The following is a 70,722-nucleotide window of genomic DNA, read 5'->3' as shown; positions in this document are numbered from 1 at the left end:
CAGAGCAGACAGACTTTTTACTCCATTTCTTGTTGTTTTTGAATTCTGAACCATGTGAATGTATTCTTGATCCAAAATAAATAAAAATAAAATGTGATGAGTTTTCACAAGTGGGACGTAGAGTGTGCTTATGGGAACATCAGCAGGGAGAAGGGATACTTAACTGGCCTAGGGGATGTCAGAGAAAGCTTCCCAGAGAAGTGAGAGCCCAGCTACAGCCTGCATCTTAGGGAGGTGTGGGTCAGGTGGGGAGTTGGAGGGAGAGGGATGCAGGTGTCAGTGGGAGTTTATGGTGCTGGGTGACAAACGCTAACCTTGCAGGTCACTGGGAGGATTAAAGGTGTCCCCAGAAAGTGCCTGGCACACAGGATGTGCTTACTGTATGGTAGCTATTATTATTCCTCAATTATGGTTGCTGTCATTGACAGAGGCTAGGGAGAGGGGACCCTAAGGCTGCCACTCACTCTACTGATATATTCCTGGGCCTCTGAAAGGCCCTTGGTGACAGGAACTCCTAACACTGCTGCTGCATTTTACAGTTTACACTAATCCAATCCTGGGTACAGGAGGGCAGAGAGAAGTTTGAAGCTCAGGGTGGTCCAGTGAGGGGGGTTCTTGGCTCTTCTAGAATCAGCTCCCTGTCAAGCACAGGACCAAAACAACCCACACTGTCTGGTTTCTCATCTTATGTCACAGACCAAGAAATTTCCCCATTTCTAGGAAGACCAAGAAATTTCCCCATGCCAGACCCAAGGCAGCAGCATACTGTTCATAGCAATGAAAACCAGTGTTTCCAAGCACCACCGATGCACCTGGTGCTGTGCAAAATGCTTTACTTGGATTTGATTAAATCCTTGACCTCACAACCACCCTACCAGGAGCAAGCTACTGTAATCACTACCCCCATTTTACCGATGAAGAAACTGAGGCATGTAAAGGTTAAGTAACCTGCATGAGGTCGCATTGTCAAGCTTTGACTCCAGGTGCCTCTTAGCCCCTTCCTGACCCTACAGCAGAGCTCTCATATCTAAAATTTCCTCTGCTTGCCTGCTCAGCTCTTCCTTGCAGCAGGAAGAGAACCATTTCTCCTGATTCTGCCCAGCCTACTAAATACAACTCAATCTTTATTCGTGTCCTAGACTTAGAACCCGTGGTGGCATCAATATGATTTTGAAAATCTGATTTCCAGTGGGGGCAGATGGTCAGGAGTTGACTATGTCTAGATGCAGGATGGGGAGGGAATGAACCACTCACTCAGAGATGTCCCCTTCAGAATCAGGACCTCTGGGTGTGACTGCCTTAGCCAGGCAGGAAGTGCCTCCCTGGGCGTGGCAGGGGTGGCTCAGCACGTCTGACCCTCGGAGAGCTGTGGGGCCAGCTAACCACAGGCAAGCTGAGCTGGAGACCAAGTCCCCTCTGTCCTTTCTTGGAAGAACATGGAAGTCATGTATTAACCCATAGCTTCATCATGGCCTTAGTGGAGACCAGCCAGCTGTCAGGGGTCGTGGCCATCAGCCCCCGCTGGGATAAATGGACCTCTGAGTCCTAAAAGGCTAATTAAGACCTCTGACTTTTGTGTCCTTGGTCCCCCGTCACCCATACCTGTGCTGTGATTATTAGAGTATGCCTTTTCTTCCCTCCAAACCCTGGATGGAGGGGTCCACACAGCCCTCCCTCACCCTCCTCGCCACAGACCCCAAGCACTTGTTCATTCTGAAAGTGTCAGTTGCATTTCACGGACTCCTAAGTGGGACCTTTGACTTTTGACCTCTAGAGGACAGAAGGCAGCTTCTGCTAGCAACCAGACCCCAGCCTTGCGCGCAGGACTGACGTTCTTTATCGATGGACCTCTCCATGCCTTTATTTCTATATCATCTGTAAAATGAGGATCGAGATACTAACACCTACATTGCAAGGATCACATTTGTTAATACAAGTGCTTAGAACAGTGCCTGGCACATGGTCAGCTCTAAATAAGCATTCTCTGCAATTACTACCATCACCGTAAATATTATCCTAAGTAGCCCCTCCCATGTCACCATTTCAGCCCGGCCTGCATCTCCACCCCTGAGGCTCTGCCTCATTCTTGGGTCTGCTCTATGTCTTTTTGTCCCTCGTCCCTCCTCCTCCTTGCTCCTCTTCCCTCCCTGCCAGTGCCCCACTGCTCCTGCAGTCTTGTGCCGACTAATCATGCTGCTGTCAGTTCAGATTAGAGTCCATTACGTTCCTTCATCTCAGCTTAAAATTTTTGTGGTTTCCCAACTCTGCCTAAAGTGCTCCATGAGGGACAAGGGCTGCCCAGCTGGAGGGTGCTTTAGGAGGAAGAATCCGGGTCTGTGAGTCCCCTGGTGGGTTTTCCTCCTTCCTGCCAATTCGAGAAGAGGCTGGATGGTGGGGAGTGGGCAAAGGGGAGCAGTCCCTCCTGGACTTCCATTAGGAGCTCAGGCCCCGAGACCAGGGAGTGGGAGGTCTTGGCATCCCAGCATCACTGCCTCCGGGCAGACTCATACTGGTGTCGTGTGACAGCACTGCTCTGGGACCACGTTTTGGTCACTCCATTTGAAAGTTCCCAGGGCTGTGAAATTTTGCAACTGAGAGACTCCTGGCAAAACCACTGTGCTCAGCCCTTGCCCTGGGGTCTATCTCCTTCAGCCACAGGCATGGCCTCTCTTTGGGATGGCATTGTCCATAGTAACCCTTGGACCTTGTCACAAGCTTCCTTCCAAAGGCCCAAGCTCCAAGGATCTCACTGACCAGAGGGTCCCTCAGGAACCCTGGGCAAGGCTCTCAGGAAGAGACAAAAGCAGGAGCAAGAGGCACGGGCGGGGGTTGGATGCCAGGAAGGAAGGAAGCCAAGAACCACCCGTTTTAATGCTCATGTTCAGTGGGCCTGGCATTGAGCCAGGACTTTGCCCGCCTCATCCTGTTTCATTTCCATGACAGCCCCCGAGGTAGGTGCACCTATCACCCCTTGACAGTTGAGGAAACTGAGGCACAGAGAAATGAAGGGCCCTTGCCTGAGGGCCTTGCCCAAGGCTGGAAAGGGGAAGAGTAGGATTTTGAATTCAGGTTGCAAAGCACCTGATGGGGAGAGACAGGAGGGGGACCCCTGGCAGCCTCAGGGCTCTCTGGCTAGTCCCAGCCTCTAGAAAATTTGGTCCGGACCCTGAAATTCTGTGTCTGGGTCTTCCCTGTCCTGTGACTTGGGTATTACGTGTTGATAATCCTATTTAACCTTTGTGTAGCGCATTCCTGTTTACAAAGTGTCTTCTGTGGCCGTTCGTTTTGAGCCTCACCATAGCCCACAGGGCAGGCAGGTGTGCCTTATCGTCCCCTTTTGCAGATGAGCAAACTGAGGCTCAGAGAGACGAAGCCTCTTGCCAAGGTCACAGATGGAAGATGCCTCAGCCAGAACCCAAAGCAAGGTCACCAGGGCCCAGCTGTGCAGTGAGGACACCGCACTCTGACCTCTGTGATGGATGGTAGGCGTTCCCCACACCATCTGCAGCGTCCTCAGTTGGGCCAAGAGCTGAGAGGCTTCCAGGGGGTACCCAGCCAGGGGCTCTCATGTGGGCCCCTCAAACCTTCCCCCTTCCAAGGCTATCACTTCAGCTGGGAGGATGTCAGTTTGTCTGTACAGAACACCAGGGAGAAAATGATCACCGCCATGAAATGCCTCCCGTTCCACCCGACCTGACAGCCTTCCAGCCGGAAACATCCCTGCATGTGGCCCAGTCTCATCCTCCCACTAGGTCTGGTCCTTCTTTATCCTCTGACCAGAGGACTTCCCTCTGCAGGGGCTTCATGAACCCTGGAACTTTCTTGGCTCCAGACTAAACAGTCCGTGTTTCTAGTGAATGTTAATGGCAGTCCTTAGAGTTTCCAAGTTCCTCCCTTTACTCTTCTTTTCTTTTCTTTCTTTTCTTTCTTTTTTTTTTTAAATGGAGTCTTGCTCTGTCACCCAGCCTGGAGTGCAGTGGTGCGATCTCGGCTCAGTGCAACCTCCATCTCCTGGGTTCATGTGATTCTCCTGCCTCAGCTCTGGAGTAGCTGGGATTACAGGCGCATGCCACCACGTCCAGCTAATTTTTGTATTTTTAGTAGAGAGGGGGTTTCACCATGTTGGCCAGACTGGTCTCGAACTCCTGACCTCAAGTGATCCCCTGCCTCAGCCTCCCCAAGTGCTGAGATTACAGGCGTGAACCACTGTGCCAGCCTCCTCCCTTTACCCTTGGTGGCTGGAAATGTCACACCCCTGCCTAAAAACCCCAGGTAAGTCCCTCAGCTCTTCCCCACCATCCGCCCACCTTCCCAGACCCACACCTCCAATGCCCCTCAAGGTACACCATAGCCCCATCCCCTGAGCCGAATCATCTGTCTCTGAATGCCGACTACATGTTCCCTGCTCTGTGCCTTTGTATGTGCCAGTCCTACTGACAATGACTTTCCTGCCTTTGTCCATCCAACTCACTCCTGCTCAGCCTTGAAGACTCAAGCCGTAGAAAATGTCCAAACTCTCCCCTGAATCACTTCCTCTTCTGAGCTTCCACCATCAGACTGTTTTTCCCTTTATGCCTGCACTAGCATTGTAGGTGTCTGTCCATCTGTCCATCTCTTTCTCTCCCCGCACTGGACTGTGAGCTTTCTATGAGCAAGAAGTGGCTCTCAGTCACCTCGATTCCTGAAAAAATTCTTGCCCTTCTTTCTTTCCTTCCTCCTCTCCTCTCTCCTTCAATAAATATTTAGACAGTCCTGCAAAGTGCCAGGCCAGGTACTGGGGGCTCAGGGATGGACAAAAAAAGACATGGTCCTAGTTTTCACGGATGTTCAATCTAGTGGCTGATGTACATCATCAAATATACATACAATTGATCAGAAGATTCATCACCACTGTGTGTGAGTGTCTGTTGAAGAACTGTAGAGTGCTGGCTTATGCAGCCCAGAACTACCTGACCTTTCTCTTTCTTTCTTTCCTTTTTTTTTTTTTTTTTTTTTTTTTTTGTTGAGGTGGAGTCTCACTCTGTTGCCCAGGCTGAAGTGCAGTGGCGTGATCTTGGCTCAATGCAACCTCTGCTCCCAGGTTCAAGAATTCTTGTGGCTCAGCCTCCCGAGTAGCTGGGATTACAGGAGCGCACCACCATGCCTGGCTAATTTTTGTATTGTTGGTAGAGTTGGCTTTTCACCATGTTGGCCGGAATGTTCTCAAACTTCTGACATCAAGTGATCTACCTGCCTCGGCCTCCAAAAGTGCTAGGATTAGAGACATGAGCCCCCTTGCTTGGCTACCTGAACTTTCTTAAGAAATACCTGGTTCTGAGGAGTAGGTTCCTGTATTTAAATCTTTCACAGCAATCCAGCATCATGTTGGCTGGCCTCTTAGACACTGGCCACTGTAGTTTCAGCTTGAGGTCCTTTATGGACTTCTGATCCTTTTTATCTATCTTTGCTCAAACTCATTTATTCTCATGTGGCCAGTGTAGCTACAGCTTGGGGTCCTTTATGGACCTCAGACCCTTTTTATCTGTTTTTGTCCAGACTCTTTCATTCTCCCAGCCAGGCATTTATGGGGCTCTCCTAGAGCAGTCTAGCCCAGAGCATTTTGGGTGGAGGGTGTCTGCCTATGGGACAGTGTATATGAGCAGAGTAGGGGAGGCCAGGACCCCCTTGACTTGAGTATCTACATGTCACCTGTGGAATCTCCTCACCATGGGGAGATGTAAGAACAGCCATGGAGTTCCAAGCTGAGGTTGGAATCCTGAAAACAACAAACTGGAAGGCCCTGGCTTCTAGAGGCATCTAGAAAGATTGCAAGTGTCGGCAAGAGAAAGAAGCAAAGAGCCCAATTAATTCTCCTGAGCTAGGGCAGAGCCCGGGAAGAGCCAAGGTAGCCAGGGGCTGAGGGTCCCTGGTGGGGCCAGAGAGTGGATGCCATGCTTCAAGTGGGCGTGGTGGTGTCTTGGTGGACATCTTCATCAGGACACAAACAATGATGCTGGGCATGATGGGGTTAGCACAGCTGGCTCACCCATGGCTTGGTTTGTAACTCCAGACCAGGACACTCATCCTCTATTTGCAGCCAGTGAATTCGCCCCACGATTTGGAGAATGCCTACTGTGACCACTTAGGTGCCACCCTGATCACAGCCAACAAACACCCATGAAACACCTCGGACACCCAAAACCCTGTTGGGTTGCGACGGTATAACAAAGTCATCCTGGCCTGGTTCTGAGCTAGTTGCCCTGTTCTTTAATCTCAATACCTTAGGTATAAAGGCCAGTGCTGAAGATGCCGCCGAGTCCTCGATGGACTTGCAGCTTCACGGGACTAACTTCACAGCGGGCAATGTGATTGACTGAGTCCCCTTCCTTCTCTGGGCCTTGGGTTCTTGCTCTGTAATAACAAGGGGGATCAGCCTACCCAACCTTGAGGTTTGCCAGGCCTCATAAGATTCCAATGTAGGTTTACACAGAAGGTCACTGCGTGATGTGCAGGGGTCATTAAGTCCCCCAAGACAGGTGCCAGGAAACCTACCAATTGGATAATTAGGCTTGCCCCGACCCTTCAGCCCTTGAGGGAGCAAAGGTGGACTCCAGCTGCCCTCCCCATGGGGCGGAAGTGCCGGCACTGCGGGGGTCCCCTGGTGGAATGTGGCTGTGGTGGGTGCTGGGACAGAGGGCTTGGCTGACAGATCTAAGGCTGCCGCCTGCCACCAGGTCTCCGTGGGGCCGCCTGCCGGCCCCCCTCCTGTGGAATGACGAGCTCACTCCCCCCACCTGGCGTTTAATCTTTAATGCAGTCCCAGCTGCCCTCGGGCAGGACCCATCAACCCACCCGCTCTGATAAAAGCGATAATTAGCTCTTTTTCAACTTTTCACTTCTCCCCCCTCTACTCTGATGTGTGAGCATTGGGAGGATTCCAGCTAATGGGCCTGCCCACAGCCAATTCCCGGGCCGGGGCCGTGCAGGCCGGAATGCACGGGGTCATTAGCGGGGCCTCCCGGGCAGGGGCCTGTGCTCGAGACGTGCTTGCCTGCCCGCTCTGGGGCATCCCAGCCACTGGAGAGCCAGCCGGGTCTCGGCAGAGCAGACCTGCCCAGACAGGTCGGATCCCACCTTCCTTGGTAGTGGCCTCTGCCCGCACCGCAGCAGAGACCACAGGAAGGTGGCCTTAGGCCCTTGCAGCGCCCAGCTGAGAGGACACAGGGCCATCCGTCCCCAGGCATCGCCCTGCTCCCAGGGCAGACAGCCCAGCCTGGGTTCAGCCACCGGTCAGTGCGGAGGCTGCTGGCTGGGATCCCCCACCCCGGCCCCACAAGTGACTTATAATAACTAACTTGTACACGGAACCTTACGAAGTGCTTCCAGTTCTGATATAGCTGCAGCCCAAGGCTTAACCAGGCAGGCTCAGGAGCTGGGTTGTAGGAGTCAAATCCTAACTTCCCCATTTGTGTTACGAGGATGGAACCTCCCTGTGCCACAGCTCTCTTACCTGTGAGGTGGGGACAGTGGCCGTGGTGCCTACCATGGAGGCTGAAGATTGAGATGATGCAGTGAAGTGCTTGACACGGTGCCTGGCCTGTCTGAGCATTCTGCCCCCACCATTGTCACTATTTGGTTCTCTCAATAGGCCTCTAGATAATTGCTGTTACCCTGTCTTGCAGAGGTTCAGAAAGATTGTGCCTGGGAATTTCCCAGGTTTTATTTTCTTAATGATAATTGACTTGACCAGTCCTCACAGCAACATTGCATGGCAGGTCCTGTTACTCCCATTTTGCAGAGAAGCAGCTTCCCCATGGCTCCGTGCTGGTATATGGTGGGTGCAGAAATATTTTCTGCTACTCAAGAACCTTGCCTTGTTTGGAACCATCTGCTGCTGGGTAAGCCCCTGGTTCTACTGCAGGTGCCTGAGGATCCAGGAGATGAGTGGGGGCAGGGCCTGATCTGAGCTTGAGGGGCGGGAGCCTGGTGTTGGGCAGGGTCTTGAAGGGGAAGTTGGTGGGGTAGAGGAGGTTCCATCTGGGGATTAAGAAAGACCAAGGCCAGGCCGGGCATGGTGGCTCATGCCTGTAATCCCAGCACTTTGGGAGGCTGAGGAGGACAGATCATGAGGTCAGGAGATCAAGACTATCCTGGCTAATATGGTGAAACCCCGTCTCTACTAAAAAAAACAAAACCAAAAAAAAACCCAAAAAGACAAAAAAAATTAGCTGGACCTGGTGGCAGATGCCTGTAATCCCAGCTATCCAGGAGGCTGAGGCAGCAGAATCGCTTGAACCTGGGAGGTGGAGGTTGCAGCGAGCCAAGATCGTGCCATTGCACTCCAGCCTGGGTGACAGAGTGAGATAGAAAAGAAAAAGGAAAGAAAGAAAGAAAGAAAGAAAGAAAGAAAGAAAGAAAGAAAGAAAGAAAGAGAGAGAGAGAGAGAGAGAGAGAGAGAGAGAGAGAGAGAAAGAAAGAAAGAAAGAAAGAAAGAAAGAGGAAGGAAGGAAGGAAGGAAGGAAGAAAGAAAGAAAGAAAGAAAGAAAGAAAAGAAAGAAAGAAAGAAAGAAAGAAAGAAAGAAAGAAAGAAAGAAAGGAAGGAAGGAAGGAAGGAAGGAAGAAAGGGAGAGAGAGAGAAAGAAAGAAAGGAGGAAGGAAGGAAGGAAGGAAGAAAGGAAGAAAGAAAGAAAGAAAGAAAGAAAGAAAGAAAGAAAGAAAGAAAGAAAGAAAGAAAGAAAGAAAGAAAGAAGGAAGAAGGAAGGAAGGAAGGAAGGAAGGAAGGAAGGAAAGGAAGGAGGGAGGGAGGGAAGGAAAGGAAGGAGGGAGGGAGGGAGGGAAGGAAGGAAGGAAGGAAGGGAGGGAGGGAGGGAGGGAGGGAGGAAGGAAGAAAGGAAGGAAGGAGAAGGAAGGAGACCAAGGCCAGGCACTGTGTCAGCTCATGCCTGTAATCCCAGAACTTTGGGAGGCTGAGACAGGATGATCACTTGAGCCCAGGAGTTTGGGACCAGCCTAGGTGACAGAGTGAGACCCTGTCTCAAACAAACACATTTTAAAAAGACCAAGGTTAGTGCACAGGTCATGAACTGGTCAAGCTCCGTCATGGTCACTCTCAAGGCAAAGCGACAGCTTGGCCATGCCTATTTCCCTCCATTCGCAGCTATGTGCTGCTTTCTAATGACGTCCTTCCCACCACAAGGCAGTCCTTGCCACTCACTGTCCCCTATTCCTCCTGGATTCCAGTGCCCAAGCAGGAGGGGAGTGTGTGGGGAGAAAGTCACACAGCATGGGCCTGGGCCCCTGAGGGCATCTAGGGCTGGACACCCCCTACCAGCGTCCAGGCCAAAAGAAGTCCCCAAGTCAACACTATTGGGTCTTACTAGGGCTTTGCAGCTTCAAGTCAAATGCTATAGATGGTGACTCTCCCATAGGTTCCTGAGGGGACTACAGAAGAGTCACAAGCTAGTGGGTGTGCCCCTGGAGGAGGTCGCTAGATAAACAGAAAGAGAAGAACTTCAGAAGAGAAAGAACCTGCTGCAACTGCTCGAGTACCAGGAACGCTTGCGCAGCTGCTCAGCAGCACGAGGCCGACTCTGGCTTGGCGCCTCTTCCTTTCTTTCTGACCAGCTGCGGCCAATGCTTACAGGCTTGAGACCTAGTTTCAGAAGGCGGCCAGCACCTGGAGCTGTGGAGCCTCCATCAGTAATGCCCAGGAACACCAGCACCCAGATTTCCCATGGCTACTAAAGTCTAGGGCCGCTGTCTCCAATAGTCATTAACAGGACCATCAACGCCTAGAACCCGATGCTACCATTAGCCAAGATCACCTTCCCCTGGGGCTGTTGACACCTGGAACCGCTTGGACCACAGGACATAGGACCTAGAACCCTGGAGGAGCCCACCCAGGGTTGCCATAAACTAGAACTCTAAGTCACCATGAGCCAGTGTTGGGGGCCATAGGGTCACTGATGTGGAGTCCATCCTTGGACTCACACTGGATTGAGAAGCTTCCTGGGGGGGCAGTGATCATGCTTGATGAATGGCTTTTCTTGTGCAGGCTCTGGGTGCACCTTTTTTTACTTTATTTTTTGTTTTTTATTTTTTATTTTTGTAGAGATGGAGTCTCACCATCATGTTGCCTAGGCTGGTCTCGAATTCCTGGGCTCAAGCAATCCTCCTACCCCAGCTTCCCCAAGTGCTGGGATTGTAGGTATGAGCCACCGTGCTGGCCACCTTTCTTTATTGACTCTGCTCCATAACAAAATATCATGGAGACTCCTGAACCCCTTGCTTCTTGCCTACCTGGGTCCTGGGTTCTGGCTGTGAACTTTCCAAAGAGGAAACAAGAGGTGTCACGTGGGTGGGTCCTGCACACCCAGGACCCAGGTGAGGACTGCTCAGGGAGAGAGGGGGTACATGGACTCTAATGTGGTCTCCTCTTTTTCTGGAAAATACACTGGGAAGTAGGCCAAAGGATGTCCTGGAGGAGGCTGTATGAATGTTCTAGAGACAGAGCAGAGCATTACTGGTGGATCACGGGGCCTGGGCCATCCTAATTGGATCCCCTCCATCCCACTCACCCAAGGGCCAACCTTTCTCCACATTTTTCAGCGTTGGGCACTACTGTGACCTTGCTGAGATACCCCAAGGAAAATGCGGGAAAGAACTTTTCTCTTTCCACCTCCCACCCTCCCCCAGCCAACAAATAGATGGCCTCAGAGCCTCAAAAATGTGCAGAAAAAGTTCAAACTGTTCACAACTGAAATCTTAGTAACATCAACAAATAAATGTTGTACATTTAAAATAATTCCCGTGGGATACCTTGGCCTGCTACCCCAAGGGTTTCCATTGCCAAGTTCAAGGTTGCCCCAGGAAGGGGGCTGCTCGGCTGTTCTCTGCCCGCCCTGGCCATGGCCTCTTCTTATGAGACCTGGCCTCGTCTCTGGCCTGCCACTATACGTGAGGAGGGCACAGGTAAGACCTGGAGAAGGAAATCAAACTTGGGGATGGAGAAGAGTTAGAGACTAGGGCCAGGAGGAAAGATAGGAAGCAGAGGACGAGGAACGACAGCTGAACAAAAAATGAAAGTCACGCTGGTAATTCTTGCCTTGGGAATCCTCGAGTTTCGGGTGGGATCTTTGCCTAATGGAGCCAGATTCAACAGACAGTCAGATAATCGCATATTTCAACAGTAATAATAACCAGTCATAATAACAGCACCTAGCCTCCCTCATACATTGTAACACTGGTCCATTGCCGGTGGGAATGCAAATTGGTGTAATGTCTTTGGAAAACAGTCTGGCAGTTCCCTAAAATGTTAAACATAGAGTTACCATATGACCCAGCAATTGCATTCCTAGGTATTTACCCAAGGGAGTTGAAACAAATGTCCATGCAAGAACTTCCATATGAATGTTCACAGCGGCATTATTCATGATAAGGAAAAGGTGGAAACAACCCAAATGTCCATGCACTGGTAGACAGATAAACAAATCGTGGTATATCCACACAATGGAATACTATTTGACCATAGAAAGGAATGAAGTACTGACATACGGCTGGGTGCAGTGGCTCACACTTATAATCACAGCACTAAGGGAGGCTGAGGCGGGCAAATCACTTGAGCTTAGGAGTTGGAGACCAGCCTGGCCAATGTGGTGAAACCCCCCCCTACTAAAAATACAAAATAATAATAATAATAACAATAATAATAATAATAATAATAATAGCCAGGCATGGTGTCATGTGCCTGTGGTCCCAGATACTTAGGAGGCTGAGGTGGGAGGATAGCTTGAGCCTGGGGGACAGAGGTTGCAGTGAGCCAATATTATGCCACCGCACTCCAGCCTGGGTGACAGAGTGAGACCTTGTCTCAAAAAAAAAAGTACTGACATTGACACACAGACAACATAAATGAGCCTTGAGAACATAATGCTAAGTGAAAAAAGCCAGACACAAAACACTACATATTGTGTGATTCCATTTATATGAAATGTCCAGAATAGAAAAATCCATAGACAGAGAAAACAGATTAGTGGTTGCCTAGGACTAAGGGGAGGAGGGAATGAGAGTGATTGCTAATAGGTGTGGGTTTTGGGAGGAGGTAATGAAAAATGCTCTGGAATTAGTGGTGATGGTTGCACAACTCTGTGAATATACACTGAGTATGTACAACCCACTGAATTGTATATTTTAATAGGGTGAACTGTATATGAATTGTGTCCGCATAGAACTGTTACTTAGAATATGCTAGGAAATTGTGTGAGGCAGGTTGATTGCTATTGCATTTCATTCTTACAGTGACCCCACATGGAATTAAGGAGATATATAGTGGGGGTAGTTAAGGGCACAGACTCTCCAGTCAAAATATAGGGGTACAGCCTCTGCTCATTCCCTTCTAGTTCAGGGACCTTGGACAAGTCACTCAACCTCCATGAGTCTCAGAGTCCTCATCTGTAGAATGGGCACAAGGATCTGTATCTTATCCACACAGCACAGTGCCTGGGACACAGGGAGTGCACAGGCATCGGTACTGTTAGATGTAGTAGGAATTCAACAGTAGTACGATTTCACCACCTCCTCCCATCCTTTTCTATTTCTTTTTTTTTTTTTTTTTTTTTTTGAGATGGAGTCTCGCTCTGTCACCCAGGCTGGAATGCAGTCACGTGATCTTGGCTCACTGCAGCCTCTGCCTTCCAGGTTCAAGAGATTCTCCTGTCTCAGCCTCCTGAGTAGCTGGGACTACAGGCGTGTATCACCACACCCAGCTAATTTTGTATTTTTAGTAGAGATGAGGTTTCACCATGTTGGCCAGGCTGGTTTCCAACTCCTGACCTCAGGTGATCCACACGCCTTGGCCTCCCAAAGTGCTGGGACTGCCAGTGTGAGGCACGGCGCCTGACCCTTTTCTATTTCTTGAGCCCCCTGGAAGTACAATCACCCTTAGAGGATGAGGATGGTGAGAAGGAGCAGCATTTAGGAAAGAGTCTATTCCTGCTTCTCGCATTCAACTCACTCCACTGTGTTCAGCAGTACAGTACAAGGTAGGGTGGGGAGACTATAATATTAGTTAATCTCTATTAGGCACTTTGGCAGCAGATGTACGTGGTTTTTTTTTTTTTTTTTTTTCTTTCCATGTCATCCCAGAAAGGTGGTTTGGCCGGGAGACACCATTAACTTATTCATTACTGAACACCATCTACAAGCTAAACTCTGTGCTCTGGGCCCTAAAACAAAGTGGGGATCAAGACAGTCAGGGTCTGGTGCTCGGAGGCTTACATTCTAGTGGGGAGGGGAGGCAGATAAGAAATAAATAAACGAAAAACAATGTATTTCCCAATCAGCTGTAATGCCATGGAAATTAATCAAATAAAGGAGGAAGGACTGCCCTATATAGGCATTAAAGGAAGATTTCTCTGAAAAACTGGCTTCTGAGCTAAGATAGGAGGAAGATATTTGAGGTAGAGGGAACTGAAGTGAAAATAAGCCCAGCACATTTATTTATTTATTTATTTATTTATTTATTTTTATTATTTATTTATATTTTAGATGGAGTCTCACTCTGTCGCCCAGGCTGAAATGCAGTGGTGCAATCTCAGCTCACTGCAACCTCTGCCTCCTAGGTTCAAGCGATTCTCCTGTCTCAGCCTCCCAGGTAGCTGAAATTACAGACGTGCACCACCACGCCCGGCTAATTTTTCTGTTTTTAGTAGAGATGGAGTTTCACCATATTGGCCAGGCTGGTCTTTAACTCCCCACCTCAGGTGATCCTCCTGCCTCAGCCTCCCAAAGTTCTAGGATTACAGCTGTGAGCCACTGTACCCAGCCCAGCACATTTAAAGAACAGCAAGAGAGTCAGTGCAGCTGGAGCTGGGGCAACCAGAGAGAGTGACACCAGATAAGACCCATGAGGGAGCCAGAGCCCTGTTACACAGAGAAAGCAGGTGTGCATGAGGGACTTGACTTCTGTATTCAGTGTAGTAGGTGGCATAGGAAAGTTCTCCAGCTTTCTAATGGGAAAGAAGCTGAAGAGAACATCAGAATCCCAAGCAACAGGTCTAGTGTGATGTCTCTTCATGCTTAAGGCAATTGAGTCCCTTGCAACAAATTCTTTGGTTTCCCCCACAATGTCAGCTGCCTTGGACTGTCTCTGGGCTAGATGGAACAAGCCTTTTTTTTTTTTTTTTTTTTTTTTTTTTTCTGAGACAGAGTCTCACTCTGTTGCCCAGGCTGGAGTGCAATGGTGCAAACTTGGCTCACTGCAACCTCCAACTCCCAGGTTTCAGTGCTTCTCCCTGCCTCAGCCTCCTGAGTAGCTGGGATTACAGGCGCCCGGCTAATTTTTGCATTTTCAGTAGAGACAGGGTTTTGCCATGTTGGCCAGGCTGGTCTTAAACTCCTGACCTCAGGTGATCTGCCCACCTCGGCCTCCCAAAGTGCTAGGATTACAGGTATGAGCCACAGCACCTGGCCGAAAGATCTTTACCACTGGGATTCCTTCTGGTGCCTGGTGTTGACCCAATGAGGTGAGCAGCCTCTTTCCCTCCATGGATGCTGCCCTCCTGAAGCATCTTCCATTGGGGAAGGCCGGGTGGTGCACATGAGTTTAGGTGTTCTTTTTCCCTTGCTTTAGGTCAAGCCCAGTCTTCAGCTGTAAATTGATTGTGAAGAAATGGAGGCTCATAGATGCCTACTTATGCTAACCTTGTCAGAAATAGATGGGGAATGTCGGTGATGGGGAGGGTAAAATGTGCTGAAACTTACTTTCCCCATAAGATGAGATGTTCAGAGTAATTCAGTTGAAATCTAGATAAAGGAATTGTGTGTGTGTGTGTGTGTGTGTGTGTGTGTGTGTGTGTAAGATAGAGGTAGAGAGAGAGAGAGAGAGAATGCTATGGCAGGAAGTTTTCACTTAGCCAAGTTTTAACAACAAACAACGAGCAGTTTGTGGCCAAGCAGTCAGTCCAGGGGGAAAAACAAACAGGCAGAGTGGGGGCTTGCGTCCGGGGTTGCTGAGAAAGCCAGGAATGAGTTTACCATGCTGCTTCTGGAGTGAGGAAGAAACACAAAACATTTAGATTTTTCACCTGGTTGCTCACAGATACCGTGAGTAGCCAACCCAGTGGTCAGTTTCCCCTTCTTCCTGATAGGGAGAGCCCTGGTTTTGATCAGATACCCATTCTCCCTTGGGGAAGGGATCTCCATCTCCAGCTCCGGGGTAAGTCATGACTCACCTAAGCCAGGTGTGGTCATTCCTTTTTCCTTTTCAGAGACTAATTTGCACATGGACAATTGATGCAGTGCTAGCCAATGACAGTAGAAGGGAAGTTCTGTCTGGGACTGTAGAAAGTTCTCCTCTCTTAAAAAGGGATTCAAGAAGGGGCCAGGCGTGGTGGCTCACGCCTGTAACCCCAGCACTTTGGGAGGCTAAGGCAGCCGGATCACTTGAGGCCAGGGGTTCAAGACCAGCCTGACCACCATGGTGAAACCCCATCTGTACTAAAAATACAAAATTATCCAGGTATGGTGGTGCATGCCTGTAATCTCAACTAGGAAGGCAAAACTGAGGAATTGCTGAACCCAGGAGGTGGAGGTTGCAGTGAGCCAAGATTGCACTGTTGCACTCCAGCCTAGGCAACAAGAGTGAGACTCTGTCTCAAAAAAAAAAAAAAAAAAAAAATGCAAGAAGAAACTCTTCCTCTTATACTTCAGTTATTACAGGAATGGTCTGCAGTCACCAGATGTGTGGTAGCCCCTTGGCACCATGAGCTGAACTGGCAGACACTTGGAGGGTGGGTCAAGCAGAAAAACAGAAAAAATCTGAATTCTCAGTGATGCCTTTGAGCCCCTGAATTGACCAATCCAGAGCTTCCCTACCTCTGGCCTTCTTATGTGAAATAAATTTTCCTTCTTATTTCAGGTAGGGCTTACAGGTACTTGTATCCGGATTGATGCTGTCACTCTCACTGGAAAACAATTGGAAGGTAAGAACCATGGCTTCCACCTCTCTGGATTCCAGTAACCTACACCAAATCTGGCTTATTATGGGTGCTCAACAGGTGAGTGGATGTATGGGTGGGTGGCTTAATGGATGTATGGGTGGGTTCGGGGGTAGATGGATGGATGAAGGATGGGTGAGTGGATGGGTGGGTGAGTGGATGGGTGGGGTGGATGGATGGATGGGTGGGGTGGATAGATGGATGGGTGGGTAGATGAATGGATGATGGATAGGTGGGTGGATGTATGGATGAGTGGGTGGGTAGATGGATGAATGGATGGCTGTATGAATGTATGAATGGGCAGCTGGGTAGATAGGTGGGTAGATGGATGAAAGGGTTGGGTGTGTGTGTGGGTGGATGGCGGCTGGCTGGCTAGATGGATGAGTGGCTGGATGAATGTATGGGTGGGTGGATGGGGGTTAGATAGATGAGTTGGTGGATGGATGGTGAGTGACTGGGTAGATGAATGTATGGGTGGCTAGATGACTGGATGGATGGCTATGTAGGTGGATGTGTAGGGTGGCTGGGTGGCTGGGCAGAAGAATTCATGGGTAGATGGGTGGATGGGTGGCTGACTAGCTGGATGTATGGGTAGGTGGGAGGGTGGGTAGATGGAAGTATGGTGACTGGATGGGTAGGTGGGTGGATGGATGGGTGGGTGGGTAAATGGGTGGGTGGATGGATGGGTAGATGGGTGGATGGATGTGGTGGGTGAATGGCTGGGTGGCTGACTGAGTGGATGGATGGATGGATGGGCGGCTGGAAGGATGGATGGATTAATGGGTAGCCAGCTGGCTGGATGGATGATGGATGGATGGATGGATGGATGCATGGATGGATGGATGGATAGATGGATGGATTAATGAGTAGCTGGCTGGCTGGCTGGATGGATAAAATTAGGTCAAGAAGGATGTGCAGGTAGGTAAATTAGGTGGAAATGGGTGGGTGGATGGATGGGTAGATGGGTGGATGGATGGGGTGGATGGGTGGATGGATGTGGTGGGTGAATGGCTGGGTGGCTTACTGACTGGATGGATGGATGGATGGATGGGTGGTTGGATGGATGATGGATGGATGGATGGATGGATGGATGGATGGATGGATGGATGGATGGATAAATGCATGGATTAATGTGTAGCTGGCTGGCTGGTTGGATGGATAGGTGGGTGGGAGGATGTGCAGGTGAGTGGGTGGGTAAATGGGTGGGTGGATGGATGGGTAGATGGGTGGATGGATGTGGTGGGTGAATGGCTGGGTGGCTGACTGACTGGATGGATGGATGGATGGATGGGTGACTGGATGGATGACGGATGGATGGATGGATGGATGGATGGATGGATGGATGGATGGATGGATGGATTGATGAGTAGCTGGCTGGCTGGCTGGATGGATAGGTGGGTGGGAGGATGTGCAGGTGAGTGGGTGGGTATATGGATGAATGAATGTGTGGATGGAGCTCACCACCTCACATGGCAACCTTATCCCAGCATCTGCTCTTCTAGTTCTCATTGTATTCTCAATTCAGGTTAGAGTGGACTGAAGAGGCATAAAGTTTCAAACTCAGGAGACTTGCATGAAGCCGTCACATGAACACAAGCCTGTTCTGTACTTGGAGATGACAGGAAACTTGCCCAAGAAAGGTCTCAGACACAGTATTTTTGCCTGGGGTTTCCTGCAGAACTCTGCTTCTCCCTTGAAGACGGGGCACTCCCATCTCTTTGGGGCCCCTCCTAGGTCTCCACCTCCCTACACACAAAGCAGGAGTTATCCATCCCCACTGTAAAGAAACCAGCTGTGGGATCTTTGAGCAGGTCTCCACTTGTTCCAAAGCCTCAGTTTCTACATTGGGTAAAGGGGAATGGCAGTGGCCCTAGTGAAATGACCTTCTTTTTTTTTTTTTGAGATGGAGTTTCGCTCTGTTGCCCAGGCTGGAGTGCGTGGCTCCATCTCAGCTCACTGCAACCTCCGCCTCCCAGGTTCAAGCGATTCTCCCTGCCTCAGCCTCTCAAGTAGCTTGGATTAAGGTTGCCCACCACCACACCTGGCTACTTTTTGTGTTTTTTAAAGTAGAGACAGGGTTTCATCATGTTGGCCAGACTGGTCTCGAACTCCTGACCTCAGGTAATCCACCTGCCTCGGCCTCCCAAAGTGCTGGAATTACAGATGTGAGCCACTGCACCTGGCTGAGATGACCTTCTTAGACAGCCCATGTCACAGAATTGATAGTCCCCTTTCAAGATGATGCTTGGAATAACCCACTTCCAGCAAGAGTGGGCAGCAGCAAGAAGACTTAGTTTCATCCTTCAGCTGAGTCATAAGTTGTTCCCTTTTGTACATGTCACACATGAAGAAGAGAGCAAGCCCTGGTGCAGGATGGCACCTGTGGCTATGAAAGAGAAGAAAATCTATGACCCTACTAGGGATTGACCCATGACCTTGACCCTTTGGGCAATGAGCTCCGACAGCTAAGCCATCATCCCTAACGGCCCAGTGCGCATCAGATGGTATAGACTTGCAGCCTGGAACAGCCCCCTGGAAGACAAACAGCCAAGTCACTAATCAGTTGCTTTACCCCTGTACTCTGCGTGTGTGTGTGTGTGCGTGTGTGTGCCTGTGAGTATGTGCCCGGCCCTGCAGACCAGGGTCCTCAAAGGGACCCGCCCCAGTGTGAAGGAAAGACCCCGCCCAGCAATGACGGAGTGGCTAGGACATCTTTCCACAGCATCTGGGAGGAACGGGCAGGGCCGGATATGGGCTGCCGACCTTCTCCCTTCCTCCTGAAGAGGAAGCTCCTCCTGCGCCACCTTTGTGCTGACCGCTGGGTGGTTACGAATGTGTTCCCTGCCTGTCGTTCTCTTCCTGAGCAGTGAGGAGCAGCTCACTCAGCCCAGCCCAGCCCCCGCTCCCGAGAGCCAGCCCACGAAGGAGCTCTGTGTCCTGGCTTCTGACCAGGCTGATGGGTGGGGTGGGAGGCAAGGACCAGAGGCTGAGTCAAGGCCTTCACCCAGCCTCTTCTGGAGCATGGCTTCCTCACCTCTCCCATAAAAAATAGACACGAGGTCCGAAAGGACTTCCCTGAACTAACAGGACAGGGCCTGCAAAAGGCCTGAACCCTGGCCAGCAGACAGGTGATGAGCATGTCTAGGCCGGGAAGGTGGGGAATACATTTTATTTTAAAAATTAAATTAAATTTTTGTAAGAGACATGATCTTGCTCTATCACCCAGGCTGTACTGCAGTGGTATGATCATAGCTCACGGCAGCCTTCAACTCCTGGAGTCAAGCCATCATCCTCCTGCCTCGGCCTCCCGAGTAGCGGAGACTACAGGTGCATGCCACCATGCCCGGCTAATTTAATTTTATTTAATGTAACACTCCAATACCATGTATCATGTGCCCTTTATAATTATGAACTGATATTATATAAGCCTCTTACTAACGCTATGAGAAAGGTCTCTGATTATGCCTACTTTATATAGGAAGAGGCTGAGGCACAGAGAGGTTAAGCAACTCGCCCAAGATCACCCATCTAGTAAGCAGCAGAGCCCAGATCTGAATTCAGGCTGCAGAGTTGAGGCTTTTACCTAATATGCAGTGCCACCTCCCAGAGGCACAAAAATAAAAGCATTGCTTGAACACCATGTGTGTGCCAGGCACTGTCACAGGGTCCTGCCTGGAGCTCACTAATCAGGTACTCTCAAATACATGACTTCATTTAGTCATCACAAAAAACTCATAAGGAAACTGAAGGTCAGAGTAGTATAAAGTTGTAAAGAGTAAGTTGTACAAAGATGCACAGCTAGTCACTGGCCCAATCCAGGTCTCTCTGAAGGCGAGACAAGATGGCTTTCCACTCCCACTTTCCGGGAGTATGTATCCTAGGAGCAGGTGCCAGTGAAGGAAAGAGGGGCTTAGATCATTCAAGTAGCCTGCCGAGGTCACCAGACAGCAGAGGGCTGAGCCAGGATTCAAACACAGGTCTTTCTGATGCCTCTATGAGCCACTGCCAAGGCTTGGGGCTCTTCTGGGCCCAGCTCTTCCCAGGACTGTAATTCCCCAGGTGGGGCTTCCCTTGGGGAAGAAGTGGAAATGTCATGTTCTGGACCCACCTGGTAAAGAGAGGTTGACTGTTGCAGTGAGTACTCAGGGCATCTGGGGCCAGCTGACCCTTGTGCTTCAGGCACAGGTGTTGGGCTTGGTGGGATGGACTGCTGGTCCTCTGCTCTTATCTGAGCAGCCCCTCTTTCTCTCCAGCCCCAGCTCTTAGCATAAACAAGACTTTGGAGATCCTCAGTGCAATTCAGCTCCCCTAACCGTTTTTTTTTTTTTTTTTTTAAGAGCTCACACCTGTAGCTCCAGCACTTTGGGAGGCTGAGGCGGGAGGATTGGTTGAACTCAGGAGTTCGATACCAGCCTGGGCAACATAGTGAAACCTCCATCGCTAAAAAAAAAAAAAAAAAAATTTGGTAGGCATGGTGGAGTCCCAGCTACTCAGGAGGGTGAGGCAGGAGGATCGCTTGAGCCCAGGAGTTCGAGGTTGCAGTGAGCCATGATCGTGACACTGTACTCCAGCTTGGGAGACAGAGTAAGACCCTGTCTTAAAAAAAAAAAAAAAAAGAAGAAGAAGAAGAAGATTGCCTCTCAGAGTGTGTGCGCTATTTTCTGAAAAACAGGAGCAGACAAAAAGGCCCCATCAATTTCTATTTTGCCCTGGGCCCCTTAACCACAACTCCATTTGGGAACGGCGGGTGGAGGAACTCAGTCTCGGCACTGTGGGAGAGCAGGCTGGGGGCAGCTCAGCCTGGGTTACCGACCCCCTAATCCCCCAACAGTGGAATGTGCTTGATTCCAGGAGGCTAAGGTGTGGAGGGTGGGTGAGTTGCAGAGGCTGCTATGGCCCTGCTGTTTGACGCTTCGTGATAGATGAGCCCCCAGTCCTCCTGTCTCTGTGTCCCCCCTCCACCCCCCCTCACTCTGTGAGGTCTGGTTTGTGCAAGGAAGCCTGTCAGTGTCGGGACACGTTGGCCCCATGGCCTGCAGCGGGAAGGGGGCCTCTGAGGGATGCCTGCTGTCTGGCCCTCTCCTCAAGAGGGCTCCTCTCACCCTATGCCTCGGGGTCCTGGGCGCTTCCCTTTCAAAGCTGCAAAATGATCGCCATTAATGCAGCTTGTCTCCTGGAGGCGCTGAAAATAGGGTAAGGGAGGAAGGGCCCCTGACTGCCTGGCCTCTGAGAACCTGCATCGATCTGGCTTATTTGGGGCTGGGTGTGGGAGAGAGAAGGGCACAGGCCTGCTTGGTGGATGTTGAGTGCGGGTTTTGCCCGAGGGGGTGGGAGCTATTAGGACCACCCTGGGGACTGCAGTGAGTTCAGCTGTGGACTTCTGCAGAGATGTAGCTGCCGCCTGGCTGCCAAGGAAAGAACCACATTGAAGCCTGCCATGCTGGGAGCAGGGGAAGACAAGCCACATCCCCAGGGTTAGTACCTGCACCTTCTGGAGAGTCAGTGCCTCCTTGGGGCCTCCGTGCCCCACTCTGGCCCTAACCTGAAAGCCCCATTCACCTCCAACAGAAAGCTCTCCTGGACTGCCCTCATACGCCACTCTGAGATCCACTCTTTGAGTCTGAGGGACCTCAGAGGAGCCCAAATGGAGGAGCTATTCAGTCTGGAAAACTGGGGACCCCCTTTGTACATCAGCATGTGCAGGCCCTGGGCTGTCAGGCTGGGAGAGGTGAGTCTGGTGGAAGAGGTACCATCCAAGGCAGCTCTGCCTTCCAGGAGCCTGCAGTCTCACCAGAGGCCAAAGGTTACCATCCAGACCAGATTCATCTGAGCCATAGAAATGTAGCATGAGTCTTACTCTGTCACCCAGGCTGGAGGGCAGCGGCACAAACATGGCTCACTGCAGCCTCCAACTCCTGGGCTCCCAAGTAGCTGGGACCACAGGTATGCACCACCACAGCTGGCTAATTTTTAAAATCGTTTTTGTAGAGATGAGGTTTCGCTATGTTACACAGGCTGGTCTTGAACTCCTGGGCTCAAGCAATCCTCCTGCCTCAGCCTCTCAAAGTGCTGGGAAGATGCCTATATTTAACATGAGCCATGTATTTAATTTTAATTTTCTAGATGGCATATTTAAAATGGAAAAAGGAGCAGATGAAATTAATCTTAATATATTTTATTTAATCCAATACAGATGAAAAATACTGTTTCAACATAAAACATAAATATTAAGCATATTAATATTTTACCTTTTTACCTTTTTCTGTACTGTCTTTGAAAGCCAGTGCATGCTTTGCAGTGACATCACATCTCAGCTTGCCCTAGCCATGTTTCAAGTACTCAGGAGCTGCATGTGGCTAACAGCTAGCGTATTGGATGGTACAGCTCTAGAGAATGTGGCTTGGGTCATGGCAACAGCACCTTTATTTTTGTTTAACTTTTCTTTTAAGTTCAGTGGTACATGTGCATGTTTGTTATATACGTAAACTTGTGTCAGGTATTAAGCCTAGTATTTATTAGTTATTTTTCCTGATCCTCTCCCTCCTCCTCCCACCCAGCACCTTCCTTTCAACAGAAGAAAATTCCAGATGAAATGCACAAGGTACAGTGGGTCTGCAGGCATGGAGAAGCAGGTAGAACTTCCTCCTTGGAGGCTTTCAGTCTAGGCTGGGCTGCTCCTCCTCCTGGCAGGCTGAAGGCAATCTAGCTGAGAGGATGGCTCCTGAGCGCTGGTCCCAGGCCTGGGGTTCTGGAACGTCTCTGTCTGCAGGGCTCACTTGCTGCTGTGTGTGTCACCCGAGAGGCAGCATAGAGTAGGAAGCTGGGCGCTGGATGGCGGTCAGGACACGTAGGTTCCAGGTGGGCTTTGAATTCTGCACAATCGGGCAGATCACATACCTGCTCTGGGCCTCCATTTCCTTGTGGCAAATGAGCAGGAAGGCAATTACTCAATACCCCCATCTCCCACTCTCCCCTTGAAACCTCAAGGATTCATAGAGTGGAACAGGTCAGTTGGGATGATACAGGGTCTCCTGCATGCACAGGGCAAGCCCTGTAGCGATGTAGAATAGAGGACTTCTGGTTTGGCACTCTTTGCCACCTGCCAAAAACAACCTCCGCTTCTGCACTGGCCTGCCACAGCTGGAGTCAATTCATCAACGTTTATTCAGCCCTCCAGTGCGCCACACCCTCCAAGTGCCACTGCTCTAGTGGCTCTCACGGTGAGGTAAGGCATCTCAACCCCACGTGGAAATGGAGTAATTCCTGAAGACGTCCCCTTAGCCATCACCTGTCTAGCTTGGAGTAGTTGAGCAGATTCATGAAAAGACATACGCACCTCTTTGTCCTCAAGAAGCATATGATCCAACCTGGAGACTGATTACGTGTGGAAGTCAACACTCCAGCGAAGTCAATGCCGAGAACAATCAAGGCAAGGGGGAGGAAAGGCTGCTACAGGCTGAGTGGTCGGGAAGGCTGCTGGAGGAGGAGCTGGGATCTGAGCCAGCTTGGAAGTGAGGACAAATCACTTTAGGGAGCCAGCAAAGGCACAGAGGTGTGAAAACACAGAGTGTATTAGAGCACCCAGCATAGAATCCATGACTTGAGCCCACGGTCAGCTCAGGCAGGGCAGGGAAGCAGAGGCTCGAAGTTTGGGAGGTAGAGGTGGGTTGGTCTGGGGAAGGCAGGATTCCAAACTAAGGAAGCAGGAGCAGGGAGCCACTGATGGTTCCTGGAGCATGACATGCATATGGCGGTGCCGAGGCAGGTGAATGTGAAGGCAGGATGCTTGGAGCGGAAGGTGGGTGTGGAGGAAACAGTCAGGAGCTCCTGTGATAATCACTGTGACACTAACACTCAAAATGGAAAGCCCTTTCATGCCCCTTCTCATTTAATTCTCTTTCAACTCAGTGAAGTACATAGAATGGGTCGTATTGCTTCCTTCTTAAAGATAAAGAAAATGAGTTTCAGAGGAATTAACTGATTTGTCCAAAGGGACCACCTTGGAGAATCAGACTCAGGCTCTGTGTCTAAAAATACTGAACTCTTCCTACCATCCCAGGTCCTAATGGTCCAGGAAAATGGGGTCCCAAAAGGAGATAGAGATAACCAAAGAAGGCTCTCCAGAGGGGTGAAGTACATTCAGAGGAGAGTAGAACTCAGGTGATCCGAGCATCCCTCAGAAGTCTTCACACTTCAATACTGACCTGGTGCATCTGATCCAACTGGTGCTTACGCGCCCAAGTTGGAGTCAGTGAGGCCTAAATTTAGGTTTCAGCTGGCCACCTGCCTGCTGCATAGCTTTGGATGCTTTATGTAACCCCGCTAAGTCTCAGTGTTCTCATCTGTAAATTAAGACAGCCGGGCACTGTGGCTCACGCCTGTGGGAGGCTGAGATGGATGAATCACCTGAGGTCAGGGGTTCAAGACCAGTCTGGCCAACATGGTAAAACCCCATCTCAACTTAAAAATATAAAAATTAGCCGGGCATGGTGGCCCATGTCTGTAGTCCCAGCTACTCAGGAGGCTGAGGCAGGAGAATCACTTGAACTGGGAGGAGGAGGTTGCAGTGAGCTGAGATTGCACCACTGGAACTCCAGCCTGGGTGACAGAACGAGACTCTGTCTCAAAGTAAATAAAATAAATAGATATAAATTAAGATACCTTGATGCGAGAAGCATGTAAGGAATGAATGAGGTCATTATTAGTGCGAGCCCAGAGAGACTGGTCTCTAAGCCAGCCCCTCAAGTCTAAATTAGGCCAACCCCCATCACTCCATGTGACACACAAGCCTGCTCCACCCCCACGATTGATCAGGAGACCACCACCATCCCCCTGCAGCTTTCCCCAGCCTCACGCGACCCCTGCCTTCCTCAGACCTCCTCTCCTGCCATCCCAAGGATGTGCACACCTACTCCCTGCTCTGCATGGCCCCAAAGAGCAACAGGTGTAGAAGGCATTTCTCTAGTCTGGGCGGGCTTCCTAGAAACGCTGCTGAGCCCTGCCAATGTCTAATGGCCATGGGAATCGCTTAGTAAGAGAAAAAGCCAGACCTTTGCCCTGGCCCTGCTCACAGGTGATGGGGTTAATCGGGAATTCTTTCCCTCCTCAGGGCTGCTGGTAGGGGTCCAGCTCCTCGATGACCTGGGGACACATTAGTCAGTGATAAGTGGGGCTTTCCAGCCCCTTTTATCCTGTTTACAATACACTGGTTTTCCTTAGACAAAACCCTCCTCCCCTGCCTTGCTCCTGGCTGTTATGGCTACATGAGACAATTTGCTGATGGACTCTCTAGGGAGGACAACTTCCTTGGAGTCCCCGTCCCACCTCCTGCGGCACCTGGGGCAATATCCCCTCTACCTGGTGGGTCCTGGAGGGGGCCACAGAAGCTTGTTTTTCTCAGCTCATTGCAGCCTCTGAATTCAGAAGTGCCACCCTGTCTGCTTAGCTTTAACCCAAGGGGGTGAAGAAAAATCCAGAGATGACAAGATGATGTTTCCCTGGCTTTGGGGTGGGGGTGACTGGGGTCACTGTTGCTGTCCAGAGTGGAAGCCATCAGAGGTGTCCTATTTATCTGTGTGACTTGGCCCTCTTTGGGTCACAAAGGCCAGATGATCCAGCAGCTACCTGGAGGGTGGTTTATGACAGCAGCCTGGTCCTAGTTAGCTCTGCCACCAATAAGCTTGGCCAGCTTGGGCAGGTGAGTTAATTTCTCTGAAGTTCAGTGTCCTTGTCTAGAAAACTGGCATAGTGACGCCTGTCCTGCCTCCCATGAGGCAGATGGGAGCACAGAACCAGCCACGGCTGTGCCAGTGCCTAAATGGGAGGCACTGTATTTGGCACTCTGCACTGATTCCAGGTGACAGCTCTTCCACCAAGAATGGCTCCACCGCTGTGGGTGGTTTTTAATTGCCTAAAAGTCGACTTCCAAATAATTCTAGGTTTCTGAAATGCCAAGCAGGTAGGATACTTAGGAGAATGAGTTAATGAAATGGAGTCCATTTCCAGGCAACAGAAATTTCATAAGCACCTACCTCACACCAGACACTGAGCTGGATGCCGGGGAAATGCAGGGATGCAAGACACATCTTCTGCCCTCGGGCTGGTGAATGGAGAACTGGGACCCCTGTAACGAGTGCTGAGAGGGAGCACCAGTGCTAAGGAAGCATGGGGGAGAGGTTCTAGCCCAGCCTAGGGGTTGGGGCCGTGACCCAAGGAAGGTGAATTCAGAGTGGGACTTGAAGAATGAACAGGAATAGCTTAGGCCTGAGACAGAGGGAAGAGTGTTTGAAGCACAGGGAATAGTGCATGCAAAGGCCAGAAGACACAAAGGCCTTGTGACGAGAGCCGCAATTATTCTAGTTAGGATGGGGGAAATGACCAGGATGAGGCCAGTATAGAGGGTTCTGTCTGCCAAGATGAGGATATTACTGTGTTCTCTAGACACCAAGGTGCCATCAAAAGGCTTGGCATGGCAAGGCACCAACTGTGTGTTTCATTTTTTACGTTTTTATTTTCATTTATTTTGACAGAGTCTTGCTCTGTCATCCAGGCTGGAGTGCAGTGGTACAATCTTGGCTCACTACAGCCTCTGCCTCCCGGGTTCAAGTGATTCTCCTTCCTTAGCCTCCCGAGTAGCTGGGATTACAGGTGCACGCCACCACATCCAGCTAATTTTTGTATTTTTAGTAGAGACAGGGTTTCACCATGTTGGCCAGGCTGGTCACAAACTCCTGACTTTGGGTGATCTGCTTGTCTCAGCCTCCCAAAGTGCTGGGATTACAGGTGTGAGCCACCGCACCCAGCCTACTCTGTGTTTTAGAAAGATCTTTTGGGGAACTTTAAGAGGATGATTGAAAGTGGAGAAGGTGGCTGAAGAATGATGAGGGCATCTCGAGGTGCTCTCATAACTTAGTAGGGGAAGTGGGACATATTCACAGCTGGCACCAACTGTGCAAGATGGCATGTGAGCATTGGCACAGGTGGGACACACAATAGCGTGGGGGCCAGGAGGAAAAAGAATCCAAAGGTGCTCTGGGAAGGGGAGTGACCAGGCCAGGAGAGTAGAGGGGCCACTAATAGTTTGAGAGAAGGGATAATAGAATTATTCTATTTTGGCTGGGAGCGGTGACTCACTCCTGTAATCCCAGCACTTTGGGAGGCCGAGGTGAGTGCGATCACCTGAGGTCAGGAGTTCGAGAACAGCCTGGCCAACACAGTGAAACCCTGTCTCTACTAAAAATACAAAAATCAGCCAGGTGTGGTGGTGGGCGCCTGTTATCCCAGCTACTCTAGAGGCTAAGGCAGGAGAGAATCGCTTGAACCTGGGAGGTGGAGGTTGCAGTGAGCCGAGATCATGCCACTGCACTCCAGCCTGGGCAACAAGAGTGAAACTCCGTCTCATAAAACAACAACAACAAAAATTATTCTATTTCATCTGGTTGAGTTGGCCAGAGAGACACAACAAATTAATACCGTTCCAGAAATAAGAATTAAGTTTCATCAAGTGAGACCAAAAGTCCTCTTCAGAGAGATGTGTTTCAAGTTTGTCTCACCACAAAGGGAACAAACACACTAACTATGACTTGGGTTGCTGAATTCTGGAACTCTAGAACTGTGGGGGCACTTCCTGAAGTTCAGGTAAAGGTGCAAACATGTCATCGCATTGATTTTCCTGAAACACGACTTCATCCCATTACCCGAGGCCAAAAGCCTGTCAGATATTACCCATGGTCACAGGGTGGAGGCAAAACATTCTTCCTGTCTGTGACATGACTGACTCACAATTCTAATTCAATCTTCCTCCACTGCAGAATCTCTCTGTCCTGGTCGGGCATAGTGGCTCAAGCCTGTAATCCCAGCACTTTGGGAGGCCAAGGCAGGTAGATCACTTGAGGTCAGGAGTTTTGAGACCAGCCTGACCAACATGGTGCAACCCTGTCTCTACTAAACATACAAAAAAATTAGCCAGGCATAGTGGTGCATGCCTATAGTCCCACCTACTCAGGAGGCTGAGGCAGGAAAATCTCTTGAACCCAGGAGGCAGAGGTTGCAATGAGCTTAGATCATGCCAGTGCACTCCAGCCTAGGTGACAGAGTGAGACTCCATCTCAAAAAAAAAAAAAAAGGAAAGAAAAGAAACTCTCTGTCCTAGCCAAGAGAAACGACACAGATTGCCTCCTGGGCCTACCTATACCCTTTCCAACTTTACCTCTCTGCTGCCAGAAATGCCCTGTGCCTGCCTTTCCATACATCCTTGTATTTCAAGGTACAGCTGAAATCACACCTACTCTATAAAGTCTTCCTTTGTCATAATAATTCAAAGGGATCTCTTTCTTTCCTGCATTCTGCAACCCCAAGCTAGAGGGCTTCTTATAACCTGGCCTTGAAAATCCCAGAATTTCACTTCTTTCACATTCTATTGGTCCAGGAAGTCATTAAGGCCAGCTCAGGTTTAGAGGGAGTAAAACTAGACTTCACCTCTCAACGGTAGCAGTAGCAAAGAATATGAGATCATCTCTATTTTATTACACAATTTTCCCTAAGACCTAGGCAAGAAGGGTCCCTAGCTCAGGCCCCAGGCCAGATCCTCAGGGGACCCCACACTTTTGAGTGCTCTTCTTGAAATATTCTAAGTCCTCTTCAGTGGCTAGGATCATCCCAGTTGGTTTCTCTTCAGAGTACTCTAAGACCCACCTCTTGATCTGTGTGGTTGGCCAAATGCCCTGAGGAGCTTCAGGGCCCATGCCTATGGGGTTGTCCAGGGCAACCTGACAAGTAGACTGCTTCTGCTGACCAGCACAGTATTTATTTTATGGCATTGAATAATACTGGGCCACTAGAATAGTACCAATTTGCTAATTTGGGGTGATTCACATTGGATATATGAGTTCAGAACTCTGGGCTACTAACAGTTCACCACCAATCCTTGAGGTTGAGCCACCTGTGTGGGTCAATGCCCTGGCTCTCACCACATTTATGACCACAGTGCCACCTCTGGCATGACACAATAATGAGAGTGGATGCATCCTTTAACCTGACTACTGGGGTCCCCCACCTCAAGCTGGTACAATGTGTTCACCCCTCTCCAAGGCTTTGCACCACATGTCAGGCAATCCTCCAGAAGTGGCCATGCCTATCTTCTCCATTCAAGACCATTATGCTGTAATGCCAACCAACTTTGACAATCAATGTCCTCTCTTGCCTCTGATCAATATAGTGACCTCATAAGATACTGGGTTGGTCTTAAGCTGTTCCAGGTGAGGGCCAGATGTTCCTTACATGAATGGAACTTCTCTTCTTGCTCCACCCATGGGACCTGAGCCTATCCACCCCTTCCCCTGACAACTGGTTTCAGTGTGTGGAAGGCAGGGATGCAGTCAACACTGAAAGAGATCACCTTCTAGGAATTCAGGCCTAGAATTAAGCCTAGGATTAAGGCCTAAAGAATTCAAGAGAAGATGTGGTTGGATGATATATTGTTGTAAACATACATCTAAAACTTTGGTGAAATTTTATTCACATTTTTCTGTATTCTGTAAGCAAAAATCGCCATTGGTGTCATCACTAAAGAAGCACAGGAACAAACTTTGAGTTATGAAGCCAGTATTTGTAGGTAGAGTGAACAATGGTGCAGCATCATGAGTAACGATGTAACCAGCATTAAATAAATGGCATTATCAATACAACCAACTGTCTTAGTCTATTTTCTGCTGCCATAATAGAATACCACACACTGGGTAATGTTTAAAGAAAAGAAGTTTATTCGCTCACAGTTCTGGAGGCTGGTAAGTCCAAGAGCATGGCACCGTCATCTGGTGAAGTTCATCCCATGATGGAAAAGTGAAAGGCAGAAGTTAGTATATGAAACAGACAGACAATGGCAGCCAAACTTGTCCTTTCATCAGGAGTCCACTCCTGTAATAACATCGATCCATGCATGAAGGCTCTGTCCTTGCGACCCAATTGCCTCCCAAAGGCCTTTCAGTACTGCCACAATGGCAGCCAAGTTTCCAACATATGAATTTTGGGGGGACACATTCAAAGCATAAAATTCTCCCCCTGCCCCCACAATTTATGTCCTTCTCACTCATCCCAATAGTACCAAAAGTCTTAATTCAATCCAGCATCAACTCAAAAGCCCGAAGTCTAAAGTCTCATCTAAACCAGATATAGGTGAGACTCAAAGCACGATTCATCCCAAGGCAAATTCCTCCAGCTGTGACCCTATGAAATCAAAACAAGTTATCTTTTTCCAAAATACAATGGTGGTACAGGCATAGGATAGACATTCCCATTCCAAAAGAGATAACTAGGCAAGAAAAGAACGGTAACTATTCCCAAGTAAGTCCAAAATCCAATAGGGAAAACAACATTAAGTCTTAAAGCTAGAAAATAATCTCCTCTGATTCATGTCCCACTCCTGGACATGCTGGGAGGCTGGGCCCTCAAAGCTTTGGGCAGTCCCACCTCTACAGCCTTTCTAGGCTCAGTCCAGGCAGCAGCTCTGATGGATTGGAGTCTCCTGCCTATAGTTCCCAGGCTGGAGTTGCATACTGGTAGGACTACAGTTTTGAGGTCTTGGAGATGGCTCCATTCCCACTGCTTCACTAGGCACTGCCCTACTGGGGACTCTACAGTGGCTCCAATCCCACATTTCCATTCAGCATTGCCCTAGTGGGGACTCTCTGCAGTACCAGCTTTAAATAAGTGGCATTAGGAACTGGAGGGGCAGAGAAAGCTACATAGGACAATACAAACAGGTTCTGAAAAGTCATGACATTGTGAATAACAATGTTGTTCCCCTTTTCTCATGGTAGCCAGAAACTAGCGAGAAACAGCACATTTGACAATAGCATAAAGAGATAGTTCCTGGATCCAGACAGAAAGTGATGGTGCCTGAACAATGTAAAGAATATTCACATGCACATATTAGACAATAAACAAACACCTAAGTACTTTTCTCTACTAATTTTTCTAATCTTTGTTGTTAAATCACAATTCCTCACATGAGTCCATGAATTTTATAACACAGTTTTGTTTGTTTGTAAGGTGGTGTCTTACTCATCTTTGTACATCAGCCCTTGCATTGTGTTTGACACACAGTTATCAGCTCAATGAATATATAATGTAGGATGATTTATGGAAGGAGACCAATGGACTAAGTCAAGTGGACTCTGGTAAGCCTAGAAAACAGTTCTAGTAAAATGAAGGAGAGGCTAGAGGGTAAGTCATGCCAAGAGAATGTCAGCAGTATATATCAATTATCCAAGTGGTTTAACCACACACGAAAAAGAAAAAATGGGATATAAGTTAAAAATGCAGTAAGATGGAGAGTGGAGTTTTCTTCCATTTTAGAGGAAGGCCTAAATACATGTAAAGGCTTAAGTCTTTAAGAGACTGAGAGGCAGAAGGGAGATCTTCTGAACTTCAATTTCCTTATCTGCCTTATCCACCTCCCAGGGATGCCATGAGACCCAAAGGAAAACAAGACATAGGCATGAAAATTATTTGAGAAATTTTTTACATTTCTATCCTCTGATAGATTTTTCTGATAGCTTCCAACTATCCAGAGAATAAAAATCTATAAATAAAAACCCAACACTGACATTTAAGATTTCCTGGCCAGGTGCAGTGGCCCACGCCTGTAACCGCAGCACTTCGGGAGGCCAAAGTGGGTGAATCGTCTGAGGTCGGGAGTTCGAGACTAGCCTGACCAACATGGTGAAACCCTGTCTCTACTAAAAATACAAAAATTAGCTGGGTGTGGTGGTGGGTGCCTGTAATCCTAGCTACTTGGGAGGCTGAGGCAGGAGAATCGCTTGAACCCAGGAGGCGGAGGTTGGAGTGAACCAAGATTGCACCATTGCATTCCAGCCTGGGCAACAGAGCAAGATTCCATCTCAAAAAAAAAAAAAAAAAAAGAAAAGAAAAGAAAAAGAAAAAAAAAATTCCTATGATCTGGTTCTAATCTTTCTTCGAATACTATTATTGCCCCAAACACCCTGAATCCAGCCAGAGGAGATTCATGTTCTTTCCTTCTGTTTGCCTTTGCTCAAGCTATCCCCTCAGCCTCAAATGTACTCCTCTTCATCTCTACCAGGCAGATACAACAAACATTTTCACAGTGGTTAGTATATACAAGACACTGTTAAAATTCTCTTGATTCTTGAAGGTCCTATTCATATGCTATTTTGTCCATGAACCCTTCTTGCCCTCCCCAGGGAAATGGTACTTTGGATCACTTGTAGCATGTATTCTACTTGATAATGTAGCTTGAGAGTATGATTGTCCTCCCAACAGACCACGAGAGATATGGGAGATTTTAGGGCTGTGTCTTGCTTGTGTACCTATCTCCAGTATCTGTGCATGGTACGTTGTAGATGCTCAACGACAGAATAAATGAAAAAAATAATTTCAGGAAAAGAATGTACATGGGTGGACAGTCTCTTGGGACACAAAACTGGGTGGGATCCAGGATCCAGGAAAACAGAAGTATCAATTTGTCAAAAAAAAAAAAAACAAAAAGTCTCCTGCCTTGGGAAGAAGAGCAGATAAGCTTAGAGGATGGAAATGGGATAGCCTATGTGCAGACACAGAAGTGTCCAAATCCCAGTCCCTGCTTAAATACCACCCCTTCATTAAGTCTTTCCTAAATGTCCTCCGGGAGACGACCCCTAGTTCAGCTCAATCTCTTTGGAATGTTTGTCTTGATAAATAAATGTTTGTCTTGATAAATAAAATTCATAGAAAGCCATTGGTTTGGACTGAGCTCCGCACTAGGCCCAACAGGCCAAACCAAAATAGTCACTCATGCTAACGTTCCAAGCCACAAAGCCGAAATTAAGCTGTTCATCTGACCTTCAGAGAAATCAGAAGAGAGGGGAAATAGCCATATCCCCATGATAAAGGAAGTCCCTTTGCCTTAACCAATACAAGTAAAATAACTTTGAAACTTGTTGCTTCTGCTTTTTTTCAGCCCTTTTCTGTCTATAAAGACAATCTGCTCTGCTCAGCTCATCAGAATACTCATTCTATTTTATAGAGTAAGGTGTTGCCCGGTGCTAGAATCGCAAATAGCCAGTTAAGATCTATAACTACATTTCTTGTAATTTTATCTTTTGACAGTATACATATCTTATTTCCTTTCCCAGACCAGAACCTCTCTGAGGGCAGCAGGAACCTGGTTTTCCCTGCTTCATACATGACACATAATAACCACTCATTCATTCAATGTAGGTTTACTGGAGGGATAAATAGGAATGGGGAGTAGATACGCGGGAGAGTGAGTAGACAAATGCGAAACAGGAAAAGCTTGCGCCAGGAAAAACAGTGAAGAGCGAAATCTCCAGACCCCCGATTACATGGTTTAAAGCGAAGCCAAGTAAGAACCTCCCGTCCTTTCTGCGGCAGGGAAGAGCAGATGTCCGTCGCTCGCCTTCAACTTTGCTCTGAGGACCTCTCGTGAGTATCCCGCCATTGTCCTTCCTAATGCCTGACTCAATCCTGAGGCTAGCCTTCAGCAAACATCTACACCTCCTTGCCCTTCACGTAAAGCCGAGCCTGTGATTACAATTATCCTTCCGTCGCAGGCCTCATTTCTCCTTCCCCTTCTCTCATCTCGCAACCACCGCTAGTAAGGCGCGCGTGCGGGCAGCCTTGGCCGGTAGGGGAGGGAGGGCCCTGCGACCGGAAACCGGAAACCGGAAGGGGGGCTGTGAGGACGTGTTCAGAGGAAGCCAGAGCCGGAGCAGTGGCCGGCCCGGCCGGCGACATGGAGCCGCTGTACCAGCAAACGCACAAGTGAGGGCCGGTTGGGGAGCGGGCAGGGGCTAGACGAGGATAGGCCAGATGAGGCTGGCTTCCGGGGCTGGGGCCTCGGACGTCCGCCAGGGTAGAGCTCGAGTTTTTCCGCCAGGGCACTGCTGGGGATGCCTCCGAAGTGCTTAATCCTTGGCGGGACGCCCAGGTCAGACACAGACAGTGGGTTCAGCCTGGGGCCTGGAGACGTGGGGCCGATGACTCCTGGGGTCTGCAAGTCCGTGACTACCTGCTGGGTAGACTGGGTGAAGGGAAAGTGGCACCTGCAGGTTATAAAACTATGTCCAGCACTTGTCAACTCGGTGCTCCTGGTTGGTAGAGCTCGAGAGGAGACACGGAGTAGGAGACACGGCCCCTGGCCGTAGGAGTGTACTGTTTAATTGGAGAGTCAAGGCACGTACGGGAAAATATTTTTATTCTTATTCGATTTATACTAAAGACCACGTTTTTATGGTACAAAGAAATTGCTGTCCACGTAGCATTCGCTGTTATTACTTGTTAATAGTATTTGGTTACAGGTTATCGCAGAGAAAGTCGAATTTTAATTTAGCTTCTCATGAGTTAAGTTCCTTGATAGTGTCCTTTATTCGCATCGTCCTGCACTTTTGGAACTTGCTGAGATATGTAGTTGAATATGGTAATGGGGCCATACTTAACCCTATTTTTGGGGGGAGGGGGCAGAAGTTTATGATTTTTACCCTGTTTTGGGGGGACGGAATTTTATGATTTTTATTTTTTATTGTAAAATATACACAACATAAGATTTACTGTTTTAACAATTTTTAAGTGTACAATTCAGTGACATTGGGTAGGTACACAACTTACATCACTGAGATCCATTTCCAGAACTTTTTCATCATCCCAGTGTGCCTGTTAATCAGTAGCACCTCGTTTCTTCCTTCCAGAGCACCTAGTAACCTCTGTTTTACTTCTCTCTATGAATTTACCTATTCTAGATACTTATAAGTGGAGTCATACAGAATTTGTCCTTTTGTATCAGGCTTATTTCACTTAATGTTTTCAGGGTTCATCTATATTGTAACCTGTTACCAGAATTTCATTCCGTTTTATGGCTGAATAATGTTCCGTTGTATGTATCTACCACATTTTGTTACCCACTCATCTGTTGATGGACACTTGGATGTTTCCACCATTGGGCTGTTGAGAATAATACTGCTATGAACTCTGGTGTAAAAGTATCTGTTTTAGATCCTCTTCTCAATTTATTGAGGTATATACCTGTCCTATTGAGAACTGTCAAACTTATGCTGTAGTTTTATTGATTAAAACACTTAAACTCACACTCCCAAGGCCTGGAAATGAAATGCCCTGAAGCATTAGGAGTAAGAGGGTGAAGATCCTCTTTCTCTTTCATTTTCTAAGTTTACGGGTTTCTTTTATTTTGACGATGAAGTGTTTCATTTGTGTGGGCGAAAATACAGAACCTACTTTGTAATGACAGAATTTACTTTTACACGGGGGAGCCCTGTTCTCACATAAACATTATAGGAAGGGACTTAAACTAGTCTGTGAGTAATTTAGAGAAAGAATGAAACGCAATTATGTTCATGTTACTAAGAAAGGGCAGATCTTTCACAATCCCGGGGCACAATGGGCATGGTGGTGCCTTGAAGTTAATCTGTTATGTATAGTCTTATCTAGTTAATTTAGTTAAAAGATGTTGCCAAGAAGGCCATGAGCCATTTTATATTCAAGAATAATTTTGTTTAGAGAGTCTTAGACTACCTGTTTTCAGTGCAGCTAATCTCAGAGAAAACTGCATGGCTCAGAAGAGGAATTCTAAGTGGTACCCCAAACAAGGTGTGTGGAGTGTAGATGAACTCTGTAGGCCTTCAACAATGCACCCTTGAACTCTAGCAGCTTGCCAGTTTTTTCTGTTAAGGGCCAGATAGTAAATATTACAGGCTCTGTTGGCTATGCAGTCTCTATAGTGACTGCTCTGCTGTTATATTGGGAAAACAGCCATAGACAATATATAAACTGATTGATGTACCTGTGTTCCAGTACAATTTTATTTATCAAAACAAGCAGTGGGCCAGCTTTGCCCCACAACTATTAGGCCCTCTGTTACCCCGACACTCATTAATTCATTAAATATTTATTGAGCACCTACTATGTGCTATGCACCATTCTCAGTGCTGGCAGCACAGCCCTGCCCTTGAGGAGTTTACTTTCTTTTATGCTGCAGTATCTGTCTTTCCTTTCAGAGTGGGAGTTCTGGTTCTAGACCTCCTTGCTTTGTTTTTCCTCATCTGTAGAATGGTATTGTAGTTTGGGCTGGTTAAACTGTAAGGCTCCTTTCAGTTCCATGATACAGAACTGGTGACTGAATGACTTTCACAGGAAACACGTGGAGTCCAGTGAGCACCAGCAATGAACTTTGGCAACTGCAGAAATTAGCGATTATAGCTGAGTTGACACAACAGTAGCTAAACGTATTAATTTTACTGGAACTTTGAACCCAGTTTGTGGTTATCTCTTACCATGTCCCTGAATACATTGAATACATTGGAATTGGATTGACATTTTAAAGTTACTTGAAAACTCCTGAATCTACTTGAACAGCGAATGAGTGAAAATAAAAGATGAAAAACAGAATAAACATATTACACTTAAATGTTTACTTTAGGTAAACTTTATAGAGGAGCTAATAGCCAAGCTTCTGTTTTTGAGATCCCAGTGGTTGTAAAGGCGACCACATTTGTCCCGTATGTAGTCCAAGATCAGTCTCCTGTCCTGGATGTTATCATATGTCCAGGAAACAAGAAGCACTACATTTAACAAGCTCCCCAGGTGGTTTTGATGAACAGGTGGGCTTAAGAACTGTTACCTTATCTCAAGACCATTTTTTTTTTTCCTGAGCAGCTGGGCTTAAGAACTATTACCTTATCTCAAGACCATGTTTTTCCTTGATAGATTTTGCCCTTTAATGAGCAAAATGTAAAGGCAAAGTGAGTGAAATGAAAATGACCAGATTAGGCCGGGCGCGGTGGCTCAAGCCTGTAATCCCAGCACTTTGGGAGGCCGAGACGGGCGGATCACGAGGTCAGGAGATCGAGACCATCCTGGCTAAAATGGTGAAACCCCGTCTCTACTAAAAAAATACAAAAAACTAGCCAGGTGAGGGGGCGGGCGCCTGTAGTCCCAGCTACTCGGGAGGCTGAGGCAGGAGAATGGCCTGAACCCGGGAGGCGGAGCTTGCAGTGAGCTGAGATCCGGCCACCGCACTCCAGCCTGGGTGACAGAGCGAGACTCCGTCTCAAAAAAAAAAAAAAAGACCAGATTGTTGCCATTACTTTTAAGTAAAGTTAACACCAAACTTACATGATGCTGTATAGATTACATAGCGTTTTCACATTCACAGTGGTCAGAGGCAGCCTGGATGTAAAGTGGATGTTATGGGGTGGTGGGGGGTGGTGAGTAGTTTCATGAACTTTTAAAAAGCACTTCTATTAAAAAATTCTTCCTAGATCTTCTGTAAACCTTTTTAAAAGACAGCTACAGTGACCCTGGCTTATTTGCTACCATTTCTCTGCTTTGTTATATTATCGCCCAAGCCCACCATGGACCCCATGCTAGAGAGGGCATTCCTTATGGCCATGCTCCCAGGTCTTGCTTGTGTATCACGTGTTTCTTATTGACTTCCAGCGTGTTGTGTTGTCAGAATTCCCAGTTCAGTTTGAGACAGATTTTGCACTTGGCATATTAGTAGTTCCCACCTTGCCATTCATACTTGGCTTTGTTGTTTCACATTTATCTTTTCTTAGCATGAAATGTAGCGACTGGAATTGTATTATTAGCTACATCTTCTCTAATTGGTTCAAAGCAAATAGAGATTTGATGGGAAAAGTCAGTGGATTATGGGCCTGTACAAAAGTGGTTTGATGAACATCCCTGCCATTTACATCTCCTCAAGGTATCCCAGAAGCTCTCTAGGATACATTCCTCAAAGTGCTGGGTCATAGGATGGGCACATGCTGTATTCTACTAGTTATTGTCAGAAAGCATTTAAAGTGTTTTACCAATTTACAATCCTACCAGCTGGGTATGAGAGTTCTAGTTTCCCTATTTCCTTATTAATGCATATGTTCCCAAACTTTAAAATATTTGTCAGTTTGACGGGCTAAAGAAATGTGATCTCAGTGCTTTTCATTTGTGTTTTCCTAGTTGAGTGTCATTTTGTGTATTGATTGACCATTTGGGTTTTCTTTCCTGTCATTTGCCCTTTCTTCTTTTTTTAAAAAAAAAAATGCCTTGTTGGACTTTTCCTATTGATTTGTAACAATTCTTTGTATATTTTCTGCACATCAATCCTTTGTTATCTGCTGCAGATACCCTCCAGTCTGTGCTGTTCATTTACTTGTTTATTTTGTGGCTTTGGTGTACAGAAGTTTTTTATTTTAATGTTGTCAGATGTATCTGTCTTTTTCTTTGTGGTTTGTGGGTTTTGTGGGGGCAGGTAGTTTTTGGATTTTGTCTTATTTAAGAAATCCTTCTGTAACCCAAGGTCATTTATGCATGCCTGTATTTTCTTCAGAAAGTTTGAAAGCTCTGCTTTTTCCAGATAGGTTTTAAGTGAGCTTGAGTTTATTTTTATGTATTACCCGAGGTGTCCTTTTTCTGTACAGATAACAAACCGGAGCTGTTGGCATTTATTGTAGTCCCTTCTTTCAAAAGCTCCCAAATACGTGGAGCTGTGTCTGCGCTCTTTCTTTCCTCTTGGGCCAGCTGTAGGGTTTGCCTTTCCTTGTCCATCTGTGCCTGCACTGCCGCCATCTTGTTTCCATTGTTATAGTCATAATGGCTGGTTGGACAAGTCGTTCCTCCCCCTCCTTCTTCAGAGTGGTCTTGGCTATTCTTGGCCTCCCCACTTTTTATTATGTCACTGTTCGTGTTGATAATATTATGAACTTTCAGATTTTTCTATTAAATCAGCATTGAAAATTTACCTCACAGCCTGCGTCAGGACTTCCTTAGAGTCCTAATTCTCCTTTCCATCCCCGTTACCCTCCGGTCCCCTATACCCGTTCCCTTGTTTGCCCTGCTTCAGATGTCGGCTACCTCAGGCTGCATTCCTACATCCACCCCCATACCTCCACACCCCCGCATCATCCCGGAATATCCCGGACTGACTTTCCAGAAGCAACGGTCTGGTCTTGGACTCTAGCAGTGATTTCTAGTTGCTTCTCAGGGCCACAGGTCTTGCCTAGGAGCACCCTGGGGAGTCATTTCACAGCTCGCCCGGCTTCTTTTGGTGCCCAAGGGCATGTCTGGAGGCCACAGGGAAGCCCTGGTAAAGACTGGGCACCAGCTGAAGCCGAAGTTGGGTGCCTGGCTGGCACTGGTAAATTTGGAGTCCTGGTTTGCAGTGCTCATGATGGAGACTGGTTGCTGACCTTTCCTCCAGCGTTGGGGATGATGTGAGAGTCCAGCAGGCTCCCTACATGTGGGCCCTAACTTGGGGAACCTCCACTGTGAGCACCAGGAAGTGGACGGTGGGGCCAGCATAAGCAGTATCCCAAGGACTGATCATGGAGGACCACTAGGAAGGGGGTCCTGAGGCTGTCCTTGGCCAGGCCCTGGAAAGCCTCCAGAGAGTGTTACCCAGATCCGGGGTACAGTGTTGCATTTCCAAATGAGATGGCAGTTCCTTCTTTCCTTGATATTGTCAGGGGAAGATGTTTACCAAACAGGAGGTCCCTGTCTTTCAGGGTCTTCCTTTGACTGGTTTCCTCCAGTGAGTCACTTCACCGTCCTCTTCCTCTGACCCGATTCTCTTTCAAGCAGCCCTCTCTGCTTGTAATCCACATGTCTCGTATGAATTTTTGCATATCAATTTTCTCTATCTTCCTTCACCAAATGATGTCTCCCTTCTTCACAGTGATGCTCAGAACTCTCTCCGTCCACAAAACTTACCTGGTTTCTTTTTCTCAGCCCCGCCCCTCTGTCTGCTTGCCTGTGACACCACTGTGCAGAGCTGCCCCTCTTTCTGTTTGTTTATACTTATGTGTATTGCTTTTCTTGTGAATCTTCCCAGGGCTTGTTCATGTCTGTCCAGCCTGTCATTCCTAATTATGTTGTTTCTCAAGGACAAGGATTATATCTCCCTTGCTCTTTGACTCTTCCTAGTACAGGCCAGTGCTTAGCACATTAGGTCATAGAACAGAGAGTAGGATTGGCTGGGTCCGGTTCGAGGTTTATCACTGGCTGTGTGACCTTGAACAAGTTACATAAGCTTTCTGGGCTTCAGTTTTATTTATAAAATGAGGATGATAATAGTACTTTCCTCATAGGGTTATTGACTTGGCAGAGTCTTTTGGATATGGTAAGCACCCATAATCTGCCTATCAGTGTTATTATTAGTAGTTAAGATATTAGAAACCATGCCAAAACGTGGGACCTAAAGTGCCACATACAAATTTTACAGTTCAGTGATGCTGTCAATTTAAATCAGTTACATGTTGGCATCAGAAACATTGTCTTTTCTGACTGAAGCGCTGTTGATTACTCCTGTCTCACTCATTTCCTCCCTCTTCCTTTGATAGGCAGGTCCACGAGATCCAGTCTCGCATGGGACGCCTGGAGACGGCAGACAAGCAGTCTGTGCAGAGTGAGTAATTAACTGTGGAGACCAGAGTCCTTTCTCTGATGACAGGGTGCTAATGGGCTGGGTTTCCTGACTGCACTCTGCCTCGGGGGCTTAATGATTCAGCGTGGAATGAGTTTTGTTGTTAGGGTGGACAGAAAAACCCTATGGCAAAATCACTGATTTCCCTGAGTGTGCCCTTTGGAATCCCACAAGTCTTATCCCCCATTACCCCTCCACTCAACCTGACATGGCCCTATGGGAATGGAAGCGCTTGCCTCCATCTGTCTTAATCTAATTACCTAGTCCTTAGAGGAATGTACTCCATAAAAATTCAGAGATGTTTAACTGGAATTGGCCATTTCTTCTGAGCTGAGAACTGTGGCTTTTTAGGAGGATTATTCAGAAACGAACAGCAATATTAATTAGTTTAGTTCCCACAGCATGGTTTCTTTTGAGAAGCATGCTGGATTTTTGTTTTTTTTCGTGGTTTTTTTTTTTTTTTTCTATTCTAAGGAAAGATGTTTTTTCTGAGTCAGTCATATGGACACCACCTGCGGGGGCTGCCTACCCACCCCACTGCTGGGCTCCCTCTGGACCCATTCCTCCTGTTCTCTCACGTCTCCTTTCACAGCTTCAAAAGCAGCTCTGTTCTTGGTTCTGTGCCCCACCTTGTTCTAATCTCAACTGTCTTTGTTTACTGTGGGCGCAAAGGCCTAGGAAGGGGCAGTGTCACTGCTGTCACTTCTTTATGGGGCAAGAAGCAGTCTGGATGCTTTCTTTTGTGCACAGTTTAGCTTTTTTGTTCATTGGACTTTGTTTGCCTTCTCAGCAATCTCGTTACATGATTAGAAATGGAAAGAGGTCATTTTGACTGTCTTATCGAAAGGGATAAGGAAAATAACCGTATTTATCATATCTCTTTACCTCTGTGGATTCTTTCCTGGGCCTTTCCTATTGATATTTGGTCTATTTTGGGGATGTCAACGTTGCTCAGCCCACCCATTCTTACAGAAAGCCTTAAGGGAGCTCTCCTCTGTATGTTTCACATACTAATCTTCCCCTTCCTTTATGCTTTTTTTTTTTAAGTAAAAAAAAAAAACAAACTCATTACTATAGGGAATTCAACTGGCAGTCTTTTTACTAGGTATTTATAATCCACGTCTGAGAAATCCAAAGGAAAAGACCTATATCAGAAAATTTAGCTTAAAGTATTTATTTGTACAACCTTTGCATGTTTATTTTCTAAAGGTAGGAAATTTATTTCTACAGATCTACCTTCAGCTTTTTAAAAAAATTGGCATTGTTGTGTCATTAACAACTATATACATGTACTTTTTTCAAAACAACATTTACGGCATAATTTGAATTTTTTCTGTTATTCATTAGTGTATACATTTTTCTCCTTTTGAAATATGTAGTTCTAGTTTATTGGATATTGAAAAAAAAATCTGTAATTTATTCTAATTTAAGTTCACTATCTCTTTTCCAGCAATTATTCTTTTTTCTTTTTTGTACAGTAGTAGAAAACGAAATCCAAGCAAGCATAGACCAGATATTCAGCCGTCTAGAACGTCTGGAGATTTTGTCCAGCAAGGAGCCCCCTAACAAAAGGCAAAATGCCAAACTGTAAGTGCTGACCTCTGACATGGCACTGCTACTCCAGGCCCGGCAAGACAGGCGTTTCTCCTGGGGGGGAGGCGATAGAATATTCTGAAAACCCACGTACATGTTGAAAAACTACGACTACGCAAAGAAAAAGCCCCCCCAAAGGGCACAGTTGTATCTGAGTGATGCTCCTCAAAATAAATAGCCTGTGAGGTTTGTGACTCAGAAACCTTGTGACCTCTTTGGTGTCATTTTGAAATTTTGCCTCCAGTTCTGTTTTTCTGACTAGACCCATAGCCACCTGAAGCCTAATGTTGCCATGGAGTTTTGTTCTGCTCTTTGGTTCCTGCTGGGTTCTTCTTGGGTTGAAATGAAAAATCACTTGAATCAGTCCACCCATAATGAAATGCTGATCTAATGTTTGATACTCCACCATGAAATTAAAATGAAACCACCTTTGCCACTCCACCCCCAGTGCCTGTTTCCAAAAGTTTTATGAAACTTTGTGGATGCTTTACCTCAAAGATGCCCTTGGGCTTCTTCCAGGAGAGCGATATAATCCATAGAAGGTCAAGAAGAGGTCAGCGAGCCTGCTTCCTGTCCCCTGTTCCCTGTCATGCATCCAGAATCAGAGAGCAACAGATTCTGAAGTAAAGCTGCCAGAAACTTGTGTGCTACCATCTCACTTTAACCACACGTTACTTCTTTACTTTCAACATCATTGATCAAAATCAGATCTTGTGGTGGTGGGGTATAGCGTGGGGTGGTGTAGGGAGAAGTAAGGAAATGCCGTCTTTCCTGAATACAAAGCCTGGCCCCCTGAGACTCTGCTGCCCTGAGTTTCTGGAATTTAATCTCTCTCTCCATCAATTCCAGTCGGGTCGACCAGTTAAAGTATGATGTCCAGCACCTGCAGACTGCGCTCAGAAACTTCCAGCATCGGCGCCATGCAAGGGAGCAGCAGGAGAGACAGCGAGAAGAGCTTCTGTCTCGAACCTTCACCACTAACGTAAGCCAGGCCTGCGGTGAGGGTCGGCCTGCATTTGACAGATTGCGGGGGCTGGAGTTCAGATCTCTGAGCGCCATCTGTTTTGGGGGTATCTGAAGAAGACTGGTGATGAGGAAACCAACTGGAAATGATGGGAACTTTGTGCATTGCCACAGAGACTAGACCTCGACAGAGAATCCCTTTTTCTAAGACAAAAACCTGAAGAGGAAGCAGTTAAATTGAAGGGGAATAGGCAGAGGTGAAAATTACCTGGTTGGACTGGTCTGAGACAGAAAGGTGGAAGTTCACATAGTGGAAACGTTTTTCTGATCAGATAGAGACAGATGATTAGAACTTAGGCCATTTGTAGAGAAGGCAGTATTTCAAAGCTGCCTGCGGGCAGTTGCCGTTGTGCCGAGTATGTGTGTGGTTCCAGTGTCAGGTGCATTAAAATGTTTTTGCCCCTAGTCTGAGCAGCAATTTGGAGGAATTTGTTAACAGATGTGTAGGGTTAGACGGACTGCTTGCCTGAGTCTGTCTGAAAATGTGTTGGTGTGCATGTTTGATTTCTCAGAACCCATTGTCCCTGCCCTTTAGTCTTAACCAGATCATTTCCTGCACGTGGCTGTAGAACAGACTGGTCTTTTCTGTGTCCTGCATAATATATTCCACTAAGTGAAGTGTGCTTTGGCTTTTTGTATTTTGTTTTTTACAGAGGATTATTTTCTAAAGAGATGTTAGCTTTCTAAGCCTGTTGTTAAAATTCACATCATTTCCCGCTTTGTAGATGTTTAACCCTCAATGCTGCATCCTTGCTTTGCAATAAATTTCCCCAAGTGTTTCAGGCTCTGCCAACGTTGTTTTGCTTCCCCAGACTAAGCAGTCAAGTCACAGTGTTTAACAGTTCAAAAATTTAATGAACTATAAGACACACTAAAAGATGTTTGGATTTTAGATCGTTAATAATGTAGTATTCAGGCCTTTTTTAGACCAGGGATGATCGCTTAGGATTATTTTGATTTTTGCTAGCCTGGTGTGATGCTGTGCATACAGTCAGTTCTTAATAAACATTGACTTGCCAAATGAAACTTCTTCCTGGTCATTCTACCATCTGGAGCTATAATACATTTTTCTGAGAGATAATGGCCCATCAGCCATACTGTTTTAGATGGGAGGGTAAGAAAGATTTGTATGTAAATGGCATTTCGTAAGTGTTTGTCAAATTACTGAAGAGAAGTCTCTAACTGAGTCTTTCAAACACCAGCGTCTTTTGACGCACTGGGCATTAGCTGCATGCAGAACACTGATTAATTCAGGCACTAGGAGTAAAGCACATGATGAAATTAAAAGACCTGACACCTACGTGTGAGGAGCTCCCCTGTTAGCAGGGGCAGTTGAAAATGCACGTGTACAAAATGATTCCAAATCTGAGCAGCAAAGAAACAGTGGCATAACCTTTTTTTTTTTTCTGACAGTTGAAACTGGGATTTAGGTGGTAAAAACAGCACTAGTAGGACGGGGCACAATGGCACACACCTGTGATCCCAGCACTTTGGGAGACCAAGGCAGCAGATTGTTCAGGAGTTCACCATCCTGGGTGACATGGTGAGACCTTGTCTCTACAGAAAGTATAAAAATTAGCCGGGCACGGTGGCATGAGCCTGTGGTACCAGCTACTCGGGAGGCTGAAGTGAGAGGATCACTTAAGCCTGGTAGGTCAAGGCTGCGCTCTATCCTGGGTGACAGAGTGAGACCCTGTCTCAAAAAAAACGTGAAACAAACCCCAGCACTACTTGGCAGGAGAGTTTGTGATTGGCAGAAAAGAGAAGGGAACACTCTCACAACTGGTAAGGACTTGGCTCCTGTCTGTAGTCCACTTTCAGTGCAGAAGTAGAGCCACCAGGATGGGTGTTGGTGTTTCTCTCTACAGTATGGGTAACAGGGCAGGCCGTGCGCTCAGTACCCAGATTCCCACCTCCACTGGACTTCTTACCAGCTCTGTGATCTTGGACAAGTTATTCTACCTTTCTGGGCAGTTTTTCATCTATAAAATGGGGAGGCCTATGGACAGATTGCTTGAGCGCAGGAGTTCGAGACCAGCCTGAGCAACATGGTGAAACCCTGTCTCTACCAAAAGTAAAAAAAAGAAAGAAAGGGCCGGGCGCGGTGGCTCAAGCCTGTAATCCCAGCACTTTGGGAGGCCGAGATGGGCAGATCACGAGGTCAGGAGATCGAGACCATCCTGGCTAACACGGTGAAACCCCGTCTCTACTAAAAAATACAAAAAACTAGCCGGGCGAGGTGGCGGGCGCCTGTAGTCCCAGCTACTCGGGAGGCTGAGACAGGAGAATGGCGGGAACCCGGGAGGCGGAGCTTGCAGTGAGCTGAGATCCGGCCACAGCACTCCAGCCTGGGCAACAGAGCGAGACTCCGTCTCAAAAAAAAAAAAAAAAAAAGAAAAGAAAGAAAGAAAAATACTGGGCATGGTAGCATGCACCTGTGGTCCCACTGCTCAGAAGGCTGAGGTGGGAGAATCACTGAGTCCAGGAGGCTAAGGTTGCAGTGAGCTGAGATCATGCCACTGCACTCCACCCTGCGTGACAGAGGGAGACCGTGTCTCAAAAAAAAAAAAAAAAATATATATATATATATGTAGAAAATGCAGAAGCACAGCCTCCTCTATCCTTAGTTAACCCTCAGTCTACTTGGAGAGGTAAACTATAGATAAAATAGCTAAAGGACACGAGCAAACATTTAACATTGCATTAAGGGGAAGCCAAGGAAAGGAACATTTGGGACAAGCTAGGTTAGTGAGTAGTCAGAGAAAGCCTTTAGGAGACACCCAATGAGGTCTTGAAGGAATGGCTTTTCCTAAGAGGAGACAGTGATACAGAGACAAGTATCGTTGGAATTAATGTTATTTGTGGAGTGGAACTCATTTGGAGAGTGACAGATCTGAGGAAGTTCCTCTTCTGTGTGGACAGAGGCCACCCCAGGCCTTTGCTTGGCTTTTTCTTATCTGTTAGGGTCCGCTGATTCTTGCACCGCCGCTCTGGCTGTTCTGGCTTGGCCTTGACCAAAAGACAGAGCAGTCAGACCCCAGGAGCTGACTGACAAGCAAAGTTAATCAAGTGCCTGTGTTTCTTTCACAGGACTCTGACACCACCATACCAATGGACGAATCACTGCAGTTTAACTCCTCCCTCCAGAAAGTTCACCACGGCATGGATGACCTCATTTTAGATGGGCACAATATTTTAGATGGACTGAGGACCCAGAGACTGACCTTGAAGGTGGGGTCCCTGCTGGGGGACAGGGAGAAGGCCTCTTGTTTTAGCCTCATCCAATAGTTTAGTAACTGTGTTTATATTTTGATTACGTGTCCTCAAAATTGTGATATTTTGATGACAAGACAGAGCACTTGCGTTTGGGATCCTTTCTGTTGGAGTTGAGTTACTGTGAGCCTGAAAGTACCCAGTTCCTTTGCCAGTGCTTGAAACAAACCATGAAGTGGCCTCTCTTATTATCCAGGTCTTTTCCCATTTACTGAACTTATCATGAAAGTGAGTGCTACTACGAGGGGTCCAATCACAGGCTGAGAAATTGTGTTACAGAATCTACTCTTGGAAGAATGAAGACGTGGCTGTCCTTTGGTACCTCACTTTAAGGTGGCTTTCCCTTAGGACCCCTACTGTGGACTGCCTTATAACTAAAACCTTTTGTATTTCAGTAACTGAATCCCCACCGTGCAGTGTTAGGGCTGCCTCGTTGTTTGCAGTAGATTAGAGCTTTAGAAGCTTCTAGAGCTTCTAAAACCCATGCTGGTGATCCCAGCGACTCTTCACTCCCTAGCCTCAGGTATTCCTAGAAGCCCTGACCAGTTGGCACTGCTGAGACTCCAGCCCCTGGGAGTGGTTTACAGAAACATTACACAGACTCTGATGTCAGTCATGATGTTTCAGCCTCTGCCCTTTTCCTGTATCAACCCTGATGGATAATAGGGCGTGGGTTCTGTGTGTTATCAGGGTGTGGTCCCCTGTGAATGAAGCACTCCCAGCCACTGAGCTGTGAGAAACAGTCACTCGGAAGTGTGAGCTTTATCTTAGTTTTTGTTGGACCATGTTGAGCCTGTCAGCTCCACAGGACTTCAGTGCGTTTCTGAACAGTCCCTGCCATCTCTACAGGGGAGAAGGTCAGGCAAGCTGCAAGTGACACTCGCCTCCTGCTGACAGTTGCAGTGTCTCAGATGGCCTGGAAGGGTGGTCTCCAACAGCCTGCTGGGCACTCCCCTTTCATGAGAGCCACCTGTGGTGAACTGAACTGATACGTGTTGATTAGTCTGCCCTTTCTTTAGAAAACTGCTACTCTCCTTTTCATATCTCAGAAAAACAGTAGAGGCCTTTTAGGAACAAACTCCATGTCACATGATGAAGAGCCAGTGGGGGTTAGAGCTTCCTGTTAAGGCACATGCAGCTTCCCACTGAAGTCTGGCAGCACTGGGGCGTCTGCACACCTCCTGGCACCCACACTGATTCCAGAGGGGAAGCCTGTGAGGTGGCTGGGGGTTGAGACTTGAGGTTTCTAATCACTTTCCTCTGCACACCTGTGGCTACCTGGTGTTTGTCTCTTGATTCCCTTCATCCACTTCCCACCCTATCTCTGTCAGGGATTTTCCACCTACGCCATTCGAAAGGAACATAGGAGAGGGCATGAAGGGGCTAGGCCGAAGCACTCTGAAGACTGGGGCCAATTTGTGGCTGAAAATGAACACATGTTTTGAAATTTATGGTCCTTTTCAAGTGATTTAGAAGGTTGATCCTTAGTCTCATACGGTGATGAAATAATCTGTGTTCAGAGCTAAGCAGGACTTGAAGAGTCTGATTGTATTCTCTCTTGGGAAAAAAATACATTTCTCTGATCTCTGAAGGCAGTGAAGTTTGACTTGTAATTTCTCGGGCTAAGGCTTGTTAGTTGCTGTCTGGGCAGAATGTAGATTTTGGATTCCTGTCCATGATGCCTAATGTTGATCTCACTTTCCTTGCTTCTCTCAGTTGCTCATTAATGTGTATTTATTTAAAAAAAAAAAAAAAAAAGATATGGGGCATGAGGTTAGATGCCATTCATACAAGTTGCAGTGGGTGATGTGTGCTGAGTGACTTGGGGTCTGCCCCGGCATTCACTTATACTTGTTACTTACTAAGAAATTGAATGTGCTTTAGGCTGAAAATTAGAAAGCAGTAGGGAAGGACAGGCTGGATGGTTTGTGTTTTGGTTTAGGAATAAAATGCCCTTTTGTTTCGGTGGTGGGTGATGCCATTTACAGAAGGGTTTTAGGTCATTGTGTTGGTGTCTTTCTGTCTTTCCCACTTCAGACCCTCTTGTAAATATGGACTTGACCCACCCATTGTACTCAGAAGAAACCTCAAAGATTCTGCTCTACAAAGTAAATGGGTTGGTATCAAGGATTATTGGAACTAGAGAGCCGAGGACAAGTTTTTTGATGTTGCCTTCTTTTTTTAGTATAAATATTCTAATTTTAAGTATTTTTGTTGAGATGTAATTTACAGACAGTAAGGTGTACAGATCATATTTTTACAGTTCAGTGAATTTGGGCAAATGTGTCAACCTTTGTAACTCACAATCCCATCAAGGCCTGGACCATTTTCATTACCTCTGAAAGATCCCTCAGACCCCTTCCCAGTCTGTTGACCCCTCTGCCCCAGGCAATCACTGTTGTGATTTATTTCACCATAGATGAGGTTTGCTTGTTATTGAGCTTCATATAAAGGTATTCAAACTACTATTTTCTGTGTGACTTCTTCTTCCCAGTTATGTTTCAAGGTTCATTCACGTTGTTACCTATTTAATTCCACGTTGGTAGTCAGGTACTTTTTATTGCAAAGCAGTATTCCATTGGTGCAGGTATACCATAATTTGTTCATTCATCTTGTAATTAATGATACCATTGTTTTCAGTATGTATTTATTTATGTATTTTTTTGAGACAGGGCCTCGCTCTGCCACCCAGGCTGGAGTGCAGTGGTATGATCTTGGCTTACTGCAGCCTCGAACTCCTGGGCTCAAGTGATTCTGTCACCTTAGCCTCCCAAGTAGCTAGAGCCACAGGTGCATACCACCTTACCTGGATAACTTAGAAAGCGTCTTCACTACATGCCCAGGCTGATCTTGAACTCCTGGCCTCAAGTAATCCTCCTACCCACCCCTCCCAAAGTGCTGGGGTTACAGGGATGAGTCACTGTGCCTGGCCTGTTTGCAGTTTTTAGATATTTTCCTATTTTTTTTCTAGAAGCTTTAATTGTGGCTTTAGCTTTTATGTTTAATTCTATGACCCATCTCAAATTAATTTTTATATATAATGTGAATTGAGGTTCAGTTTTTACATACATATCTATAAGAGAGATACATATATATAAAGTACATATCTATGATATTATATAGCCAGTCGTTCCAGCACCATTTGTGGAAAAGCCTTTTCTTTCCACTTTGCTTTGCTCTGGTACCTTGATCAGAAATCAGTCAACCACATGAGAGTGGCTCTATTTCTGGCGGATACTGCTTTCTGTGTATTCTGGCTGTGACCAAGAGAATGTCTGTTGGCAGAGCTCCGTCTCCTGATGCCATTCCCCCACCTTGGTAAAGCGACTTGATGGTTTTTTTTTTTTTTTCTCTTTTCTTCTGCCCCAGGGGACTCAGAAGAAGATCCTTGACATTGCCAACATGCTGGGCTTGTCCAACACAGTGATGCGGCTCATCGAGAAGCGGGCTTTCCAGGACAAGTACTTTATGATTGGCGGGATGCTGCTGACCTGTGTGGTCATGTTCCTCGTGGTGCAGTACCTGACATGAGCCAGCCACACTGAGTGGCTGAACAACATTCCCACGGCCTGCAAGTGTGTGTGCGTGAAAGAGAGAGGGGGGCCCAGAGGCCACCTTTTGAAATGTGTGCCTGTCTGAACTGTGAAGACACTTGGGAGTGATTGTGATCTAATTTCCAACCTGCTCTGTTTTCTGTGACATCTTGGAGGGGGAGCTAGTGCCACCACCATACGCGGTGCTTAGGAAATGAAAGAAGTCCCAGGTCTGTCTCTCTCACTCTTGCTGTCACTGGGGGAGGGAAAGAATGGCTTTGGTGGCTTTGTTCACACAACTGATGCGTGCCCTGGGAAGGTGTCCACAGTGAGCCCTGCGTGCAGGACTGTCCACACGGTTCACACCTTGTCACCATCTGGCCTTTCTGGCTCCTGATAGGCTGGAGCAAAAGTGAAAAGGAGAGGAAAGAAGCCTCCTTTTCTTACAGCCATTATATTAAATAGTAGGTCGATTCACATGCTCCTAGCCACCTCCCCTGTACTCCAGTGACATGTAGATGACTAACTGTCAATACTTGACACCCTTCCCTGGAAGCAGCTACCTAGGGGAAACAAGATGCTATTGCCGATAACAAGATTTTCCACACTGCAGTTGGGTGTTTCTCCTTTCTGAAGTGAGGCCAGTGTTATTCCCTGGCCGTGTTCAGTCTTGACCCTAGTCACTGATTTTTTCTAGTTGTTAATAGAGTGGTTGGCTTTTAAGGTTCAGAGATTGGGGCTTGGCACCTGTGCCCAGGCCTTGTGGGCCTTTGCCCCTTAGAAAGTAGCTGTAGGCAAAGATTTGTGATTTTCCAGTTACAGTCTCAGCTCTAGTTTTAGTATCTCTAATTCTTTGGTTCCCTTCTCTTCCCTGAAATATATTAGCACCTGCCAGCCAGGCCCCCATTTTACCCAGCCAGTGTGGGCAGATGCCACCGTGGAGACATCTGTAGTGTGTATATCCTTGTAACACTCTGTTTTCGGGGAGTATGATCTTTTTCCTTCTCTGACCAGCCCTGGATTCAGGCCGTACTAATGCCAGCTGTCTTGTGGAATTTAGTATAAAGCCAGTCTGTCTTGAAGTCCATCTAACGTGATTAATCACTGAAAGTCCCAGAAAGACCTAGTTAGTGTATTTTCTCATTTACCACAGGCCTTGCCAACCCTACCAGCCCTGGGCACAGTAGCTTCATGGCAAGACATAAAATGACACTCAAAATCCTTCAGAACTGGAAACCTGCTCAGTATTAACCCCACCTTTGGTTGTCCTGCCCCACCTGCTATGTTAGCTTCTTGTTGCTTGAACTGTCTTCTGTCTTATTTCCCTTCTCTTCTGTGTTCCTCTTCACCTCCCTTGCTCCCCTTCCTCCCGCTCTGTAGTCATGTTGGTCTTTTCAGGCACGTCTGTGGCATAGCTCCCCTTTGGTAAGTTTTCTTAATTGTCACAGATTAACTGAGGTTCCTGGATGGTGATTTCACACTTTTGGTCGGATGAAATCTCCATTGTTCCTACCCCTCTGGGCCAGACGGCCGTAGGTTTCCAAGGAAGGAGGGATCTTTGACTCCTAAAATGGGTTGGGACCCTGCCAGAGCTAAAGCAGTGACTGGAGGAGGGTGGACTGAGGCGTTGCGGCATCTTTAGACCTGTATCTGTCCAACCCTGGGGATTCACGTTGACATTTCCATTACACCCAGCACTGCTGCGGTGCCAGGGACCTAGCACGGGCCTCTTGGTAATCCATAAAATGGATTCTGAGACTACGATAGCATGGCTGTCCTGTCCCCCAGGCACCCAAGGATCCTGCCAGACAGCACACTTTGGAGGAAGGTCTGCAGGGAGCAGCTGAGCCATTTGTTCATGAACTCTGGGAGGCAGAAGTCCCCGCACCCATCATGCGTGGACCGATAGGACGTCTTTTCATGGTGTGCACCAGTGCTTTCCACATTTGACTAGTTGGCTTTGATGAACTCTCATGCTGCACCTTCAGAGCCAGTTCTCTAGTTTGGGATAAAAATTGCAGAGGTGCATTTTGGGTCTTTACCACCTGGAGCTGGTGGACAGCAGCCAGTGTGTCTGGACATCCAGGAGCGTTGAGACTACATGTCACATAACCACTTTTCACACATCTGCTTTTGGTGCCTGGTGAAAAATAGACCTTGGCCTCACAATGTGACTGTTTCCGCCACCTCAGAGTGTAGGGATGGGTCCAGGCCAGTGAAGGAGCACCCTCTAGTGGAGGCGGGGGTGAATTCTTATGTCGAGCTGATGCAAGAATCTCTAGTAGCCAGCCTGTGTGACCTTGTACACGAGTTTGGTGTGCCTATTGTGATTTAAAACAGGTGGGTTATCAAGAGGAACTTGGGATCTCTTTATTACGTGGACATTTACTTCAGGGGGGACCGTTGTAAGAAAAGCGAAACTCCAAGATCAAGTAAGTGAGGTGAGTCTTAAATTTTTTAGAAGATTTCACTGAGGAGTTCTGTCCACCCTTTGCCCTAATGAATTTGAATGGGTTTAATTTGCGAATTTGGATTTAGACCCATTGTTTTTGAAGCACATCAGCTGAATAAAGTTGAGGTTTATTTTACTTAGAAAATCACATTTTGTAACGGAATTTGATACTCATTTTTATAACTAATGGCCCCCCTTTTTTATGTTTCTAGACCAGAGATTCTCAAACACTACTCCATGGCCAGGGGCTGGGCTGGCTGCTTCAGAAGCAGTGGGGAAACTTTTTAAAATTACATATTCCTGGGGCCTGCCCTAGATCTGAATTAGAACCTTTTTTAAGTCTCTAAGGTGATTTTACTTATTATTATTATTTTTTGAGACAGAGTCTCGCTTGTTGCCCAGGCTGGAGTGCAGTGGCGCAATCTTGGCTCAGTGCAACCTCTGCCTCCCGGGTTCAAGTGATCCTCGTGCCTCAGCCTCCTGAGTAGCTAGAACTGCAAGCGTGTGCCACCATACTTGGCTAATTTGTGTGTGTGTGTGTGTGTGTGTGTGTGTGTGTGTGTGTGTGTATTTTTAGTAGAGACGGGGTTTTACTGTGTTTACCAGATTGGTCTTAAACTCCTGACCTCGAGTGATCTGCCCGCTTCGACCTCCCAGAGTTCTGAGGTTACAGGTATTAGCCACCGTACCCAGCCTCTAAGGTGATTCTGATGTGTGTCTTTTGGAACCACTGTCTCCTAGACGGAAAGCTTCTGTCTTAAAGATGATCACATTTGAAAAAAAACGCTGAACTGGCTCAGCGTACACTGTGTAAAGAGCAAAACTTGTCAAGTCCAAAATAAATTCTTATTGTTTATATCCTACCTTAATCCAAAAAGATTTGAGGAGACTTTGAGGAAATAACTGGAACAATGAGATACAAAGAAGTGAGGCACAAGAACAAATCAAGTCGGTGTAGAATGTCAACACAGGAAAAGGAACTCAGACGTTCTAATGCCCTAAGAAATGTTCTGGGGAACCCCTAATTTGACTACTGTCTCAGCGTGGGGGCGGGGGTGACATTTGCTCAAGGGAAAGCCCAGGCGCTTCCTAAACGGCTTGCCTGTAGGCCTTACCGGAAGTCAGACGGGGTTTTTCCTGGCTCCATCCCTGCCAATCTGAAACCCTCTCACTCCAGATGTGCTCCATCATTTATCCTCATTGTGCAGACAAGGGCTGAGCTGTGGTTACTCTCTGAAGGCCTCACAGGGAGTCCGGGAGGAGCTGCTCCCTCATCTAGCTTGGAACCGCAGGCCCACTTAACCTCCCACACTTCCCGTGGGGTGCTCTGCTGGGGTCTGAGAGCTGTGCAGGGGACCGAGACAGTGCAGCCTGCTGGCAGGAAGTACAGAGCTATAAGGTGTTTGGTGCAGACCTTTCAGATGGTACAGGGCAGGTTCTCTGTTGGGAAATAATTTCCTAACTGGAAGGGGAGGGAATCTGAAGTGAAAGTTGTCCTCAGGCCTTGCCCCTAGGGGGCAGCATAGCCCTTTCCTTCCTTCCTTCCTTCCTCCCTTCCTTCCTCCCTCCTCCCTCCCTCCTTTTTTTTTTTTGGAGACAATCTCGTTCTCTTGCCCAGGCTGGAGTGCAATGGTGTACTCGGCTCACTGCAACCTCCTGGGTTCAAGCAATTCTCCTGTTTCAGCCTCTGGAGTAGTTGAGATGACAGGTGACTGCCACCATGCCCGGCTAATTTTTGTGTTAGTAGAAACGGGGTTTCTCCATATTGGGCAGGCTGGTCTCGAACTCCTGACTTCAGGTGATCCACCCACCTTAGCCTCCCAAAGTGCTGGGATTACCGGCATGAGCCACCGTGGCCGGCCATAATTTTTGACTTTCTAAGGAGTCTCCTGTGAGGTTGAGGTTGAGAACTACGGCTGTCAGTCTGTAAATGGGGTCTTATTCCTGTTCAGCTGGAAAGACAAGATCTACTCGTGAAACAGCCGAGGTTGAGGGTGATAGTTTAGGGCGGCCATTGCGGTGGGGGCAGTAACCAGGAAGAGCTTTCTGTGAGAGGGCGAGGTGGTGGGTGTGTGAAGGAGAGGAGATGTTGTGGGAGCAGTCGAGGGGCAGGAGCAGCCTGGGGGAGGGAGGAAGATCTAACCAGCCCTGGCTACTGTGGGCGCTGAGGCCTGATATGCTGTCTTCTGCGCAGCATCCTCCGCTCACCGTCCTCCATGCTGCAGCTGGGAAACTCTTGCTCAGAGGCCTGAGTTCATGCTGCTGAGATGCTACTGAGAGCTGGAGAAGCTGTCAGGCTACTGTGGGTGTGGACAAACCCTACTGTCCTAGGAAGACCTGCCCATGATCTTTTGAGGTGCAACGTAGCATGATGGGGTTGGTGGGATAGTGTTTGAGATGGGGATAGCGGACATGGCTTAGAATCTGACTTTGCTGTTTATTAGCAACCTAACCTTGGGCTTAATCACCCCAGCCTCAGTTTCCTGTCTGTATTCAGCTCGAAACAGAGTTGAATCTTTGCTGGGTGGTAACTCATCAGAGAGGAACAGGTATGGGCTGTGCAGAAGGGAAGCAGTTCTCCTCCCTTCTTTCCAGCCCAAGCAACAGGATCCACATTCTTTCAGCCAAGACCACTTGGCCCTGCTCACCTCCTGGCAACTTCTGGCCTCCTCTAAGAGTTTCTTGTGCCCCAGGCCTGTGGACTGAGGCAAGAGCTCAGGGAGTGGGGACCTCTGTAGGAGGGGAGAATAATCACAGCTGCCCCCAAGGACCTCACCAGGTTGTTGTGAATGTCACAAGGTAAAACCCTGGAGATAAACCCCTGATTGCTGCTGGGTGCTGTCCAAATTATTGTTGCTATGTGCATAGAGTGAGCATAAATTCAGTGTCCATAGTGATTTATTCTAGGAAACCATTTCTTTTTTTCCCCCTGTGGCAAAGGGCAGCCTCTCTTACCTTAATCAAGGGGCCCTGGGAGACCCTTGGAAGGCGGGGTCTCCGGGGCTGAATTCCAGAACAGCAGCTGTGGCCACCTCCTTAGGCCACCTGGGAATCGATTCTCTGTCGTCACTCACTCGAAGGGAACCACATTTAAATTAAAAATGTAGGAGGCCTGGGATAGTCCCTTTGTGGGGAAAAAAAAAAAAAAAGCTCAAGCTCAGTATTGCACCCCTCAAACAGAAAAAGGCAATTTAATAATTATGAGAGGCCGGGCATGGTGGCTCCCACCTTTAACCCCAGCACTTTGGGAGGCCAAAGTGAGTGGATCGTCTAGGCCAGGAGTTCGAGACCAGCCTGGCCAGCATGGCGAATGCCCGTCTCGACTACATATACAAAAACTAGCCAGGAGTGGTGGTGCGCGCCTGTAGTCCCAGCTGCTTGGGAGGCTGAGACACAAGAATTGCTTGAACCCAGGAGGCAGAGGTTGCAGTGAGTGGAGATCGTGCCACTGTACTCCAGCCTGGGTGACAAAATGAGACTTTGTTTCAATTAAAAAAAAAAATTATGAGATGTCACCGGGCAGCAGTCAAGTGCCAAGCAAGTGGGGTAGTTGTCAGAGGGTGGAGAGCTCCCCCAGCAGTGAGAGGAGGCTGCCTGGAGGGTGCAGCTGACCACTGCCCCTGGGGAAGGTGAGACGGGGGCAGGTTCACAGGGGAGCAGTGTGAGCTTAGTTCTCAGCAGGCGGGGTTTGGAGTGGATTGTGGAAAGAGTAGGAATGTATTAGGGTGAAGCTGGAGGTGGGTGTGGAGGAAGGCCAGGGGACCCTGACATGAATGCAGATGCAGGAACCCTCAGCTGTCTCTGAAACCAGGAGGGCGGGGGAAGGACCTTGTGCATGTCCTAGATCCTGTGACCTCAGGAGTTACTGCTCGGGAAGCAGGACAGCCTCCTCTTTGGTGTATGCGTGCAGGAGAGAGGTCGTGGTGGGCTGTGGGTTGTTAGTCTGTCTCCCAGGAGCACCTGGCAACCTGAACTCCCCCTGCTCCCTCCCCACCCTGCCCCAGATCTGGTGAAACCACCAACCATCGGGGCAGGGCAGAGGCTGTCACTGCCGCACACCTTCAGAGCTCCCCACAACTTATGTTCATGCTGCTGAGATACAGATGAGAGCTGGAGAAGCTGTCAGGCTGGTATGGGTGTGGACAAGCTCCGCTGTCCTGGGAAGACCTGGACATGATCTTTTGAGGTGCAGTGTAATGTGATGGGAGTGGTGGGATGGTGTTTGAGATGGGGATGGCAGACATGGCTTAGAATCCTGACTTTGCCGTTTATTAGCAGCCTGACCTTGGGCCAATCAACCAAACCTCAGCGTCCTGTCTGTATAGGGAGAGTAATAGTAACTACCTCAAGTGGTAGCAAAAGTGCCTGTATTTGAGAGCTTGTCCGTCACTAGAAGTAGTTTTGTTTTGTTTTGTTTTGTTTTTGAGATGGAGTTTCACTCTGGTTGCCCAGGCTGGAGTGCAATGGCGCAATCTCGGCTCACTGTAACCTCCGCCTCCCAAGTTCAAGCACTTCTCCTGCCTCAGCCTCCTGTGTAGCTGGGATTACAGGCATGTGCCATCACGCCTGGCTAATTTTTTGCATTTTTAGTAGAGACAGGGTTTCACCGTGTTGGCCAGGCTGGTCCCAAACTCCTGACCCCAGGTGATCCACCCGCCTCAGCCTCCCAAAGTGCTGGGATTACAGGCGTGAGCCACTGCGCCCGACCTAGAAGTGATTTTTGTCAGGAGACAGAAGATCTTTAGTGACTGGAGTCAAGCAGGTGGAGTGTGAAGATCAGCTCTGCCCCTTAGCTGTGGGACCCCGAGCAAGCCACCTCACCTCTCCACACCTCTGTTCTGTCACCTTTTACAGGTCAATAATGCCCATCTCACAGGGCAGCTGTGACCAGTGCATACTGCACAGACCAGGACATAGAAAGATGGTAACTGAGGTTTTGTCGTGGTTGTTCATTAGCATTGCTTAGGACCCAGGTCTGATCCCTTCATTCAGCTGGTGTGATTGTGAGTCAAGGATCTGATATCCCCAAAGAAAGGACTGCAAGTATTTGCCAGTTAGAGTTTATTTGTTACAAGATACGATATCACACATGTATTCCTGTGTTTGGCATCAGAAGACCTGAACTCAAATCTCCAGTTCATTACCTATTAGGACTTGCTCACTCCCTGTTTCTCTCCCAGCCTCAGTGTCCTCGTAGGGGAAATGGGAATGCTAATAATGGCCTACTTCACAGAACTGTGGTGAAGACAAAACCAATCAAGCACGTGGATCAGTGAGGATGCACAGGGCTGCAAGCGCCAGAAATCCCAGAATCTCGCTGCTAGGATTGGATACTGATCTAAGGAGCTTAATTAGTAAGAACTTGTGGATGCGGGGCAGCCTGCAGAGCTGGTTGATTTAGGGCTCAGTGACATCATCAAGGCTGGGCTTGGGACTGCCTAGGTTCCCTGAGAGGAGTGGAACCATGGTGGGAGGATGTAGCAAAGATGAGGATGATGATTGACAGGTCAGTCTGGAATTGTTGCCTGCTAAAGTTCATTCATCCATTCTTTCGGTAGCTACAAACTGGGCACCCACCAGGTACCAGTCACAGGGCTGGGCTTTGGAGAACAGACATGACCCACCTGCATTGTGATCCACTGCTGTTTGATAAATCACCACAAAACATGGGGACTGACGGCAGTAGCTCTCAGTTGCTATGCCTCACAGCTTCTCAGCATAAGAACTGGGGACCAGGCATGACTGGGATAGCTGTCGCTGCTCAGTGATGTCTGGGGCCTCAGATGGAAGATTCGAAGGCTGGGAGGAGAATCATCTGAAAGTTCACTGATGTGGCTGGCACACATTGTCGCTGAGCCCTGGGCTGGGACTATCCTCTGGAACACCTGCACACGGCTTCTCCGTGGGGCCAGGGCTTCCTCAGGTCATGGTGGCTGAGTTCCAAGGGTGAGTATCCCAAGGGAGAGAGCAGGTGGAATCTGTGCGCTTTCTATGATCAAGCCTCGGAAATCACAGGGCCTCTGTTTTGCCATAGTGCTTTGACTGTTGTGATCACAAGCCACATGGTCACAAGTCCCCAGCTGCCTCTCAGTGGGAAGAATGTCGGTCACATTCTAAGAAGAGCAGGTGGGATGGAATCGACACAGGGGATGGCCATCTTTGGAAAGTACAGTCTGCCACACTCCCCTTGAATGATGCTCATGTCTAGCTGGGAAGGCATACATGAGCATTCAGCAATACAGTGCACAAACCATCACATAGGTACAGGGTGCTTAGGGCCATGGCAGAAGTAGTATCTACTTACCCTGGGACCCTGGAGGAGGCTTTTGATCTGAATCTCAGATGAGTCAGACTGGAGCCGGTGGAGCCTGGGAGGAAGGTCTCAGCAGAGGGAGTCATCTAGCAAGGGGTGTGCTCTGGGAAGGGCAGGAGGATTCTGTGGCTGGAGCTCAGGCTTCAGGTTCAGTGTGGAGGAGGGAAGAAAGGGTGCAGAGGTACGCTGGGGCCAGACGCGGGGTGCCTAAGAGCAGACTCATTACTCCCTGCCCTCCTCCAGTCCCTGGCCCTCTGCACACAGTAGGCACTTCATATTGATTGAAATTGGAGTGAGCAGTGTGTGTTGAAGAGGAAACCAAATCCCAAACAGAGACCGTGGAACCTCCTGGAGGCAGCATGGGATAGACAGGGAGAACCTACTTTCTTATCGTAGGAACTTGAGATTCTCTTTCTCAGTTGTTGCCTTTCCAGTATTTTTCAGTGTCTCTGCAAGAGTTCACCGGGGCTAAGAGCAGCCCCTGAGTCACTTCTTGTTCCTATCCCTCACCCCCAGCTGGATTCTTGGGTCTTGTTCCCTCCATACTGGTCCCCAGAGAGTGTGGACTCTCTGCCTCTTGTAGGTAAGAAGGAGGCAACTGGCTGAGGAGGTGGCAGGGGCACGTGAAAGGGCCAGGAGGGTGAGGATGGAGAGGAGGGGAGGGAAAAGAAGGAGATGGAGGGGGAGAAGATGAAATTGCTAAGTGCCGTAGCCAAAAGCCCATACTGCAAATTGCTTTTTCCTTCACACTTGTCCCAGGGAAAGGCTCAATTAAAATAGCACCTCTTGGAAGTGGAAGGGCAATTGAACCAGGCAGCTTATTAGGCCCGTCTCCAAGAGCATTCAGGGGCAGCCATGAGCTTCGGGAACTTCCACCATGTTAACTCAGCGGGGAAGATGACCCCGAGCAGCAAGGGCCGATGGGATGGGGCTGCCCCACCGTCTTGCCTGCCCGGGGCCCTGCCCAGTGGCCTGAGAGGGCGGGACTGGTCTGTGTGGGGCACTCTTCTGTGGTGGGGTAGTTCAGTGGGCTGAGACGTGGGGCTGATGAGATCAAAATCGCCCAGTTCCAAGTCCCAGAACAGAGAAAAAGCGGGACCAGAAGTGGTTTTGGGGACCAAGCCAGACTTTCTAGGGGAGAATGACTTGCCAAAGGTGACCCAGTCAGTTGGTGATGAGAGATCTGGAGTCAGAGGGGGAAGACACCGACTCCCAATCCAGTGCTGCTGCCCAGGGACAGTCTCACCATGCCACGCTGTCCTAAACTAGCCTGTGGCCCTCGCCCCAAATACATGCCCATGGCCTGTCACTGTACCAGGTTCATGCCAGGCACAGCTATTTCAGGGTGGCAGGAGCCACGCCAAAGGCTTTTCTGGCTTGAGGGCATCTCTCCACACCCCTCAGTTATTGACACAAACTGGCACACACACTGCCAGACTATGCTGTCCCTAGGAGGAGGCAGACAGAGGAGGACACAGCCCACAGGCTTGGCTGGAACGGCGGGTTCCAGAGCTACCTGCTGGCCGCCCACAGTGAAGTCTGGTAGGGGTGGCACTCTCCCCACGGGTTACCCATTGGACCAGAGCTCATTCACCCAGAGCCCATTTCCATGACAACAGCAAGCTCCTTACCCATCAATTTCATCCTTAAAGATTCCCACCCCAGCTGTCTGAGCCTGGGCTCATCGCCCAGCTGCCGCGCCAGCCCACGTCTCCAGATCACAGGTTTAGCAGTGACTTGTCAAACTGCCAGAGAGAGCCTCCTGGGAGGTGCCTGGTAACTGGCATAGCCCTTGAAAACCACCATATAATCACCTGCTAATTGGATTAGGGACTTGTTCCCAGGGACTTTCTTTTGCCCCCATGTTGAGGCCACCCTACTCCATTCTTCTAGAACTTAGCATTGGAGAGCTTCCCCGTTCCCCTCTGCGCAACCTCCCAGGCCAGGGTAATGCTGACTTCCCCGAAGTCAGATACTGACACAAGGGGAAAAGGAAACCTCCAGTTTTCTGGGGCCCAGGTACACTCAGAGAGGAAAAACTCTCTGAGATGGGTGGGAGAACACACAGGGCCCCCTCTTCCCCACCTCTGCCCGCCAGCCCTGCTCTCAGCCTTGCAAGAAAAGCTGGCTTTTCCCTTGGGGCTTTTGCCTCCCTGCTTCTCCCCACTAGACATCATCTCCCTCGCAGCCCAGCTCCATGTTCACCCCCACCAGGAAGTCTTCCTTTCTAAACCGTTTTTCTCTGCATCCTCTCAGAGTGGCTATATTTGGTTCCTGCAATATAACTTCGTATATATTGCATCAGGGAGAGGGGGAGATTCCTGAAGCTGGTTTTTAAAAAATTTTTTCTGAAGCTATTTTTTTGGTGCATTTTCTTTCTATTCCAGAAAATTCTTATAGTGGGTGGATGTCATTTATCTACTCAGCATCTTGTCTTTGGACTACAAATCTTTATCCCCTTCTGCTGGTACCATTGTCTCTCCTTCCTGTGGAAAACCTGTGCCACGGGACTCAGTGGGGGCTGCCTCCTCCAGCAGGGTCAGCGCCTGAAGCAGGCCTGGTCCATGCAGGACTGGGTCAGCAGCCCACAGCGATCAGTTCAGGGTGACCACATGACTGTGCGGAGAGCCCATCAGAATCTTCCCTGGAATTCCCATAGACACTGCTGGTTTCCTGACCAACATCCATTCCTCCCCTGTTCTCACTAGCCACACGCCACTTTTGTTGATCTAGCAAGAAGTCCAGTTGAAGATATTTGTGCCTCTAGACTTTCTTGCAGGTAGGGGTCATGTCACCCAGTTCTGGTCAATAATATATGGGCAGAAGTTGCTAGGAGAGACTTCTGGGAAAGGGTTTCAAAAGGAACATGGCTCCTTTAGTCCAATCTTAACTGATGGCTGAGATGGAGACATCTTAACCTTTTATTCCAGCTATGTGAGAGAGGCCACCTGAGAATAAAGTGATCCAAGAAGAAAGCAAAACACACACACACACATTGAGAGAGAGAGAGAGAGAGAGGGCAATATCAATTAAGCCCCTAGATTCAGCCATGCCTGAAGCCTCAGAACTTCCCAATTTGGAGAGCCAATCAATAAATCCTTTTCCTACTTAAGCTGGTTTGCACTGCGTCTCCATCTCTTTCAGTGAAAGACCCCTCAGTGCAAACCTCCACAAGACCAAACCCATGTCTTTCCCTGCCTCTGTTCTCCCCTCCCAAGCTACCCCACATAAGATGCTAGATGCAAAGCTCGTATCTTATGTTCATTCAGATGACTCTGAGCCCCCCAATTCTTATCTCAACGAGTCAAATAAAGGCTTGAAAAGGCTTGACATCTGAACTAGACTCATTAAGGAAAAACTCATTAATTCCCTGTGGAGATCTGAGGCCAAGCACACCTCATCTGAGGCCAAGATCTGAAGCAGTGCATGGCTTGGAATCCCGTCTCCTCTTCACCAAGCCATTCCTTCTGCACTCACCTCCTCCAGGAAGCCTTCCAAACCAGATCTTAACTCCAACATCCTAACTACCTTGTGAACACTCACTTTTGTTAACAGTTTGATTCAGCAGTACTTGGATTCCACGAGTATTTGAGCATAGTTGTGTGTGTCTCATCTCTCTCACCCCACCCCACCCTACCAGCTGACTCTCCCGAACTCTCTAGAGCAAGAGCTGTGTCTCCATCAGACTAGCAACTTCCTGAGGGTGAGGACTCTAATCTCTTATCCCATTGGGATCCAGATGCTCTCCTCTCACATCAGACTGGGAACGGAAAATCTTTCTGTGCCCCATGGAGCTTCCTTGGCAAGACAGGAAGATACGGAGTCTGAACCCCGTAGAGGTGGAGAGTGGGAGGAAGAAGGTAGCTGGGAACAGTTAGCAGGAGGGTCCATCTTAACCTTCAGGGAAAAACTGATTCACAGCACATAAGGCTAGTTCTGGATCAGAATCTGTTATTCAACAGCACTTGTAAGGGTTTAACTCAGATCCTGTCCCCTCTGGTGTAGAAATCCCTCCCTGCCTAAGGCCAGGATTCTGCCTTGCCAGCATTTTTTTTTTTTTTTTTTTTTTTAGATGGAGTTTCACTCTTAGTTGCCCAGGCTGGAGTACAATGCTGCCATCTTAGCTCACTGCAACCTCCGCCTCCTGGGTTCAAGCGATTCTCCTGCCTCAGGCTCCTGAGTAGCTGGGATTACAGGTGTATACTACCATGCCTGGCTGATTTTTGTGTGTGTGTATTTTTTTAGTAGAGACAGAGTTTCTGTGTCACCTCAGGTGATCCATCCGCCTCGGCTTCTCGAAGTGCTGGGATCACAGGCGTGAGCCACCGCACCAACATCCGCCTCGGCTTCTCGAAGTGCTGGGATCACAGGCGTGAGCCACCGCACCAAGCCCGTGCCACTGTTTTTTGTTTCTCTTGTCCCTTGACTGTTGTGTAATGATGAATCCCTTTCTTGGGAAGCTTGTCAAATGCAAGTAGACGCTGAGGGGGTGGCCATGTGTCTACTGTCTCATAGCTCCTGTTGGATGGGAGTAGCCGGTGTGGCTGCCAGTGCTGGCGGGAGAGGATACCACCATCTGCTCTCTTCAGCATGCTGCCCTGCCTTTGAGTCCCCTCACTCCCGCCCCAAGACTAAATCCTTGAAAGAGCAGCTCCACAGTGAGCATGTGGCAAGGAAGGATGCTAATGGAAGGAAGAAAGTGATGAATCCCCAAAAGAGTCAGGGAAAGCCACGCAGGAAGGAAAAAATAGATGCATAAAGGTGGCGGGGACGAGCTGGGCGAGGCTGCCCGCTGACAGCTGAATCAAAACTCCAGAGAGCTGGGCACGGTGGCTCGCACTTGTAGTCCCAGTACTTTGGGAGGCCCAGGCGGGTGGATCGCGTGAACCCAGGAGTTCAAGACCATCCTGGGTGACATGGTGAAGTCCCGTCTCTACAAAAGATACAAAAATTAGTCGGGCACAGTGGCATGTGCCTGTAATCTCAGCTACTTTGGAAGCTGAGGTGGGAGGACTGCTTGAGCCCAGGAGGTGGAGGTTGCAGTGAGCTGAGTTTACATCACTGCACACCAGCCTGGGCAACAGAGTGAGACCCTACCTCAAAAAGAAAACAAAAAAAGAAACCCAGGCTGGGCACGGTGGCTCACGCCTATAATCCCAGCACTTTGGGAAGCTGAGACAGGTGGATCACTTGAAGTCAGGAGTTTGAGACCAGCCTGGCCAACATGGTGAAACCCCATCTTTACTAAAAATACAAAAACTAGCCAGGTGTGGTGGTGGGTGCCTGTAGTCCCAGCTACACAGTAGGCTGAGGCAGGAGAATGGCTTGAACCTGGGAGGCAGAGGTTGCAGTGAGCTGAGATTGTGCCACTGCACTCCAGCCTGGGCAACAGAGCGAGACTCCATCTCAAACAAACAAACAAAACCCAGATAGCAGAAAGCCCAGGTGAGGAGAAGGGGAGAGGCAGAGAGGACATAAAGGAAGATTTGTTTGGTAGAGAGAAGGGAATTGATGGAAGCCCTTGGATGCAGTTTGAGCCTATATTTTGTAGAAGAAGTGATGGGGAAATGGGCCAGATCTCGGACAGGAGAGAGACATGATGCAATCAGTGCTAATGATCCAGACATCTCCATGGAGGAGGATGAGCGCCCAAGGGAAATGGAGGCAAGGTGCTCTCCCAGGATGCTGCAGCAGGGATCAGCGTGCCTAGCACAGCGATGGAAGTGGAAGGGAGTCGGAGATCTGACTGAGCGACTCCTAACTTTTGAGAGTTGGTGGCTCATTCCCACCAAGGAGCTCATGGCTGCTGCTTTGGGTCTTTGCTGCCAAGTGTTACTGGCCTGGGGTCACCTCACCCATCACCCATGGAGAGTGGCTCTCCTCTCCCTGTTTGTGCAGGACTTTCTTTCCATTGGCAGCGACTGGCCAGGGGGCCTCAGAGTAGCTGGGAATGGGGAGCAGACTGCCAAGAAGGTTTGGTCAGGCGAACCAACTTGGAGGGCAGGGGAAAGAAGTGGAGCCGTCAACCTTCGCATTTTACAGGCATCCAAATCACACACCAAATAAGGAGAAAGATGGGACACATTTGCACAATAATTCAAGACAGGATCTCCATGGCAACAATTACCCAAAAACTCACTCCTGACAGTTGCAACAGCGGGAGCTAGCAAAGAAGACTGGGGGTGGGAAACGTGTGTGGGGGCTCAGAGAATGGTTTCCTTTTATTCTCAAACTGAAGGAAGTGCTGACGGCAGGAAACAAGGTGTCTCACAGCCTAACTAAGCCAAGAGCCATTGGAAGCAGGATCTGGAAGAAGCCTGAGAGATGTCTGTGTGAGCTCCTTTTGAGCTGCGTAGAGGTCTGGGTGTGGGACACCACAGTGAGATGTGCCAGTGGGATGTGCCAGCTCAGGGGAGCTGACACATGACATAGGTTAGGAGAACGGAGCTCTAGCCTCCTCTGCTCCCCTCCCAGACTTGCTGTGTGGCCCCTCAGTTTCCTCTACAGTGAAATGTACAACCTACCTCCAAGAACTATTACAAGGCTGAGTGAATGCATGAGATGAGAAATGCCTTTTACCAAAGTCACTGCCAATGCAAAGATAAGAGGTTTCAGGGCAGCCATGAAGAGTGGCCTGAGAAAAGTAGCTGCATGCAAGGCTGTTCTTACCAGGCAGAGGAGTCTCCTGGGTCAGGTGAGAGTCAGTACAAAGACTGTGGTGGGAACCTAGAGTGTGGCAGCAATACTGATGAGATGTTGGGAAGGTGGGAGGTGGGGTTTAGTGGCAGAAGCGTCACCTGTGTCCTACCACCAGACAGATGAACAGACTGACTGTCAGCTCAGAGCAGGTAGTAGAGTGTGTAACTTCCAATTTACAAAGATTTTTAAAGACGTTTGGCTCAAAAAGGAAAAGCATTCTGCTTTCTTTTTGGAGTAACATAAATCCAACCCCCTTCCCACCCACATCCTTTTAAGTGTATTTCTTTTTGTCTGGTAGTCCTCAAAAGCCATTGGCTATTTTTCAGATCCTAGAGCTTAGATTGCCTTAAACCTCTTGAGAAAGGAGAGCTTTTTCATCTTTCTTTTGGGAACTAAGACTATCTCTAGAGCAAAGAAAAAGGTTCTTCTTGGTTTCATTTGCATTTGGAAGCCCAGGTTTTTGGGGAAAAAACCACTCTCAAGAGCTTATCACTATTATAAATGTTTAGCCATGTGATTTTTCCTCAGGAGGGCAACCAAAACTTTTCATACCAACTCCCATGGATAGCAGTCCCCTTAAGCTGAATTATGGTGGGAAAGGATTAAGGTAGGACATTTCTTGAGCACCTTTTTCCTATTCTGGGATCTCTCTTTTGCCATCCCACTCTCCACTACAAAACTTTTCCCTTCCCTTTCGTCCCACTAACCATGGAAAATCCTCCCATCCTTAGAGGTCCTCAGAAGCCATTCTTCCCACCGCTGGAGCTGACTTTCTTCCCTTTCCTTCTGGACTGAGCAGGAAAACTGATTCAGGAGAGAGCCCATCTAAAGGAATTCAGGCTGGGCCCTGAGACAGGACATCACGGGGCAGACTTTGGAGTGGCCACAATAGTCCAGGTCTCGTCCTCAGCAGTAGAGTCCAGAAACTCGGTTGGGCCAGGACATCCATAAGTTGTCAGCCTCTCAGGACTGATTCAAGCTAACCAAATTCATTGATGGGCAACCAGAATGCCATTTCCTGAATAATATATCTACCAAAAGACTGGTATCCAAAATATACAAAGAGCTCCCAAAGCTCAACAATAAGAAAACAAACAGCCCACCTTTTAAAAAGCAAAAGACACTTTACTAAAGATATACAGATGGCATTTAAGAACATGAAAAGATGCTCAACATCATCATTCAATAGGAAAAGACAAATTAGACACACAATGAGGTGCGACTACACATTTGCTAGAAAGGCACACATACAAACAAACAAAACACAAAATCTGACAATATCAAGTGCTGATGAGGACATAGAGCACCTAGAATGCTCACACATTGCTGGTGGAAATGCAAAATGAAAAACAATTTGGCAGTGTCTTATAGAGTTAAGCATGTGCTTTCTATATGACCCAGCAATCTCACTTCTAGGTATTTACCCAAGTGAAATGAAAACTTTTGTTCACACACACATAAAAAAGCTCTGCAAATACTTGTTGATTAAATAAAAACTGTGCAAATCCAAAAACATGATATTTCTAAAGTGGAGATAAGGGAGTGGGGCATAGTTAGAATTCCAAAAATAAAATATAGGCCAGGTGTGGTGGCTCACACCTCTAATCCCAGCATTTTGGGAGGCCAAGGCAGGCAGATCATGAAGTCAGGAGTTCAAGACCAGCTTAGCCAACATGGTGAAACCCCGTCTCTACTAAAAATACACAAAAAATTATCTGGGCATGATGACATGAGCCTGTAATCCCAGCTATGTGGGAGGCTGAGCCTGGAGAATCATTTGAGCCCGGGAGGCGGAGGTTGCAGTGAGCCGAGATCACGCCACTGCACTCCAACCTGGGTGACAGAGCAAGACTCCATCTCAAAAAAAAAAAAAAAGAAAAAGTATTGATCAGTGTAGTAGTTGGTTTTCAAAGATACCCCCAATGAACCATGCCTCCCAGTATTCGTGCCCTTGTGTAGTCTCCTCACACATCAAATCTGGACTGGCCCTGTGATTCATTTTAATAAACAGGATGTGGAAGAGGAGAATGTATGCTGATTCTGGGCCAATTATTGAGGTCTGGAAACTGATTTTGCACTTTTGGGAAGAAACCTGCCATACATCAAGTATGGCTGTGCTGCTGTCTAGACTGTGTGGAGAAGCCACATGGAGGAAATGCCATGAGATAAGGAGAGGAAAGAGGTCCAACCATCTCAGCAGAGCCCAGCATTCCAGCTGTCCCTGCCAAGGTGCTAGATACTCTAGCCAGCCAAGTCCTTGAAGACTGCAGTTCCTGCCAGTATCACGTGCAGCAGGACTGTGCAGTTGAGCCCAGTCAACCTGCAGGATCATGAGAGATAATGAAGTGGCTTCCATAAAACCAGAAATTTCTGGGAGTAGTTATGCAGTTATAGATAACTGAGTCTCTTTCAATGTGTGCTAGACCCTCTGCTTACTCATCATTTTCATCAATGATGTTATTAGCATCTCGAGGGCAGAGCCTGAGTTGCTTTCACCTCTGCAACCTCCTTAGCACCCAGCACTAGGAGAGTGACATAGGACACACCTAAAAAATACCAGCACTGACATGCAAACTAAGGTCTTGCACGTCAAGTTTATTAGGTGTGTAAAACTTCTTGTAGTGTTCACTCTAACTTAGCCAGGTGGGAAAGTGTCAAATAAAAAGGACTCCAGTAGCATCCCTTGAATCTGCACTCAAGGGATGCTACTCGGAAATCCCACTGAAGTCCTTTTTATTAAATGTGTGTGCATGCGTGCAACACACATGTGTACATGTATACCTTTCCCCCAAAACTGGGATGTCAGATGAGGGCCATTTCTGCTGTACCCACTGCCTCTGCCACTCATTAGTTGATTGTGAGCTGGAGCCCATTACCTAACCACACAACCAGATGACAACCTTATATGAGAGCTGGCTTGCTCAGTCTGCCACTGCTTTTTTCTTTGTGTGTGTGTGTGTGTTTGTGTACAGATGGGGTCCCATTGTGTTGCCCAGGCTTCAAGTGATCCTCCCGCCTGGGTTCAAGTGATCCTCCCGCCTTAGCCTCCCAAATTACTGGGAATGCAGGTATGAGTCACCACACCCAGCCTCTGTTGCTTCGTTGTTGAAAATTGTTGAGATCTAGCGTTCCCCAGGGGTTAAACTCTCCTTATCCATGGACTGGAGTGCACCTATCATGGGATCTCAAGTCTAAGTAATAAAGCTATGACTGCAAGGGTGAGTAAGCGCTGCCTCAGAACATCCCCCAGTGCTGCCATCTCAGAGGCTGGGACACATGCCCCGTCTGTGGAGCTAGGGTTTGCTGTCCTGGACACCCTATGTATCTGCTGTGATCTTTACTGACAAGAAAGAATCTTGCTTTCTTGACACGAATCTGCACTCAAGACGTGCTACTCAGAAATCCCACTTAAGTCCTTTTTATTAAATGTGTGTGCATGCGTGCAACATATGTGTACACGTATACCTTTTCCCCAAAACTGGAATGCTAGATGAGGGCCATTTCTGCTGTACCCACCACCTCGCACGCTCAGTTCTTTCCCTCTGAAGCCACCCCCAATACTCAAGGCTTCTTTCCATCTACTACTGAGTTGGGGTCTGGGGAGGGTGACCTCCAGCAGCCACAGCTGTGCACCCCTCTGTGTGAACTTGGCTTAGACAAGCAAGTGGGAAAGTAAGTGGATGTGGTGACGCAAGCCCTCCCTACTTCCCCCGTTCTAGGGGACATCTTGCTAGTGAAGGCACAGCTGACCCCAGTACTGTCCCCGACTCAGAGGACAGGATGTGGAGGGTTTGACCTAGACCCTGAGACACATGGAACCAGCTACCTGGGGAGCAAAGCAAGTGCCAGGGGTTCTGGGGCTGCAGGCCAGGGCCAGACTCTAGGTCTGCCACCCCTTGCTCCCCCAGTGCCTGGCACAGTGCGTAGCCCACAGGAGATTCACAATAGACACTGGTGGAATGAATGAGCTTGGACAAGATCAGTAAACAGAACGTTAATTTCCTCTCCTCTAAACAGGAAATTAGAGGAGCATCTGCTCTTCTTACCAATGTGTTGTGGGGAGCAAAGGAGGTCAGCTCAAGTGAAACTGATCTGAATCCCAGCTCTGCCCCTTTCTAGTTGCACTACCTCAGGCAGCTGCAACCTCTTGGAGCCTCAGTTTCCTCATCTGTACAATGGGACCAGTTGCAAAACCTTCATGGGGGTGGAAGCTCAGTGTTTGGCATATTAGGCATTCGCTACTATTTTCATCATGCTTATGAAAGTACTTTGAAAATTGCAAATGCTTTTCAAATATGAATTGCTATTTTCTTTTTTTTTGTCCAGGGAATCCATTTCAGAGAACCAAATGTACTTTAGGGAAAGAGTTCATATGATAAACAAAACTAACAATAATCCTCATTGCCCTTATTGAGCGTCTATTAAATGCCAGGCATTAGGCTGGCTTCTTAAAACACATCACGTTGTGAAAGCTATGGGTCCCCTATTGCTCCTATTTTGTAGGTGAGGAAAATGAGGCACAGAGAGGTTGAGCTACTTCCCTAAAGTTACAGAGCTAGGAAGCAGGGCAGCCAGGATTTTGAAGACCAGGATCCCAGGCCTTCTCTCTTGTGAACCCAAGGCCCTGTGAGATTTACCGGTGCATCCTGGGAAAAGCTCTCAATGGACAACAGTTGTGGGTGAGTGGGGCTTTCTAGAACCAGGCCCCTTCTTTATCCTCCACTCGGATGGCTCAGGATTCTGCTCTGTCTGGCTCTGCCCCGGAGCACTGTTCCTCATTCACTCTTACCTTATGTAAGAGTTCCCGCCCGCCACCCCAAGGATTATATAAGGCAGCCCAGTAAACACCCTGCAGGCCTTAGGACTCCTGGGGAGAACTAAGATGGTCTACAAATGTGACCTCTCACCCTCACCCCTTCTCAGGACCCCACTCTTGCTGGCTGTTTTCCTCCTGAGGCACGAGCCTGCCTGTGCCTGTGCGTGTAACTGCATGTGTGAGCATACACTCATGCCATGTGCCCACGTGTGCAGACTGGTACACCACAGGAGACCCAAACACACGTTAGTACACACGCATCTTCACTTTTTTTTTTTAACAGTGGGAAAATCCTGCAAAGTGTCCCCACTAAGGCTTTCCTTTTCAGCAAATTCAGAACAGTTAACCTTGCTTTGTCAAGGAACAAAGAAAGGAAGGAAGGAAGGAGGGAAGAAAGAAAGAAAGAAAAGAAAGAAAGAAAGAAAGAAAAAGAAAAGAAAGAAAGAAAGAAAGAAAGAAAGAGAAAGAAAGGGAAAGAAGGAAGGAAGGAGAGAGAAAGAGAGAGAAAGAAAGAGAAAGAGGAAAGGTAAAGAAAGAAAGAAGAAAAAAAAGAAAGAAGGAGGAAGAGGGAGGGAGGGAG

General features: G+C 48.0%; 1 protein-coding gene and 1 long non-coding RNA gene across 6 annotated transcripts; one reads left to right on the top strand and one right to left on the bottom strand.

Moving 5' to 3' along the window:
- Window positions 1-22,003: 22,003 nt before the first annotated feature.
- LOC116271066 lies at window positions 22,004-26,552 on the bottom strand. The gene is made up of 3 exons (XR_004179468.1): window positions 25,332-26,552; window positions 25,025-25,115; window positions 22,004-23,915 (listed from the first exon to the last, which is right to left on the bottom strand). It is a non-coding gene; the product is annotated as an uncharacterized LOC116271066 (long non-coding RNA).
- Window positions 26,553-33,649: 7,097 nt separating this feature from the next.
- On the top strand, window positions 33,650-52,462 carry GOSR2 (golgi SNAP receptor complex member 2). Of its 5 annotated transcripts, XM_009190898.4 has the most exons (7): window positions 33,651-33,773; window positions 40,358-40,422; window positions 41,919-42,027; window positions 42,883-43,015; window positions 46,147-46,287; window positions 49,699-49,804; window positions 51,651-52,462. In XM_009190898.4, the coding sequence occupies exons 1-7, from the start codon at window positions 33,745-33,747 to the stop codon at window positions 51,707-51,709; spliced, it is 642 nt and encodes a 213-aa protein (XP_009189162.1). In that variant the 5' UTR covers window positions 33,651-33,744; the 3' UTR covers window positions 51,710-52,462. The 5 variants fall into 5 exon arrangements, with proteins under 5 accessions (XP_021784077.1, XP_009189162.1, XP_003913270.1 ...); XM_021928385.2 differs by lacking the exon at window positions 46,147-46,287 and having other exon boundaries at window positions 33,650-33,773; XM_003913221.5 differs by having other exon boundaries at window positions 49,699-52,462.
- Window positions 52,463-70,722: the final 18,260 nt, after the last annotated feature.

The sequence above is a fragment of the Papio anubis genome, chromosome 17 (assembly GCF_008728515.1).
Source record: "Papio anubis isolate 15944 chromosome 17, Panubis1.0, whole genome shotgun sequence".
Taxonomy (NCBI): Eukaryota; Metazoa; Chordata; class Mammalia; order Primates; family Cercopithecidae; genus Papio; species Papio anubis.
Note: the sequence above shows the minus strand (reverse complement) of the source record. Positions and strands in the feature narration are given on the sequence as shown.

Bases quoted from the DNA above. Each gene is read 5' to 3' on its own strand.
- GOSR2 (XM_009190898.4), top strand. From the start codon at position 33,745: ATGGAGCCGCTGTACCAGCAAACGCACAA. The intron at 40,423-41,918 runs GTGAGTAATTAA...TTTTTTGTACAG, and splicing joins AGACAAGCAGTCTGTGCAGA to TAGTAGAAAACGAAATCCAA. The intron at 49,805-51,650 runs GCGGGATGCTGC...CCTGTCCCCCAG, and splicing joins GGACAAGTACTTTATGATTG to GCACCCAAGGATCCTGCCAG.